The sequence below is a fragment of the Mixophyes fleayi genome, chromosome 2 (assembly GCF_038048845.1).
Source record: "Mixophyes fleayi isolate aMixFle1 chromosome 2, aMixFle1.hap1, whole genome shotgun sequence".
Taxonomy (NCBI): Eukaryota; Metazoa; Chordata; class Amphibia; order Anura; family Limnodynastidae; genus Mixophyes; species Mixophyes fleayi.
In genome coordinates this window covers 166486200-166558288 of record NC_134403.1, presented here as the reverse complement: position 1 = coordinate 166558288, position 72089 = coordinate 166486200, and the positions used below count along the sequence as shown (strand labels likewise).

The window sequence follows — 72089 nt, the reverse complement described above, 5'->3', positions numbered from 1 at the left end:
ATCCTAAAAAACCTCAAGTCTCTAGAAAGTCTTCAGATTCCAGTTCCCAGAACATTTGTCATGTTTGATGGCATTACATATGAAATACATTTCTTTTGAAGCAATTGCATGATCTGATGACCCCTGAAGCCTGGAGAGTCTTCCACATTAAGCCTGAATACCTTTCATTTTATTTCATTGGTAGCTGTGTGAGTTTTGTCATGAATAATAATCACTTGTCCTATTCAGTTAAAAAATACATGCTCATTTCACCACCTGGCAGAATAACTTACCAGTAGTATATATTCCCTCCAGGGAACCCTGCCAGTTGTGGTCTCATTCAACATATATAGTGGATATAGCTAGGGCAGGTGCTGGGCTGTTTGGCACCCCTTTGCCTGTGGTTGATGCATGTGCCATAAATACCAGTTCTGTGCTTCACTGTGCATATGCCACACCCGATACCCTGCTCTCTGCATTTGCTCTGAGGCCAAACTCGGATGTTGGAATGCCTGGCCTGTCTTCAATGGAAAAATTGTTTTTGTTGCTGACGGGATCAGGGCCATCTTTTCCATTGGGCGCGATGGGCAGGTGCCCGGGGGCCCCACGGGCAAGGGGGCCCCATAGGCAGGGCTCCTAATTAGAATAAATAATCCTGCAAAAGAAAAAGCCTGCAAAAAAAAGCCTTCAAGGGTCACTGAGCAAGCACATCTATCTATCTCTATCTCTATATATCTATATCTGTATCTCTATACATCTATATCCATATATATATATATATATATATATATATATATATATATATATGTATGTATGTAGGGGCCCCGGTGCACTGCTTTGCCCGGGGGCCCATAATGTTGTTAAGATGGCCCTGGACGGGATGCGTCAGAATCATAACATCCTCCCGTAGTTCTTACCGACTTACCCTGTTCTCCTGGCCCTTCAATGTAGTATACTTACACACACTTTGTTTGGTACTTTATATCTATTAGCAATTTGCTCCCCCAATTGCCCTCAGAATTGGCTAAATTCCTTATTGAATAGACATTTGTAGACCCATTTAAAATATGCAAAGGGATGCAGGCGCATGTCAACTCAATGTGGGCCCAAAGCTGCAGTGAATTAGCTGACAAAGCTTGTTCCATCTCTTCCAACAGATATTGGATTAGATTGAGATCTGGTGACTGTGTAAGCATTCCATTTCTGGACTGTCCTAATGTTGTGGCGTGAAGAATTTATTTGCTCTACTTATATCAAGAGAACGTGGAACTGCAATTCCTCAGACCAGGCATTGACTAATCATTACTACCTATTTTTTGAGTCTTATCTTGATTCTGAGTCCTCAGGTCTAAAGCTAAGAGATTTCATTTCTTTATCAGCAGCTTAAGTAACAGTTACTTCTCATGGATAGGCAGTGTTTGCATTTAACTCCATGGCTCTGACTCAGGTTCTAGTGCTGTTTGAAACATCTAGTATAGGCTGGAATGCCTTTGTTGGATGCTATTGTTGGATCTTCTAACTCAAGGTAGAGGTGTTGCAACTTTTTCTTTCTCCACTAGCTGGATCGCCTTTCAATTTCAAGGTCTCTTTACTCATTTACATGTATTTACAATTGTCGTTTAGGCTTAACATCTTGTGAAATTTGAGTGACACGTCAATGAAATTATCATTAATTCGCTTCTCAGCCTTTTGGCTAAGATCAAGTATAGTATCTTTTCTTATCAGGCCTAACACCCAGTGGTCGTAATGGTGATTTTGGTTCTTCCATAGCACAAGCTAATACTGGTGAGGGTTCAAACTGTATAAGACTGTGCTGCACTGGTGTACGTCCTGTCCTCCCACCCTGGAACCCTGTATGAGGCAGAACGTCATCCTGAAGCTGAAAGAAGTGGATGGAAGAGTTCCAGATATGACGGCTGAGACCTTTGGGAAGAAGATGGTTTTTGAAATAGGTTTCTCGAAGGCTGAAACCCTCAGCAGTCAGACCTACATCAAGGGAATCTTCTACATCACCTTTGCCTCCATAGCGATCTGCAAGAGATACTGGGAGGCAGTGAAGTCAGAAAGACCGGAATCTCCATTTTCTCGATTTGTGGGGAATTGCGCCATCCAGAGAGAGGAAAGAAGAGTGACATTCTAAATGAGCAATCCTTACACCCCTGGCAAGGACATCGCTACCTTCCTGAGCTGCTTCTGCTCCGTCGCCAAGGACCCCTCCAAGGTTCTGGACAGGCAAGTGCTCTATCATTATCAGGCTGAGGAAAAATTACACAGCAACAAATGGTCTCCAGCACCTGCCAGCATGCTTTGCCCTGGGCGGCCTTCTCCACTACACTGATCAGCCTATGAACTGCAGGAAGTGCGGGGAAGCTGACCACATGTCGAGAAGCTGCAAAGTTTCAGCCTGCAGGAACTGCAGAGTGGCAGGGCAGGAAACCAATGACTGCCCAAAGAAGACATCCTGCAACCTCTATGGCCCAGCCAGCCATATCTAGAAGGACTGCCCCCAGAGGACTAGAACCTAAACTGCAGCGGTCAAGAAAAGACTGCTGGAAAGTGCACCTGCTCCTACCCTGCAGTCCAAGCCAGCCCAGAGGAAGCAGCAGAGGCCCCTATCGCAGCTGCGAGTGGGTAAGAAGCCTTCCACACCTTCTCTTCCCACCCCCTTCCAAACTCCCTCCCCACTCCTTCCTCCCCTGTCCCGTTGTGACAGTATCTCCCTCCCTTCCTGCTGTCACAACTCACCCACCCTTCCCAGAGATGGTATAGGAGCTGCTGGCAGCTCAGGATTCCGAAACAGAGGAGGAGATGGATGTGGACGAATTCCTGCAGCTGCCTGACATCTGCCTTTTTGATCAGCTGGAAGAGAGAGGTCTGCACCCATCTCAATATGGGGACATGGGCAGACCGGACCAAGTCCCACCCGACAAAGATGGTAACTGATGTATTGCATGTGCTAATTTTCTTTTTTTCCCCCCAACTAATGGCTAATTTTTGTCTTTTTACCATTAATGTGAGGAGTGTGAAGGATAAGATGAGACGTCAGTCTGTTTTTACCTTTCTTGACGGTCAGAAATGTGACGTTTACATTTTGCAGGAATGTTCTTTACCTTTCTCTAGCTCTTATAGACTTGTGGGTAGGCAGTGGTCTCATGGGCCCTCCTATTTGTCTGGGGGGAGTGACTGTAAGTCTGCGGGGGTCGCCATACTTATCAGGGGAAGCCTCTTTACACTGGACTCTGTTCAGGAGTTTGTATGCGGCAGATTACTTATCGTAAACAGCTATTGGGCTGGTGAGCCTATCATGTTAATATGTGTGCATGCATCCCCTGGTAAGAATGAGCGTTTGAAGCTTTTCCAGACCCTACGGGCCAAGCTTGCGACCAGGGCGGTAGTGATGGCCGAGGATTTTAAATATCCTGTAGAGGAAGGAGGACGTAGTACTAACAGCACTGCTAAACTTGATGTTTCTTCTAGGTTGCTGCAGGAGATGGTAGCCGAAGCATCCTTGAGGGATGCAGTGGGATCCATGGGGGCTGGCTCTGTAAATTATACTTGGAGCCACCCCGATGCTCAGCGCGTTCCCCAATTGACTTTGTGTTTACCTCAAGAGCAGTAAGGCAAAACAGGCATGTCATGGTTCCCTGCTTATTCTTGGACCATAGGGCCATTCTTTTCGAGGGGTTCTGGGCCACACTTTTCCTCCCGGCCCAGGCTCCTGGAAATTGAATTGTGCTCTGCTGGAGAGGGAGGATGTGTTGGAGGAGCTAAGGAATGCCTACATCACTTGGAAAAATGACAAACTGTACATTGATTGCATGTCTAATTGGTGGGAATATGTCAAGGTCAAGATTCGCAGTTTCTTTCACAGGCATGTGAGAGGAAGAGAAACTTCAGGAGGCTGCAGCGTCAGCTGCAGTCCCTGTTGTACATCCAACTTTGCGGCTGGGACATGAAGGATAATCTGGTGGAGGCCAAGGGGGGCCTGAAAAGACACTTCCAGGAGGAGTCCAGCTGCATCGTCTTTCGCTCCAAGGTGGAGAACCTGTAAAAGTGTGAGAAATACAATTCTTTCTTTCTCAGAAAACTCCACTCCGGCCACATGCCCCTGACTGAACTGCAGGACAAGACCGGCATTCCCAGAAAGGGGAAAGAGACCGCCATGGGAGTCTTCACAGACTACTACAGCAACCTCAACTCCCCTAAGACAATCGACACAGATGCAGCTGAAACATTCCTGTCAGTTATCACTAACACTATTGATCCTGCAGGTAAATAAGCCATGGATGCCCCCCTGATGTTGGGGGAGCTGCATTCTGCCACTAGATCCTTTAGGCCAGGTAGGACCCCGAGCAGTGATGGTCTCCCAGCGGAACTCAATGTATCTCTGTGAGACTTCATTGGCCTGGACCTGCTAGAGCTGTACGAGGAGATGGTGGTGGAGGGCAGAATGCCTCCTACTCTGAGAGAAGGACCGATCATGATCCTGTACAAGTGCAAGGGGGAGAGATGTAACCTTATAAATTAGCAGCCCATCTCTCTCCTGAACGTAGACTACAAGATCCTTGCCAAGGTACCTGCCAACAGACTAAAGGTTGCCATTGGTCACATTGTTCATCCGGATCAGACTTGTGGCATTCCTGGTCGCAGGATTGCAGACAGCCTTGCGCTCCTGAGGGACATGGTCCATTACATCAAAGATCGCCATGCACATGTGGCCTTGGTCAGTCTTGATCAGGAGAAGGCCTTTGTTTCTCATGATTTCAGGTTTTTGTGCAGGTTTGGATTGGGTGATATGTTTTGTTCTTATGTTAACCTGATCTACCTTGACATTTACAACTCGGTGTTGGTGAACGGCTGCAAGACTGACCCCTTTTCAGTCATGTCTGGGGTCAGACAAGGCTGCCCTTTTTCACCTCTTCTTTTTGTTTGTTGTATAAAGCTCTTTGCGATATGCATCAGGCAGAATCCAGAGATAAGAGGCATCACCGCACCAGGTCCAGACCGTCTAGAGGCCAAGTGTTATCTCTACATGGATGACGTCTTCTGCGCTGACCAGCGTTCGGTGACAGCACTCCTCCAGACCTTTGAGAACTTTGGCGGAGCTTCAGGGGCAAAGGTCAACTGCAGGAAGTCAGAGGCGATGCTCATCGGGCAGTGGCACCTGTCATCCCCTGCTGCATTCCCCTTCACAATCAAATCGGAAAGCATCAAAATTCTTGGAGATTGGTTTGGTGGAGAGGAGGCGGCCCTGAAGTGTTGGGAAGAGAGACTGGCGACAGTCAGGCCAAAGATTGGCCTGTGGAGCCTTAGAGACCTTACCATCAAAGGAAAAGCACTGGTGCTGTGCATTGAGATCCTTCCCGTTCTACAGTACACGGCCCAAGCTTGGCCAACTCTTGCTGCCATCTGCAAGACCATCACAAGGACAGTCTTTCACTTCATCTGGGGCTCCAAAATGGACAGAGTGAAGCAGTTGGTTATGTACAAGGAGCCCCTCAAAGGTGGGAAAGGGATTATTATTATTATTATTATTATTATTATCGTTTATTTGTTAGGCGCCACAAGGTTTCCGCAGCGCCGTACATGGTACAAACAGTAGACTATACAGGGTAAAACAGTACAGGACAATAAACACAAAGTACCAGTACTTCAGAAACTCCAAGCAGGCAGATACAGTAGAGACGGAGCAGAAGAACAGGTATGGAGACAGGAGAGAAGAGGGCCCTGCTCATTCGAGCTTACATCCTAAGGGAGGGTAAACAAAGTCAGGCACAAAAGGGAGCCAGTGAAGCAACGGGGAGAGAGAAAGGGGGCAGGGGAGAACCAGAAGAGGTGAGAGGTTAAGTGGATGGTTGGTAGGCCTTAAGGAACAGGTGAGTTTTAAGTGCCCGCTTGAAGGAGCACAGATTGGGTGAGAGACGAATGGAGCGAGGGAGGTCGTTCCAGTGAAGGGGGGCAGCACGGGAGAAGTCTTAGATTCTAGAGTGGGAAGAGGTGATCAGAGTGGAGGAGAGGCGGCGATCATTAGCCGAGCGCAGGGAGCGGGCGGGAGTGTGAATGGAGAGGAGGTTAGAGACGTAAGGGGCAGTAGACTGAGAGAGAGCCTTGTAAGTGGTGGTGAGGAGTTTGAAAAGGATTCTGTAGGGGAAGGGGAGCCAGTGTAAGGAAAGACAGAGAGGGGAGGCAGAGGAGGAGCGGCGTGAGAGGAAGATGAGTCTCGCAGCCGCATTGAGTATAGAGCGGAGGGGGACAAGGTGGGAGCAGGGGAGGCCAGAAAGAAGGAGGTTGCAGTAGTCGAGACGGGAGATGATGAGGGCCTGGATGATAGTTTTGGTGGCATCTTGAGAGAGGAAGGGATGGATGCGGGCAATGTTACGGAGTTGGAAGCGACAGGCTTGGGCAAGGGATTGAATGTGGGGGGCAAAAGAGAGAGAGGAGTCGAGAGTGACACCTAGGCAGCGGAGTTGGGTGACAGAGGAGATAGTGGAGTTGTTAACAACGATAGAGAGGTCATGGTGAGAAGGGAGCCTGGGTGGGGGAAAGACAATGAGTTCGGTTTTGGAGATGTTAATTTTAAGAAAGCGAGAGGACATCCAGGATGAGATGGCTGAGAGGCAGTCAGTTAAACGAGAGAGGAGGGAGGAGGAAAGATCAGGAGAAGAGATGTAGAGTTGAATATCATCAGCATATAGGTGATACTGAAGACCGAAAGAGGAGATGAGAGCCCCAAGGGAGGAAGTATAGAGCGAAAAGAATAAAGGGCCCTCTTCTTCTTCTCCCCATATGTGTGTTTTTTTATCATTAAAACCTTTGGTTTGTGCCTCCCCTCCCTTACCCCCTCCAACCCACTCCCCTATAACAGTTTGAGGTGTTATTAAATGCCATGCTTTATTTATGCACCCTTCCCTATATTTGTGTCTGACCTCAATAAAGTTTTGGGCTTGTGACTTCCCCACCCTACCCCTCTCACCTACCGTCCCGTCAAATCCATTGTTTTTTTTTTAATGTTATATTGCTTAAAGTTTGTATGGTTAGTGCAGTACTTGATGTATAGCGTAGGATGTTATGTCTTGTACTTTATGCCTTGTATTGTACTAAAATGCATGAATGATTATGTTTTACGGTGTACTGCGTACACTTGAATGCAATGTACAGTGTGTTTTTTGTACCTTTATACAAATAAAGTTACTTTTTCAATCAAAAATCAGTGAAATTATTAGTCACCATGCTTCAGCCAATTTTTACCTTGTTGGTTGGCTTGTGAATAATTTTACCTCTTGCTATAGCCTACCAAAATTATTATTCTTGAGCTTAACATCTGTACACTTTTTTGGGGGAACTTGTACATAGGCCTTGGATTCAAATATACTAATATGCTGCAATATTCTTTCTGTTTCACTGTTCATATGGAATTTTTGCCATAGTCTTACTGGGTAAAATATTTTTGAGGTAACAGGCTATCATGATTCCTTCCCTCCATTGGCATATCTGAGCATAAAACAAATCTTGACCACTTTCACATGCAGTAATCTTCTTTTTTTGGCTCTACTGTTCTCTTCAGTGCTGTATGTTACTGTGGTCTGCAACACAATTATTTTTTTTCCAAAGTGGCTTGTGTTTTTCCGCTTGTATATTCAGTCCCATTATCTACACATAGTACACATACATAATATATTAACTACACATACATGGTAAGTATGCCATTATGCCCAGGATGTTATTTAGCTGAGCAAGATATTCTTCAAGTTTCTATAATACTTTATCCTCGCTGTGAAGTAGATAGACTATTGTGTATCTTGACTGATTGTTGATGAACGTGAGAAAATACCTCTTATTTCCTGGGCTTTAAATGATCTTCCTTCCACACACGTCCATGTGTATTTAGTCCAAAGGCTGTTGGCTCTGCCACTGCTGTTTCTTTATTATTATATGCTTCTAATTTTTCCTTTCAAGCAGCTAATGCATTTCTTCCTCTGGCTACACTGATCAACCTTGATTCCATTAGCAACCTGTTTTGTAGTTTGCTTCCATATTGCTTCAGAAACATATGTCCAAGACTTTGGTGCCACATATGATTGCAGTTAATATGTTTGTTCTGATTTGTCATGTTAACCTCTTATTTGCACTTTAACTGATACAATTCATCTGTGTATTTCTACTTCTACAAGAGTGTGACTCCCTTTTGTAATGTTGTAGCTGTCATTCTTCAATGTCACAACTTTGCTTTGTGTGTTTCTTAACTGACAGCAGGCTGTTTTAAAGTCTACATATAATTCATTGTTTAGTGGTATCTTTCTGGTGAGTATAGTAAAGACTGGGCTTTGAAGGTAGCCTTTCCCTATTCCTTCTGAGTTCATGTACTGTCCATATGTTTACTTTATCTGTTTTATATTGGTCAAGGTGAGAGAAAGAAGCTTTTATTGTTAGTCACATGACTCATGGCTCTAGAGTCAGTACACCATGCACTCTTTGTTAATGCACCTACACAGCTGTTTCAGGCAACCTCATTACTTAAGTAAAAAAGTGTAGCCTGTTAGTTATTCTCACAAGTCACTGGTCTAGTTAACTGTGGCATGAAACTTATGCCCATAACAAGGCACAGACTCCTGCTACATGGCACAGATCCTCATTTCACTGCACAGACCCTCATTGCACAGACTGTATTGCCAATGGTAGATATATATATATATATATATATATATTAGGGATGTGCACCGGCGACTTTTGAGGTCTCGTGTTTTCTGTTTTGGATCCGGATTTTCTCGATGTTTTGGGTTCGGATTTGTTTCGCAAAACACCTGCCGAAAGGTTTTGGTTCGGATTTAAGGTTTTGGATTCGGATTTTTTTTGAAAAAAGCATAAAAAGTTAAAAAAATGAAGTTTTTGGGCTTATTTTCACTCCTACGCTATTATTGACCTTAATAACATTCAATAACAAGCATTTCCACTAATTTACCGTGTATTCTGAACACCTCACAATATAGTTATTAGTCCAAAACGTTGCAACGAGGTATCTTTCTGGACTGCGTAGAGGAGTGGGTCACCACAATATATATAATAAGAAAACCATCAACTGGTATGAATCGCACCGAATAATGTACCTGGACTGCGTAGAGGAGTGGGTCACCACAATATAAATTAAAAACCCTGAACTTGTATGATTCGCACCAATAATGTACCTGGACTGCGTAGAGGAGTGGGTCACCACAATATAAATTAAAAACCCTGAACTTGTATGATTCGCACCAATAATGTACCTGGACTGCGTAGAGGAGTGGGTCACCACAATATAAATTAAAAACCCTGAACTTGTATGATTCGCACCAATAATGTACCTGGACTGCGTAGAGGAGTGGGTCACCACAATATATATAATAAGAAAACCATCAACTGGTATGAATCGCACCGAATAATGTACCTGGACTGCGTAGAGGAGTGGGTCACCACAATATAAATTAAAAACCCTGAACTGGTATGAATCGCACCGAATAATGTACCTGGACTGCGTAGAGGAGTGGGTCACCACAATATAAATTAAAAACCCTGAACTTGTATGATTCGCACCAATAATGTACCTGGACTGCGTAGTGGAGTGGGTCACCACAATATAAATTAAAAACCCTGAACTTGTATGATTTGCACCAATAATGTACCTGGACTGCGTAGAGGAGTGGGTCACCACAATATATATAATAAGAAAACCATCAACTGGTATGAATCGCACCGAATAATGTACCTGGACTGCGTAGAGGAGTGGGTCACCACAATATAAATTAAAAACCCTGAACTTGTATGATTCGCACCAATAATGTACCTGGACTGCGTAGAGGAGTGGGTCACCACAATATATATAATAAGAAAACCATCAACTGGTATGAATCGCACCGAATAATGTACCTGGACTGCGTAGAGGAGTGGGTCACCACAATATAAATTAAAAACCCTGAACTTGTATGATTCGCACCAAAAATGTACCTGGACTGCGTAGAGGAGTGGGTCACCACAATATATATAATAAGAAAACCATCAACTGGTATGAATCGCACCGAATAATGTACCTGGACTGCATAGAGGAGTGGGTCACCACAATATAAATTAAAAAATCCGGAACTTGTATGATTCGCACCAATAATGTACCTGGACTGCGTAGAGGAGTGGATCACCACAATATTATTAAAAAACCCTACACGGGTCTGAATTCCACCCAAAAAGTTTATGGACTGCGTAGTGTAGTGTTCCCCACAATATTATTTAAAAATTTTGCAGCAACAGTCAACGTTGTTTAATATCTGATACACCTCTATCTGGACTGCATAGTGGAGTGGCCCCGGTACCCAATTTGGTACCGGGGCCACAATACCTCCTCCAACCATGGTACAAACCATTCGTCATTGAGATCCCATCAAGTATGTTAAAGACAGACAGGGTCGAAGTGTTATTGGTTGACTTTGTAAACCAAAAAACTGTCCCTGTTGCACATAGTCGTGCAATGAAGACTGACTTTTTCATTTAAAGGCACCATCTTTCAAGTGTAGTGTTTGTAAGTCATATTATACTTTTGGTAAAATTTGTTTATTTTGTTCCTCTTTATGGTAACTACTAATAGAATTAAAGTATTAAATAGAAGCGGCAGTTCCTCTTTATGGCAATTAGTAATAGAATTAAAGTAATAAATAGAATTAAAGTATTAAATAGAGTGGTATAGAGTGGTAGTGTGGTATAGAGTGGTCCCCACAATATAATAATAAAACCCTCAACTGGTCTGAATTCCACCAAACAAGTATCTGGACTGCGTAGTGGGGTGGCCCCGGTACCCAATTTGATACCGGGGCCACAATAAAATAAATACACTCTCAACTGGTCTGAATTCCACCAAACAAGTATCTGGACTGCGTAGTGGGGTGGCCCCGGTACCCAATTTGATACCGGGGCCACTATACCTCCTCCAAGTTCCAAGTGTAGTGTTTATAACATCTTAACACTACACTAATTCTAGCACGTCAAAACCTCTTGTTTTAAATAATGACAGGGCATTTAACTTTTGATTTAATTTATTGAATTTGTTGGCATTTTCTTTTACTTTTTGAACATGGCAAACGACTGTTGAATGGTCACATAATGCCCAAAAAATAGTTGCAAGATGGAATTGTCCTTGGGCCCACCCACCCACCCTTATGTTGTTGAAATAGAACATGCACACTTTAACAAACCAATCATTTCAGCGACAGGGCCTACCAAACAACTGTGGCTGAAATGATTGGTTTGTTTGGGCCCCCACACCAATAAAACAATTCATCTCTCCCTGTACAAACTAAACAGGCTCTACTGAGGAAAGATGTCGTCCTCATCCTCAACCTCTGAATCCTCTCCCCCTACAGTGTGTACTTCCTCCTCCTCACACATTATCAATTCGTCCCCGCTGGACTCCACAACCACAGGTCCCTCTGTACTGTCTGGAGGGCAGTGCTGTACTTCATTGAGGAATTGATTATTCATTTTTATAAACATCATTTTTTCAACATTGTGAGGAAGCAACCTCCTTCGCCGCTCACTGACCAGGTTCCCCGCTGCACTAAAAACTCTTTCCGAGTACACACTGGAGGGGGGACAACTCAGTTAAAACATAGAGCCAGTTTGTACAGGGGCTTCCAAACTGCCTTTTGGAGTTCTACCACGTCACTACCTCTAGTTAATTTAGATTGCAAGGCTTGTAAATATAAATACTTTGAAGATAAAAAAAAAGCAGGCTGCACAGACTGTGGAGCTAGAAAGTGAAATTAAATGGACCACGTTACTTTGGTGGCTATCTATGCCCCCCCCCCACCCTACACTTGTAGTTGAATATAAATAAAGCAGCCTGCATAGACTGTAGAACTAGAAATTCAAATATACAAAGAAATGGACAAAGGCAGTTTGGTATCTGTCTGCATCAGATCCCCTCTCCACTAGGAGTAAAACAGAAAACTTTTCAGCCGTTATATAATCTAGAATATAAATAGAAATTGAGAAAGGCAATTTGGTATCTGTCTGCATCATAATCATCAACATCCTCCTCAGCGCCAGCTACATCAATATCCTCCTCCAGGTGTACAACATTCACACCTTCATTAGCCAAATCTGTAACTGGACTGTGGGTGATCCTTCCAGCATATGCAGAGGGCGTGCTACAGTGATGGGAAGGTCAGGGTTCACAATCAACAACACCCTTGGACTCGCCTTGGGGATTTGTGATGTCATCTGTTTAGAAGGCAGAGTTCTTTGCTGTTTTGTTGTTGTTGCTGACAGCATAACTCTCTTAATTTTTTTGTAGGGGGGGGAGGAGGAGGGCTTAGATCCTTGGGTGAAGCTGGACCACTAGTCATGAACACGGGCCAGGGCCTAAGCCGTTCCTTGCCACTACGTGTCGTAAATGGCATATTGCCAACTTTACGTTCCTCCTCAGATGATTTTAAGTTTCTCTTTTTGCTATTTTTGGAGAACTTGGGCTTTTTGGATTTTACATGCCCTGTACTAGGAGATTGGGCATCGGGCTTGCCAGACGACGTTGATGGCATTTCATCGTCTATGTCATGACTAGTGGCAGCAGCTTCAGCATTAGGAGGAAGTGGGTCTAGATCTTTCCCTACTTTATCCTCCAAATTTTGGTTTTCCATTATATGTAGCACAAGAGAGCTTACCCCTTAGCCACACACACTCGGCAAAGCCTTTAAAAATTATATGCGGCACAGGAGAGTAGCACTGGACTTATACTGCTGAATCAGTGAACTTTGTAATAGCAGTACCACTGGACTTATACTGCTGAAACAGTGAACTTTGTAATAGCAGTACCACTGGACTTATACACTGCTGAATCAGTAAACTTTGTAATAGCAGTACCACTGGACTTATACTGCTGAATCAGTGAACTTTGTAATAGCAGTACCACTGGACTTATACACTGCTGAATCAGTGAACTTTGTAATAGCAGTACCACTGGACTTATACACTGCTGAATCAGTGAACTTTGTAATAGCAGTACCACTGGACTTTTACTGCTGAATGTGTGAACTTGGTTATATTGCAGTACCAATGGGCTTATATACTGCTGGATTGGTTTTGCAAATTTGGTTATAATTATTTTTTTTTAAAAAATTTTATTTTAATTTTTTTTATAACTTTTTTTTTATTGTTTAAAAAAATTGGGAATAATGGAGAAATAACTATGCCCTTAGAAGCACAGAGCACAGGACACAGCACCACTGGACTGAACAGGACACAGCACAGGACCCAGCAGCACTACTGAACTCAGCAGGACAGAGCACAGGACACAGCACCACTGGACTGATACTGCAGAATGTGTGAACTTTGTAATATTGCAGAACCACTGGACTTTTACTGCTGAATGTGTGAACTTGGTAATATTGCAGTACCAATGGGCTTATACTGCAGGATTGGTTGTGCAAATTTTGTTGTAATTAAAAAAAAAATTAATTAGTTTTTTGTATTTTTTTTTAAATAACTTTTTTTAATTTTTTTAAACACTTGGGAATATTGGGGAAATAACTATGCCCTTAGAAGCACAGAGCACAGGACACGGCACCACTGGACTGAACAGGACACAGCACAGGACCCAGCAGCACCACTGACCTCAGAAGGACAGAGCACAGCACACAGCACCACTGGACTGAGCACAGCACAGCACAGAACTTAACTGAACAGCACAGAACTCAACTGAACAGCACGAGATATAGCAGGACAGAGGACCACCTAACACACCCTCCCTCTACCCTGATCAATGCCCGAGTGAAGATGGCGGCGACTAGCGGGGAATTTATAGGATCCGAGTATCGCGAGATCCGACAACGGGATTATGAGTCAGAGCCTCAGTTTCAGATTTGAATTTGGCGCCAATACCCGGATCTGTCTCGGATCCGACTCGGATCGGCAACGTTCGGGTGGGCTCGGATTTCATAAATCCGAGTGCGCTCATCTCTAATATATATATATATATATATATATATATATATATATATATATATACACACACAAGTTAACCCGTGCATGATACTCATGCATTCTAGTCAAATCAAGCTACTTAAGGTGTTAAAAAGGTTCTTGTCATGCATTTGGGGCTAGGCCAGGCCTCCTCAGGGGAAGAGCGTTACTTCCCGACGTAAGCGCCCTTTTTTAACGTGGTTTTGTCCACATGTCACCACCTCATCATTCTTCTCCATCACCTCATCCTTCATCTTCATCGCCACATCCTTAATCTCTATCGTCTTACTGTTCTAAAACCTCTGAAAACACAACGATTCTGCTAAACACCTTATCGCTGTGCTCAATCAGTCTTCCTTGAAGGGCAGTATTCATAACCTGCACTTTCACATCACTGCTTCTCCGTACTCGTGAAAATGCGACATACAATTGTCCATGACCAAACACAGGCTCTGGTAAATAAATACCCACACGGTCAAGAGTTTGAGCCCTCAACTCGTAAATTTAGCCTTTACTACCCCTCCCACGGGGGGAAGGGAGGATGATGGAAGTTAACTGACTTCACTATTATAATTTTTTTGTCAAATAATGTCAGTATACCAAATTTCAGGTCAGTTGGATGAGCCCTTTCTGAGAAAATAGTTTTTCCTACACACACACACACACTAACACACGCCGCTAGGCTTATATATATTAGATATAGCATAGATAGATTTCCAAGTGTGCAGTGATGATATGCATATAATACAGTTAACATACACTTAGCGCGCACCTTCTCACATCTCACAGGAGATAGGAACTCCTATACTCCCTTCACTGGATAGCTGACCCTTATCTCTCTCCTCGATTGGAGTTCCTATAGTCTGGAAATCAGACTCATGGAAATATAAAACAAATGGAGAAATAATAGTGCAGATTGTCTAAAAATGAGCATATAAAAGTCCACAAAGTTCCCGGAAAGAGAGTATATTCTTCAACCTCGTGATGAAACAAAGGAATACCACCGTAATTCTTGTGACTTTTTACACCATCTCCCCCAAAGGTATATGCTTACAAGATGTTGGCTTTAATAAAGCATCTCTAATAATCCTTCCTGTGTACCGCTTTCAAGTTCCTCCACAGAGTAATAACATGATGTGCCAGAAAAGAAGAAATAAAAACCAATCTGGTGCATTATCATAAAACACCATTTAATAAAAATGTATTATCTCCAAACAGAGACCTGTATATATAAAACATGACATCAAGGATATCCCAAAATGGTAATGTGTATACTCATACCAGATAGATTCAGGATATTCGCATGAAAATTTCCTCCACGATATCAGTTCAACTAGGAAGGATAAGTGTAAGCGGGATTTCGTTACATTGTTGAACTGATATCGTGGAGGAAATTTTCATGCGAATATCCTGAATCTATCTGGTATGAGTACACACATTACCATTTTGGGATATCCTTGATCTTGTAAGCATATATCTTTGGGGGAGATGGTGTAAAAAGTCACAAGAATTACGGTGGTATTCCTTCATTTCTTCACGAGGTTGAAGATTATACTCTTTTTCCGGGAACTTTGTGGACTTTTATATGCTCATTTTAGACAAAATGCACTATTATTTCTCCATTTGTTTTTTATTTCCATGAGTCTGATTCTCAGACTATAGGAACTCCAATTGAGGAGAGAGATAAGGGTCATCTATCCAGTGAAGGGAATACAGAAATCCCCTTTTTCCTGGGGTATGTGGGGTATGGGACAGGTGTCTGTGAAACTAAAAAAATACTCTATCATTCAAAAGGAGCGACCTGTAATGCTTAATCTATCAAAATAGGCTGCTTATCAGGTTCTTTATTGTTATCTGAGAAGGGAGCAGATAATCTGTGTTAACCCAAAATCAGCAGAGTTGCAATTCTCCATACAAGGGATAATTGGATCATTTAATGTTTTGTCAAATCTTTTGAATGTTGCTGAGAGAAGATAGAGAGGATGAAGAGTTGTGGTCAAGGATACAGATCTGTCATAATAGCGCAATCTTTTTAATAACGTGTATTTCACTCTTTAAGTAAGATAGCCAAGTTGGAATGGGAACCCCATCTACAGTATATCTTGTGGTTGTGAAGGGTTTTGGTTACATTTATCAGGTCACAACACTTTCTTAAAGACAACCTTATAATTGTTTCCTGTTTCCTATATATTGTTTATTATACTAAATAAATTAAATTACATACAGTTTAAGGAACAAGTACCATTTTATTGGTTTTAAACCTACTTACCATGCTCAAACCCAAAACAGACCATTTATTAAACAAAAGTTAACTCTCTTAGATATTTACAATTCAACTGGTATTTATCTGAAAATATAATACAAAAATATTTCAAATAGAAACATTTTATATGTAAGATAAATTAATAATTGCTGAGACACTGCAACAGATTCAGACTTAATGTTGCTGTCTGTATACTGATATAACTGCACAGTTTAATGTAAGGTTATTATACTGCAAAGAACTTCCCAGTGTGTGTCTATGGACAGTGTATAAAAGCACAATCTTCAATAATAATATGGATAATGAGTAGATACAGAATTGGAGACATGGGAAGATAAGTTAATATTCAACAATTAATATTAACTTGCAAATAACATTTATCTAGGGCTGGGAAAAAAATGCCAGAAAGTAAAAGTTAATTGATGATAGTTGGCAACTGCACAGCACTCACCTCCTGTGGGAAATTGAAAACTCAGAAGAGTTTTTGTTTTTTTATGTTTTGTTCTGTTATAATTATCACTTGCTAAATTCTGTTGTACGGGACAGATCTTGTCAATTGCCTTCTGGTTAAATCCCCTGTCTAATTTACAGTTGGGCTCCAAACTTGTCAAGAGTGTGTATCTATACACCGATCAGCAACAACATTAAAACCACCTGCCTAATACTGTTTAGCTCCCCACTTGCGCCGCCAAAACAGCTATGACAAGTCGAGGCATGGACTCCACAACACCTCTGAAGGTGTTCTATGGTATCTGGCACCAAGATATTAGCAGCAGATCCTGGTGCCATCTCTTCCCCAAGTAAAAAATGCACACGCACCCAGCCATCCAAATGATGTAAAAGAAAATGGGATTCATCAGACCAGGCCATCTTCATCCATTGCTCCATGGTGCAGTTCTTGTAGGCGTTTTCAATGGAGCACAGGGATCAACATTGGCACTCTGATTGGTCTGCTGCTATGCAGCCCTATATGAAGCAAGCTGTGATGCACTGTGTGTTCCAATACCTTTCTATCATAGCCAGCTTTAAATTATCAGCAACTTATGTTACAGTTGCTCTTTTCTGGGATTGAACCAGACTGGCTAGCCTTCGCTCCCCACGTGCATCACTGACAAGCACCCATGACCCCGTTGCCGGTTCATTCGTCTAGCCATCACAATTTGGCCCATCTCAAAGTCACTCAGATTCTTTTCCTTTCCGTATAGCTAGTATTCCTCACAGGTACTCAGGTGATACCAGGACTTCACTCTAGCATAGTAAAGATTTGTCTGTGGTGGCCATAGCACAGATGAGAAGGACAAACTGGAGGCAGGAAGCAAATATCGTCAGTCCAAAGATTGTGGGTGGGCAGCAAGCAGGGTGAACAAGGACAGGCCAAAGGTCAGGGCAGGTAGCTAGCAAGGAATTATCCAAAAGACAGGCAGATATCAGGGAAAACCAGAGTTCAGACAGGGCCCAGAATCAAACCAAGGATCGCAATGAGTAGTCAAATAGAAATCAAACAGAGTATCCACAGACTGAGCTGGTCAGCAAATGTGATCAGGACTCTATAACTGACAGGGAGGCTAAACCCTCCCTGCCTTAAATAGTCAGACTGTCCAATCAGGGGCCAGAAATTCAGTGTGCCTAATAAGCCCCAGGATGCTGCTTAATTTATTAACCCTCTTAGCACACACGCCCAGCTGTCAGAGATGCCGGACACATCGCTGATTGTAAAAGCGTCCTGGCTGTTACCCTGGCGATGGCCGGGACAGAGTTCCCGGAAATGACATCCCGGTTGTTGCCATAACAGCTGGGATACAAGAGGAAGCGCCTCGACACGACCCGCAGCTCGTGACACTAATCCAGTCTCCCTCTCTCCCCAATCTCTTTTTTTCCCCCTTTCTCTCCATACAATGGCCCCTCATTTAACTGTCTCGTGAGCTCTCTCCACCAGGGACTGGCTGGCAAATTTTAACCCATTGGGTGAGACTATTAGGAACATTTTAAAGAAAACAAAATGCAGGTTGCCCAGTAACCCAGCCCAATGTAGCCCATTACGGGAGCGACCCAGGCAGCAGAATCCTCTCTGCCCCCCAGCCAATCCCTGATCTCCATTGAGTTGTCTCCTGAGCTTCTCTCTGAGCAATCTTCTCAGAGCTCCTCTTGCAAGACATACAACTCCATACTGGGCACTATACTGAGCTGATGATAGATGGGATCACCTTTCAATCTTGTGGGTGAATATCTCAAATTCAAGGGCCTGTACATGTGGCAAACTGGCACCACCTAACCTGTATTAATTATAGATTATTATGTTTGGAATTAATAATACTGCATGTTTACATTGAATATTAAAAATTAATTACATTATAAGGATACTTATTTTTATTATAACTACTGATGAATAAAAATGAATACTGTATTATATTAGTATTTTATTTATTCCCCCCCCCCACTAAATCATCATCACCATTTATTCATATAGCACCACTAATTCCGCAGTGCTGTGCAGAGAACTCACTTACATCAGTTCCTGCCCCATTGGGCTTACAGTCTGAATTCCCTAACATACACACAGACTAGGGTCAATTTGTTAGCAGTCAATTAACCTACCAGTATGCTTTTGGAGTGTGGGAGTAAACCGGAGCACCCAGTGGAAACCTACTCAAACACAGGGAGAACATACAAAGTCTTCACAGATAAGGCCATGGTCGGGAATTGAACTCATAACCCCAGTGATATAAAGCAGAAGTGCTAACCACTTAGCCACCGTGCTGCCAACATAAAAAGGAGGCCAATTTACAACAAGCAATACTTAGTTCTTGTTTTCTAGTGATAGACATTAAAGGATAGTGTGCAGAGCCTTTCTATTATGACCTATTTGTCTGCTGAGTGTATTCATTGGAGTACCCAATGTCTGTTACTACATTCTAGGGATTGTGGGCATGACTGGAAATGCTTGTAGTCGAAAGTGTGACAATGCCACTTGTTATTAATTTTATTTTTTTCATTTCGCACTGCTTTCTTTAGTCTCACTTATATTTTAAAGTAACTGTGATTATTACATGTGTAAGTGTTGTGTGTTTGAATGTCTTTTATTACATTAGTTCACGTACAAAGTGCAATGAGGAGAACCCTTGCTTGACTTGCCAGACACAGATAATGCACACACAGGGGATTGGGAGAAAAGCCAACATTAGTTGTAGAAAAAAATATGGTGAATGGGAAGAAAATGGGATTAGCAATCAGATTTTGTAAATGCAGAGAATTAACAAAATATATAATGTACACAAGTTTGAGCAGTTTAATTTAGCTTCTATCAGTGAATGCAGATTAATATTTCACTAACAGTACACTTCACAATTTAACTAACTAATGAGAAACGACTTAAGGATAGTCACCACTTAATATAATAACTCACACACTACTTACATTATATTTATCCCTATTTAGAAACAGGAACAATTAATAAAGGTGCAGATGATTCGTCGGTGGTGCATTTTTTTCAAACTTGAATCTCTTTCTTCTAAATAGAATACAATAACACTCTCTTTGATCCCAGATGAATATAGTAGAAGATAATATTATGACAATTCATGGTAATGTCTCAGTCTTTAACAGCGGAGCCTGTTGGTCACTGGAACAACTAAGTAATAATTTGATTAATGCTAATTATTCCAGTTCATTGAATAATCCTAATCCTGGTGCTGACATGAACTTTAGCTAATAAAGCTATAAATTCAAGGACCTGACAGTCTTTGGAATAAATTTCTCATTCTCTTAAGAAAATAGTGTCAACAGCAAGTCGCAGCAGCACAGTCTCCATGATACAGTAGTCTTAATGGTAAAACACAGGGTAATCAGCACACATATCAGTGGTACTCATTACCACGCAGGACTGTCTCCATCTGCATTCAGAGACCTTTAGTTCCAATGTTACTTGTAGAATCCTTTTGCAGTTCTGGGACCCTGTTGCTCTAGAACTTCCAGATCTTCTTGACGCTTTGAAGTGACATAAGCTGTATCAGGCCTGTGGCTCTTTTCCTGGAATATGTTATTCCAGCCTCCTCTCACAATCCCCTCACCAGAGAAAATGAGTCATGGTGGTTTCACAGAGGAATTTATGTGTATTACTTTTATCTCCTCCTCCTCTGAAAACATGTGAGGAATGTGGCTGCAGAAGGGGCTCCAATCAGCAGAAGATAGGCAGTGCTGGTTACTTCACAATAGTATACAGACCATAGTGCCCAATAAATGAGCCACAGAAGTATAGGTAAGTCCTGTAACTTCTTGTGTCTTCCAGTTGCACTTCAGTAAAGAACATATCTAGGCACTCTTTCCAAATGTAAAACGAAAGTTCAACACTTACAAAAGTGGCAGATATAATAAAGACTGCTAATGTCCCTGCTCTCTCATTAATTTAAGCTATAAATGAAACTGAACCAAACTGTACCTTAGCAAAACAATGTAACCATTTTATTTAACAAACAGTGTGGTCCTGAAGTAGTAGTGGATTGGCCCTTTTAAGTGACTTTAACACTTATGCATAATACAACTTTTTGGCATTTCTAGTTTGTGGGGGTTCCTCCTGAGGATGGAGAGTGGATATGCACTAGGCCAGAAGCGGAAATAGCTCGCTAGTTCCCTATGCAGCGGGCCCCATTATCTCCATGGGCCCGGTGCACCACACCTGCTGCACCAATAGCAGTTCCGCCACTGCACTAGGCAGCACAAGTGCACAATCAATGTGTTTTTTGCGCTGTGAATCAGTGGCGGACTGATCGCCCCCCCTAGCAGGGGCTTGCTGCCGGCGGCTGCACACTGTGCAGGTCCGTTCAGCAATGATAATGTGCTGACCGGCTGCTCTGATTGTGTTTTAAACACAATCAGAGCAGCAGGACAGCACATTATCACTGCCGAACGGACCTGCACATACTGTGCAGCCGCGGCAGCCTTAGAAGTTAGAAAGGGGGCGGGGCCTAAATCGCCCCCCCTATATCGCCTGGGGTAGAAAAAATTTCTAGATCCACCCCTGCTGTGAATTGAGAATGCTTTGTAAATTATCTTCATTGTACTTATTAATCTGACTGACCTGGATTGCATTATCACAGTTTCATAGTGGAAAGAGATTTCAGCTGCTTTGTTTTAGATGTATATGCATAAATGTGTTTCTTCCACTTTTGTTTGCCTTTTCTAGAACAAAATACTGGCCAATGGCCATCCTATCTGTGTTATTTTTCTGTCATATTAAACATTAGTAGTGAGTCTTGTGTTTACTGAACAGGTGGCAAACCTACTTAAATTAAGGATCTAGTACCGAAAAATATGCAGATGGTTAAGCTAGGGTTGCTATGCATCCTCAGTTTTAACGCTGAACAAATTTAAGTGTTGCTTATTTATGTTTGGCAATATTGATTGCATAGCTCTTGGGGATTTTGTTATAATGGAGTTTGAAGTGTGGAACCATCAACTGATCCTATCATCCACTTTTCTGTCAGACATTAATTACATACTCATTCAGACTGGACTTATTTTGCAATTGTATCTATGAAGCACAGATTACCAGCAATACATAACAATCATTTTTACGTTCCAAAAACATTTAACCTTTTTCTATGAATTTTTCCTCTCTAGTGGTTAACATTTGTGGTAAATGGCCTTGCTGCCTCATTTGTATTTTGTATCAGTTAAGTTGCTCTTACTTTTTTGTCTTCAAACAGGAAATTCATCCTTTGAATACTTACAAGTGGGATGCTTTGATCAACCAACGTGATAAGATTGCAATCAGTGCTGTAGTCAAAAAATCAAGTCCATTTAGTTCATGAATCCTGAAAGAGGGGAATTAATTGGAGCCCATGACACTTGTTAATACTATAATTTTAATTACTTTTCTACATGTGGCTCTAACTAAAAACATTTTGTTTTAGTTTGATGAAATATTATTCAATGTGTTTTGCTTTATGAAACTAAAACGACTTTTTAAATGTTTTCTTTATATATGTTTCAACTATATATTTTTCCCTCAGTTTTATTTTGGATTCCCCATTCCAGGGATCTACTACTGCACATACTCCCTCATGGGGCAGCACGGTGGCTTAGTGGTTAGCACTTCTGCTTCACAGCACTGGAGTCATGAGTTTGATTGCTGACCATGGCCTTATCTGTGTGGAGTTTGTGTGTTCTTCCCGTGCTTACGTGGGTTTCCTCCGGGTGCTCTAAAAACAAAGTAGTTGCTTAATTGGCAATCAGCACATTAGGGTACCGTCAAGAGAAGTTCTCTTGCCAATAATACTAAATGTTACCCTTTGCCATTTGCTTCACCCTTCACTCCCTACAATGAGCCTTGGGCACCCATGACCCTGTAGCCTGTTCACTGGTTGTTCTTTCTTGGACCACTTTTGGTAGGTACTAACCACTGCATACCGATAACACCCTACAAGACCTGTCTTTTTGGAGATGCTCTGACCCAGTTTTCAACCCATCACAATTTGACCCTTGTCAAAGTCGCTCAGATCTTTACGCTTACCCATTTTTCCTGCTCCCAACACATTAACTGCAAGAACTGACTGTTGACTTGCTGCCTAATATATCCCACCCCATGGCAGGTGCCATGTAACAAGATAATCAATGTTATTCACTCCACTGTCAGTGGAGTGAATAACATTGTTGTGGCTGATCGGTTGATATAAACATTTATAGAATAAGTACCACAAATAATTCAGCAAATTATAATATCAACCATTTAGAAAAATGTAAAAACATAATAGAATTTTTGGCCATGGCAACAGCCATGGGCAATATCCTGATACCATAACCATGCAAAGATCCGACCTTGTGCTCTAACTATAGGCAATTCTCACTCCTGTACATTGACCTTAACATTTATGTAAATATTTTAAATTCTCTTTTTCCCTCCCTAATACATACAGATAAGGTTGGGTTTTCCGGATATTTTGGGTATTAAATTAGGGAGGTAAGAAAACAAAATTTCCCTATATGTGAATGACATTCTCTTGACAGTATCTGACCTGTCCTCAACCAAACCACTGCTTGTTAAGGAAATCAAAATCTATGGCTGTCTCTTGGGCTATAAAATTAACCCCCAAAACACAGGAATACATGACTTTTACCCTTTCCATTAGCTCAGGGCAGATCTGTATCAGATTCCACTTCAAATGACACCAAATGACAATTAAATACTTGGGTGTCTATATCACAAAGCAGTATTGCTAGTTATTTCAGGCCGAGCTAAATAACCCCAACCCCTGTCCCTCGTTGGTTCTGATCTCGAAGGCTGGAAATACAATTTTATCTCTTGGATAGAGTGTATAAATACTGTCCAGATTAATTTCTTATTTAGATCTTTTTATGTCCTCAAAGATATTCCAATTTGTGTGTCCCCCTACATGTTCAATTACACATTATTTTGTGAAAGAAATTCCCTAGCGTTAGGCCCCGAACCCTTCAGAGATCAGCACAGGGAGAAGGCTTGGGTTCAAGTTCAAACATTACTATCTAGCAGCACGGCTCATCCAAAACGCACTATGGTACTCTTTCCTCTGGCTCCCCTGACCTTGTTGACTGAAGTCAGCTCTACATAACCGGTTATTGCTCACACTTTAATACTTTGGGATAAAGTAAAGAAAACATTTACATTAGCCCCAGCTCCCGGTCCCATTATCTCATTGTTCATAACCCTAGGGTCCCACCAGGTTATAATCTGGCCTTCTTCGAATCATGGAAAGTGAGCACTATCAGATCCCTGAATGATACCACTAACGACTCCAACTTTCCCTCATTTTATGATATTAAACTAAATTTAATATACTTGATATATGCCATCTAATTACAATTAATATAAAACTGCAAATATGTGTTTGTGAATTAATTTCTAGTAATAGTTTGATGTGGTTTAGAGGACCTTTGTGTCCAGCCATGGGTTAAAACCTTGATACCTGAATTAATGAATTAATGTTCAAACAATCTCTTTGATTGTTTCTAAACTTTTGTTCTACCCAGGGGGTGTTTCTGGATGGAGAACTCTCAACATGTGGTCACAGATGAGTGTCCCGTACCAATTTATGGCATAGGTCATAAATTCTGAGGCCTTTGTAATCCCTCTTTAAGGACAGTGATATGCAACAAACAGACACGACCTGTGGGGTCAGAGAAGCTGGGATAAGTGTAAACAAATTTAAAATATGGAACCAGGAAAATGTCATATCATGTTTTCCCAAATGTCATACTTACAGTAGTTATGTTTGGAATGCATATGAAGGGAAACTTATGACCTGCTATTTGCAGGTAAAATCATCTATGTAAGACAGTCTGGTGAGAAGTAGGCCAGCGTAAAGGAAACCTGACTTGAAAGCTGTGTGAACAGAGTTCATAAACAACTAATTTGCATTTACACAGACATTCTAGTTCAGTGTCGGCTAACCTGTGACACTCCAGGTGTTGTGAAACTACAAGTCCCAGCATGCTTTGCCAATATATAGCAGCTTATTGCTGGAAGGGTAGGCTGGGACTTGTAGTTTCACAACACCTGGAGCGTCACAGGTTAGCCAACACTGTTTTAGTTCTAACATTACAGGGGAAGGAGGGCTGTGGGTAACTGCAACATGTTAAAATGTCCTATTACCCTAGCAAACGTGTCACTTTTTGAGAGTAAATTTCATATTGATAGGTGTCCTTTTATTTCTGTTTCTCCTAGCAAAACAGAAAATGATTATTCATAAGTTTATCATTTCTGTTGTTTTATCCCTTTTAAATTTACTTGAAACTATAGTATTATATCTTTGTATGTCACTTTGTTAATTGTCTTTATCTTAAGCATTGTGGATTTTCTTTTTCCATATTAGATTATACTTAATAAGTTCACCCCTCTGCGTTCTTACAAATTCACATGTCCAAATAAAAGAAAAATGTTTTCCGGCACTCAGAAACAAATAATATATAAAAATCACTCTGTGTCAGCATAAACATAAAGGAAAATTTTGTGCACAATATAGCTATATTGGGGTTAAGCTCACCTGCCAGCGTCAAGCCATCTCCTGTAGGTGAGTCCCTAAGCTAGTGATACAAATTTATATTCAGGGTGCCCCATTTGGAACCTTCCCCTGAACCTCCAACTTATAAAACCTGCAGCACCTGGAAGGAGTGGTCAACTCCCAGAAAAACAAACTAGAAAATAGTCAAAGAGAAAAAGCTGCGCTTCTTTAAATTAATTAAATGTGTACAGGTGAATAAAAGATTATGGACAACTAGTACTGAGATGAAATATCAGTGAACACCACCTATAGCTCTATCTGTGTTAAGGTAAAGGAGAATGTAATTAAACTCCTGAACCGCTGGCACCTGGTCCCCACCAAATTGTTCAAGATTTTTCCCCTGACAATTACAGCAGATGCTGGAGAGGCCCCTTTGCTGGTTCATTTCTTCATATATGGTGGCAATGCCCCAATCTAGCGATGTTCTGGCTAGAGCTCAGGATTTTTTCATCCATTCTACTACATCTCGATGTCACCCACTCCCCCATATTTATCATACTTCCACTTTGGATTCCTACAGCCACCGAGCATCAGAACAAGCTGTTTAGACATATCATGTAAGTGACTACTTATTAAATAGCAAAATACTGTATGCAACATCACAATCAGACTATACAGACTGTCAGTAACATAATCTGGCATATATATAGAATGGAATCTATGTATAGTACCTTTATAACACCTCTAAACTTTTCAACAAAGTGTGGGAGCCTCATACTTACATGTACACCACCCCTTCTCAATCTAATTCTCTAGTCTACTAGGTTTGGTCCTCTTGCTTCTTTCCCTGCCCCTCCCTACTACTACTCCCAATCTTACTTATCATTTACTCATTATTACCCATTTCTACTATCTGATCAATGCATATATGTTTTAGCTGTTTAGACTGATATTATATCTACTAATTTTGAGCTGCTGACCTCAACCACTTGGTATATTTCATAAGTGCTCATTTTACTGCTGTTCTTTTGTTCTTAACATTTTATCTATTGCTAACTTTTTATGTAATGTGCTAATTTTTTAATAAATACAGTCTTAAAAAAGTATGCTTTTTTTATATCTCATTGTTTAATTGCCCATAAATTGTATATTTTCTTTCCAAATTAAGTGGTGCAGTGACCGTTCACAATAAATATACATAATGAGATGCTAATAATGAACGTCCAAAAGTGTTTATTGATTACATATGGAACAGTCACAGAACTTCTCAATGGCCAACACATAGACAATACATATATTTTTTTATTTTTTTCTGGGCCCAGAGTCCACCGGCACCAAATTGCTTTGTTTTCTCCAGGAAGCTATTAGAAGCTTCTCTGAATCTCAGGCAGTGATTTGTTGGACTCTTCTACATGTTTTATATTTATATTTCATATATTTTCATAGTTTCATGTTTTGAAAAAAGATTTTTTAATCATCCTGACTGTCAGAAAACAGTTTCGAATGACAACTACACACACCTTCTCGCAATTGCGGTAATCAGCACTCTGCTAAGAACAGTAATCTTACTAGTCACCTCACCTGGACTACTGAACGGCTTTCTTTTTACTCTGCAATCAGCCCTTCAGTGAAAATGTCAAGTCAATCAGAACATTTATCTCACCTGTTTGTTGCCATTCTAAAGTCCCTCATATCCTGCAAATCTTTGCAGAAGCAAAAGTTTTGTTTTTAATTTTTCCGCTTGTGTTTTGAAGAATAATTATTTTGTTTGACTGTACATTACAATTTTACTTTCTCGAATCTTTTATCCCCCCACTATTCTACATTCTCCAATCCCTTGACTTTGGCTTCATCCATCACTATTCTACCTTCTACAATCCTCTGGCTTCAGCTTATACCTCACTGTCAGTCCTCTCAGGAATAAGCGAGATGTGGTGTGTCTCTGACTGCTACCCCAATCAAGTGGCCCTTCCCTGGGAACTGCCAGCACTGTGACACCCTGATCATAAGCAATCTTAATTTTCAACATATGAACTAGGAATTGACATTCTCACTAAACTTGGTACTAGAAATATTTTTAAGCTTGTAGTCTGTTCCATACTGCTCATTAGATGTTCAGGTATAATACCTGAGAATCCAGATTTAAGATGGTCCTGGTATACCAAGAGTTAGCAACCTTCATAACACTATGCTTTTAGCAGCATGCCTCTATCATGTGCATAATTGGGTGATCTATTTGTCTTAGTCACATCTTACTGTGATTACTGGCTCTAATTACGAAAAAACATTAATATAGGAAACCTGTTCTTGCATTCCAACTGTCTTAGGCATTGTGTCCATGTTTGACCACCTTTGTTAGTGTTCCCAGATGATATCAATTTTTTTCAGGTACATGATGGCGAAGGCAGTCACATTTGCCAGCATCTGAATGTTTTAAGTTTTCTACTGTGGCTGTTCATGTTTTGTGTTTCCATCTTCTACTGTCTTCCTTCTTTTGAACTATTCTACACCTCTGGAAAATATGGAAAAGTGCCTGGAAGCGATCCGGGAACCACACCTCGAGTTTGATCTCCCCAGCACATCCGCCTTTAATGGGGGCCTGACTTCTGGATTCTACAGGTGAATATGCTAAATGAGATAGAGAGGTCACACACAAAACAACAGTGTACAGTACAGTGTATTACGGGCCAGCGACCACCTCACAAATGGTCACAGGCCTACTACACCTTGCAATTCAGAGTCTACACACACAAAAGAGCTACCTTTTACTGTCCTGGAGAACAGACCCATCCTGATCAGTGGAACTCTTCTCCCGATCTTGCTACTTCTTACCTATCCTGGGTCACCAGTATCCACCAGCACCTAGTTGCACTGCAGGCCTCTGCCTGCTGCCTGGAACCCTGCACTTTAAGCCTGTCACTTTAGGAAATTTGTGCCCTTCTGGACCTATTCAAGGACCACGTGCCTCCACACTTCCACAGGGTCTCTGGTGCCTCCGCACTCACACAGGGTCTCCTGTCTCCCACTGGCAAAAAGGGCCTTATGCCCCACTTTACAAAAGGACCTAGGGCCCTAACAAGCTCAGGGGCCTAGTGCCCTAATACACTCAGGGACCTAATACCCAGTGAATAAATTCAAGGGCTTTGTGCCCAACTACTATTAAGGACATTGCACCCTGCTGCACAAAGGGCCTAGTGCCTTCTTAAACCAAGAGCCCAGTGCCCTGAGACACTCAAGTGGGGGGAGGGGGAGGGAGGGGGTCTTAATTCCTTAAGACAAACCCTAACTATGCTGGGACTTGTGATCACTATTTGCCACAGGCCTAGAGCTGACTTGCCCCACAGGCTTTGTGCCTGACCTATCTATACGGTTAATGCTTACCTACTCTGCACAGGATACTCAACTTGTTACTGCCGTTTTCTGGTCCAACCGGGGGCACTTCTTCTCCTGTTCGGTGAATTGGCTTCAGCTGTCTTCTTGGCAGAGGTGCTTCCTCCTTTGTCTTCTTGTGGGAGGGTTGCCCCTAACCCTTACAAGGGCTCCCTACCACTGCCGCCATCTTCTTCTAGATGTCCCACAATATCCTCTCTCCAAGGCTCCGCTGCTGGATTGACTAAAAAATGGGGGGGTGCAGAGGCGTTTATAGGTGCCGACATCGTGCATCATCGTCGCTGGCTCGACGTGGTACTAACAATCCAAATGGCCGAAGGGGAGCCGCTGATTGGTCGACATGGAAAAGTGAGCCCTGATTAACTCACCTCCCCACTGTTACTGGTGCTGGGACCTGTAAAGAAAGAAGATAGAAACTTCTGGATCCAGGATCCCAGGATCGGTGAGTCTTTTTATTACCCTTCTTTCAACCTTCTAGCATTTGCCCTCTTTAAGGGCACCTTGGCAGGGCACACTCTCACAGCTGCACAGAAATGCCAATTGCCTGTGACTGCAATATTGTCAGAGGCTGATAATACTGCTGCCTAAAATTAGCAACCACAAGCACTTTCCCCACCAGCAGCTACAAATGATTGACTGCTACCTTATATCACATCTCTTAATTTGTAAGCTTATTTGGTACAGACCATTTTTACATTCTGTTTAATGTCACAGTATGTGATTTGCTTTGAGTCATGATACCCTCAATGAACAGTGCTATATAATATGTTGAAGCATTCTAAATAATATCATAATTACATAGTCAGTTACTGCCAAGAGTAGTTAGTTCTGGGACCTAGAATTAGCAACTGGCCCTTCGTGATGAGAGCTGTTGCTTCCTATAGATTTCGAGATATGTTCCTCTCAGGTGTTTTCCGAAAACCAAACAGTTCTGGCAAGCCACAAAATTAAAGAGACTCTTTTCTCTGTGGACTTTATGTCTCAATAATTTGTCTCCTTTCATCAGACCTTAAAACTATATACTACATTGTAAGTCTGTATTAATCTGACAGTTGTTTTGGTATGCTTTTTCACTACATTCTTTTAAAATTGTTTAGCCTAAGTATTTAATTGTAGTCATAGCAGAAATAATTACATTTTATTGTTTGCCTAGGCAGGGAAATCAGTAATAATACAGGATATAAATTATGATAAATGCATATTGTATGAATTAAGGAGTCTTTGGGCTAGAATTACTAAAGGGCGGTTTAGTCAATCCGCCGTTTTTTGGCTATTTTACCTGTGGTTTTGAAACCGCTGTATTTACTAAAGCCCAAACCGCTGTTAAAATTGACATTTTCCAAAACACCACTTTACAAATCGCCATCCCAATTTTAACAATGATGAACATACAGACCACCAGATTTACTAAGCTGGGGTTTTCAAAACAGCCATCCAAATGGCCAAAATGAAAGAGGTGGTTGTGAGTGGCGAGATTGCTCAAAGTGCATACTGTTTGAGCTATTTTGCCATCCAGAACATAAGAGGAAGCATCAATCATATATAAATTATCGAGGCAATCATTATTTATTTATTAAGGTGCAAAATTAGTTTACTTATGTGGATTTTAAAAATTTTAAGGGGGCAAAATTATTGAATTATTATATTATTCTGGTACTATGTAATGCCAAATTGTGCAACAAATATAATATTAGTAATCATATTACGTGATTGTTAATGGTAAATAATATTGTTTCGATTGCACAATTTGGCATTACATAGGGCCAGATTAATATAATAATTCAATAATTTTGCCCCCTTAAAAAAAAAAATAAAAAAAAAAATTCTCATAGGTAAAGGGATCGAATTGATATCTTGAGCACAGTGCCCCCCCCCCTTGTCATAAGTAAATTATAAATTATTTTTGCACCTTAATCAATAAATAATGATTGCCTTAATAATTTATATATGATTGATGCTTTCTCTTACGTTCTGAATGGCAAAATAGCCCAAACAGCATGCAGTTTACCAATCAGAGGCAGGTATTTAAAAACCTGTCTTGTGGATGGGGGTTTTGATGGAGATTTTAACCAAACCGCCGGCGGTTTTGCTGTTTCCAAACCTCCACACATCGCCAGCCATTTCAAATTGCAGCCTCAAATCGCCCTATAGTAAATGCGGGGGTTTGGACAACTAAACCGCCGGCGATGTGTGGCGGTTTCAAACAGCCACCAAACTTGATTCTAAGTAAATCTAGCTCTTTGTGTGCTGAGAGAGTGACTCTGGTGACCAAGTCTGAGCGTGTAAATGTCTTTTCCCTATAGATCCCTCTGACCCACTAGAGGTGTGTGTTAACCATAAGCTTTTTGGTATATTTACTAAACTGCGGGTTTGAAAAAGTGGAGATGTTGCTTATAGCAACCAATCAGATTCTAGTTATCATTTATTTAGTACATTCTACAAAATGACAGCTAGAATCTGATTGGTTGCTATAGGCAATTTTCAAACCCGCAATTTAGTAAATATACCCCTTTATTTTACTCACTGTGTGAAAGGCCCATAAGGGACAATGGTGCTGTTTGAATGCTGGTGAGTACTTTCTGGCTTTGATTGTGAGACATGTCTAAGCCTCAGTGCTACATTATTGTAGTAAAGCAGTACCATATGTAATATTGAGTCATTACATATGATATAGCATTTCTCAAAAATAAAGCATTTATGCACACTATAGGCTTGCCCTGATTCCTCTTCTGGCCATAACCCCCAGTGAACTTATATGGCTATCCAGAGGCAAATATAGAGTCAATAATAGAAATGTACTGCTCTTCCCCCCATATTTATCTTGATTCATTGACCTCATAATGTTTGTATTGGAACCATCTTCTACTTTCACTTGTATATTTTAATTGTTCTAGTATTTGTGTGACTAGTGAACTGAATGTACCCACTCTCCTAACCCAGTTCAATACAAATTAAGGACTGAAGAGTGTATATGTTATATGACATGTGATGTAATCAGGGCCGGTGCTAGGGTTCTCGGCGCCCTAGGCAAAATGTCGCCGCCCGCCCCCCGAACACACTAAATAAATAAATAAATAACTACATTTTATTTACCTTTTCCTTCTCTAGCTGCTCCTCGCCTTCTTCACACAGGAGGCGGAGCGATGCATGCTGGGAGGGGAGGGGGGTGTCGGGAAGAACTTTATTCAGACTGTCTGTCAGTGACAGACAGTGTGATACTTCACAGAGGCGCCGCCGGACAGACTATCACATGACGTCAGTGATCATGTGTGAGGAGATGCGCCGCGGACACTGAAAAACAGCGGCGGCGCACTTCTCTCCCGAGCTAGTTAGAAAATCTAGACAGCGGCGCCCTGCAGGTTCCAGCGCCCTAGGCAACTGCCTAAGGTTGCCTAATGGGAGCGCCGGGCCTGGATGTAATACATCTATAGATCCCACTCAGAGGAAAATCTTTACATTCCCCTTCTCCCTCTGAAGATAGAGCCATGAATTTAAGAAGAATGTGAGGCCCATGTTTACTGGGTTGTTCTCTTACCTTAAAGGTCTTCTTAAATAATTTTTTACTTGTGTCCATGTCAACAGAGGTTATAAAGATGAAAACAAGCAATCGTATAGACCTGTCATCTGGTGCACCAGCAGGATATAGGTGTGTACACTATGTAAAGGTAATGTGTATGGACAGTATATATAGGAGAAAAGAGAACAATCTGTACCTTTTTTTTTTGAACAATTAGAAAATCTTTGCAGTGCATTAAAACTAAACCCTTTGGTGTGAATGGTAATCAATAGAGAGCATAAGAAGATCACTAAAATATGTTACAAGCCTCTGTCGTGGAGGCCTCCTTCCTTTTGCCTCCAAACTTCTCGAATGGGTTGTCTACAACATCTCACCTCCTTTCTCTCTATTCACTCACTCCTTGATCTACTTCAATCCGGTTTTTGCCCCCTCCACTCTACTGACACTGCTCTCACTAAGGTCACTAATGACCTTCTCTTAACTAAATCCAAAGGTCACATCTCCTTTCTTATTCTTTTCGTCCTCACTGCTGCATTCGATACCATTGACCACTCTCTCCTTTTGCAAACTCTCAAATCTATAGGCCTCTATAACACTGTCCTCTCCTGGTTTTCTTCTTACATCACCAACCGCTCCTGCTCAGTCTCTACACATGACTGCACATCACCCCCCCGCCCCCCTCTTCCCTTACCTGTCGGAGTTCTGCAAGGTTTCGCTCTTAGCCCCCTGTTCTTCTCCCTATACACCTCTGACCTTGGAGCCCTCATCCGCTCCTTTGGCCTCTTGTACCACCTCTGAGCTGATGATGGGTTGGGTACATATTAACGATGACCGTAACCCCGACAACAGATAAAATGACAGGGACACACAGGAGGTGTATTCCCCAGCACACTGGTAATACTGACAGGTTGGAAGACAGCAAGACAGTTAACGGCAGGAGTGTATATATATATATATATATATATATATATATATATATATATATATATATATTTGCATGCTATAATCCTAGTGGGGTAGTAATCAGTTACTGAGAGCGTTTCTAAAGACTGAAGCTAGAGTGAGAATGTGACTAGGCACACTGGTCTTACAGAGGCCCAAGTAGAGATTATCTAGCAACCTTTAAATGGCTTCAGTTGAATGTAGTAAACTATGCTTTCTCAACACATATAAGTTTGAGTGAAATAAATGCTTGTAAACAATGCAAACAGGAATTACCAACAGACTTGTTTGAGGAAGGATGTGGTGTATTTGTTAGATAATCAGGGATTGTAGATCTCATTGACCAGGTACAATATGATTTAGTTGCTCATGTCTGTTGTTTTTTGCCCCTTGTTATATCCAAATGAAAGATATTGCAGTGGTTTGGCAGTGAAAAATGTTAATGAGATTATAACTGTAAAAGACAAAAAGACAGTTGTCAGTGCTTTTCTGCATATCTGTGTGTATCTAGCAATAAGAAAACATGAGGCATTAGTTGATCAAAACATTTGCCTGCATCCCAGCTTCAAGAGCAATTCAGTGTATGGCGGTCCTACACTGACCTATATGCATCTAGCATCTTATATTACATCTAGCTAGGGCTAACTTGTGAGCCATGCTCAAAATAGCCTTAAATAGGCCTGATTGATAGCTGTTATGACAACATAAGGCAATATTCAAAACAAAACCAGAGAAGAATACGTCCGTGCTCGATATATCCCATGTGATATATGGTACCAACTGCATGGCAATATAAATGCCCATATATTTATACACACAGACAGTTGTTGTCAGTGCTTATCCTCAACACTGCTTATATGTGTGTATCTAGCAAAATGAAAACATGCTGTATTAATTCATGTTTTGATCTAAACATTTAAGCCTGTATTTTTTCTCTGAGATTACAAGTTTGTTTAGCTACCATAATACAACTGTTAAACTGCTTAAAATTGCAGATCTTGTCTGCAGAGAGAGAAAGAGGGGAGAAATTATAATACCACACACACACTTGTTTTAATTGTTTTGTGAGGACCAATGTCTAGAACAAGCAACATAGGGATGCCCCTTTCCTAATGCCCTGTCAACAGGACAATCAAATTGGTGTGGTTAGGAGCTGATTGTCACAACAGTTATCGCTTGACATTTTCAGTTTGCATCGAAACAGACTGCCTTGTGGGGAAGGTTTCATGTGTTCCGGTCATCTGAGGACATCAAAAAATAGGCATAGACCGACACCTAGCCATGGCTAGTGAAACAGGTTACAGCAATGGTCAACCACTGTGTATCATTTCAACTAATTTGTATTTATCTTTGCAGCTGTTGCATGGCTCATTATGTAGAATTTCAAAGCTAACCAGTTTCAATCTCTCTTAGTGCTCATGATTCAGCCATGATACATGTGATGCAATCCTGCATGTCCGAATAAACTTAATCATCTGCTTCTCCGCAGCTTGGATCTCATCACTGTCCCAGTTTGTTCTCCCGCACTTCTTTACGACCTGAAAGGAAGTAGAGTTGTCCATTAGGAATCTACAAAAAACTGAAAACAACATGCTTTTGCATAAAAATCCACGTGCTACACTGAACTTTGGAAGCCTATGCTGAGCATTGGTCCTGTGTTGCCTGGGCCATATATCATCCCCCTTCTGACAGGGAAGTGTTGACTAACTGCATGCTCACTTGTCTCACTGTTTCACTTGATTGTTCATCCTCTGACTCATCACTTTGTAGCTGGACAGGTGCTAATAAAGAACAGATATGTAAATGACCAAGGTAAAAGTCAAAACCATACATCAGATACCAAATTTCCAACTTACCGACTGAATCAATGTCAATCTCCAAATTCTTGCCTTTGAATTCAGCTAGTCTTCCCCACTCATCATCATCATCATCATTTACTTATATAGTGCCACTAATTCCGCAGCGCTGTACAGAGAACTCATTCACATCAGTCCCTGCCCCATTGGAGCTTACAGTCTAAATTCCCTAATATAGACACACACTCACACACAGACAGGGAGAGAGAGAGAGACTAGGGTCAATTTTAATAGCAGCCAATTAACTTACCAGTATGTTTTTGGGCTGTGGGAGGAAACCGGAGCACCAGGAGGAAACCCACGCAAACACAGGGAGAACATACAAACTCCACACAGATAAGGCCATGGTCGGGAATCGAACTCATGACCCCAGTGCTGTGAGGCAGAAGTGCTAACCACTAGGCCACTGTGCTGCCCTTACTTGAAAGCCATTATAATATTACTGACCCTTGCAAGGTGATAGGAACCTTCTGGAAGGTGGTAATACTGCTGATGCACACTAATGTCATGTCCAAAGAAGTCTGCCAATTGATCAAATTCTGTGTCATTTAGGTTGAGAAACTTTGAAAGAGTGACAACAAGCTTTTGAAGCTTCGTGGAAGAAGCTTATGCAATCAGAGTATGTCTTGAAGAGAAGGTAGTCAACTGCATTTTGGAACCTTCCCCCTCCCTTCTTCAACTAAATAAGATCACCTGTACCAGGATGACTTTTGCAAGCAATGCTCAGTTTTTAAGTAAAGGCTTGGTGGATACATTTCTTTGGTAAGCTTTCTGTTTCTCATCAAGATACAAATGTATCTTTTTCAAATCTTTAGTGAAAGGTAATAGCTGAGGCATGTTCCACTTTGACACCAACAGAGTTTTTAAGGAAGTTGATTAGATCAGCTCATTCCATCTTGCCTCACAGATCTTTCTGAAGTTGAGTGTATTTTCCACTGCAGCAGTGCATCACTCCAGCACTGCTCGGCATTCACAATGCTCAATATCCATGTCCAACCTTCAGTGTTAACGAGGGTGTTTTAAATGAATATCTGGATAATTTACTATCATAGATTTGTAATGTGTCACAGTGCTCCACAGCGCCATACAGTAGGGAAAATAGGACATACATACATCAGGAACATACAAAGTATACAAAATAAATACAGACATGAAAACAAAGGGTATGGAGGACCCTGCTCTTTAGAGCCCTTACATTCTAAGTGGGAGAGGGATTTCAGAGAGCATCTAAAGATTTGAAGGCTATTGGAAAACCTGATTCGGAGTGGTTGGGAATTCCATAAAAGGAGAGCAGCACGGGAGAAGTCTTGTAGGTGGGAATGGGAGATGGTTGCCAGAGATGAGATAAGGTGCAGATCAGTGATAGATCTAAGAGGACAGAAGGGAGAGTATTTTGATATGATTCTTGAGACGTATGAAGGGGTGTTGATGTTGTGGGCTTTATAGAATAGGGTGAAAATTTTTAATTAAATACTGTAGGACAGAGGGAGTCAGTGTAGGGATTTGCAAAGTGGTGCAGTAGATTTGGAGCTAAGAGGTGTACAGTCAAAAAGTAAATGACAAAGAGTAGCAATTTGTGGGAACCCAAAAGATAGTGGGAGTGGAGGGGAGGATGTGTCAAAGGTAGAGACACTAAAGAAGCAGTTTCATAGGTTGGAAGTGAACCAGGAAATAACTGTATGACGAAGGATGGAGTGAAGAGTGTGTAGGAGAAGAAGGTGATCAACCATGTCAAAAGCAGCAGAGAGCTCCAGGAGAATGAGTATGGAGAAATGACCCTTAGGGGTATATTTACTAAACTGCGGGTTTAAAAAAGTGGAGATGTTGCCTATAGCAATCAATCAGATTCTAGCTGTCATTTTGTAGAATGTACTAAGTAAATGATAGCTAGAATCTGATTGGTTGCTATAGGCAACATCTCCACTTTTTCATACCCGCAGTTTAGTAAATCTAGCCCTTAGACTTTGCAGTAAGGACATCATTGAACATTATTGTAGGAGCCATTTCAGTGAAATGTTGGGGCAGAAGCCTGATTGACGAGAGATGAGAATGGAACGAGAGAAGAGAAAGTGAGACAAGCATGTAACAGCAGCTTTCCCATTTCTCAAAGCTTCTGACACATGTACTTGTGTGTGAAGACATCTGATTGAATGAATATATACTGCCCCATCTGCATGATGCAACTGTCATTTTTGACTGTGAGTTAAATTTCATCTGAGGTCATGTCGCTCAAGAGCTTCCAAAAGCCACCATTGATGTCAGGTGGAACAGGTAGAGCAAAGTACATTGCTTGTGCCAAGTTTTGATTTGCTGCACCTGTGGTTTAGCTTACATGTCTTCATGTGTCATCACAGGTATTTTCTTGCAAACAAGCCTTGACAGGGTAGTTTGCGTAAAATCATAACACTGCATCCTGTCCTTATCACCTCAGATTTCTGTGCAAATTTGCCTCTCTTCCGAAGATGAACAAACTGCACCCACCTTTCTTTCGAGAGCTTGGGAAATTTCATGGCTGAGGCAACTTCAATCTTCTTACAGCGAACATGCTCAATATGCGTGGGTATTTTTGTAAGGGGCTCCTAACCGTACAGGCAGTACTGCTTTTCTTATACGCCCTGGAGCAATCACTTCTTTTGGAAAGTGTATGGGCGGACACCGTATCATATTTTTGTCATTCTGTGTGTAAAGCACTGCTGCCATGATGTCACTGTGTTTCTATGCTTTGTTTCACTACCCCGCCCTCCTCTGAAGGGTTTGCGGGACATACTCATCTCCACTGCTCTCCAGGCTATAATTGGAGCCATCACTGGGCTATGTCATGACACAATATCCCTCACTTCCGGCGCATGGTTGAATATGTGCATGAGCCTGCTGCTCCACTGACATCCAGTGGTGAAGCGCATACACTTTCCCCTCTAGGTCAGAAAAACATGAAGTGACTCATTGGGACATGCCAGATTTCGATATCGAATATATTTGCAAGATCAACTGCATTGACTAGCATGATTAAAATTTCATGGGGAACTCATTTTTTGTCCCCACTACTACAGAGGTCCCCACAGTATAATCCAGTCAATAGGAATACAAGTATACACACACATGAACAGACTGGACAAATGTCCTTATCTCCACACTCCACAACAAGTCAACTTGTCTCTTCCTAACTCTTTCCTGTCTACATGGCCACAGTCACAGTATTAAATTCTGAAACTTTAAGACATTACAACTGCTTTTTAGTTCCTGTAGACCAGACACATCCTTTGATTACTTGCACATTTTCAGAAAACCTGTTCAATGTCTAATAGACCAAAGGGCAAAGAGACTTCTAAGTCTGCAGTTGAAGACGATATTCCTCATATACACTGCTTACAATCAGACTGTCACAGCATAGGGAATCCCGCAGGAGTTACTTCAAATGGAAAGCTTCTAAAGAGAAACTGTAATTATTTAGTTCTAAAGTCCAATACCTAGGTCATGTTATTTTACACCTTCATAACATAGATTCCTTTCTCAGGATAGAATTCAGGTGATACACAGAAATCCCAGGCCAACTACAGAGTCTCAAGTATGTTATTTTTTCGCATTATCTGCTATTGCTGCTATACTGGGGAAGGACTCTATATAATTAAACCTTTAAAAATATTGACACACCTGCCTTTGCCTGAATTTCTACCTTGGGACAAGGATGCTGAAGCGGCCATTTTTACAGTCAAATAGAAACTTTCCATCACTCTAGCAGTAGTACTACCTGATTAGTCTAAATACTACTTTCTGTCATAAAAGGGATACTTTTGGATTAGGAGTATGGGAACATAAGGAAAACGGGAAGGGATGAACAATGCCATGTAGCTTATTATAGCACATTACTTCATATGGGCAGCAAAATGGCACAGTGGTTAGCATTGCTCTCTCATAATGCTGGGGTCATGGGTTAAATTCTTACTAGAACTCTATATGTGTGGACTTTGTATGCTCTACCTGTTTGCACATTCATAGCTCAGGTATGTTTTACTTTTATACATATTAATAGCATAAAGAGCCCTGGGAGCCAACTGTTAGGTTCAGTAGCATTCAATAGGTGTATTCCAGTAGAAGGAAGAAATCCACATTCATTAGTAAGCAAGATGTTTTCTCTATAAAGGAGAGTGGAGCTCAGTTTGTATAAATGTCCAGAGGACTGCCAGGAGATAAGATCCTGAAGAATAGTCATCCACAATCAAAAGGAGTCTGAAGTCAGAAGGGTAGTTGTACAAAGCCGAAAGTCAAAACACAAGTAATAATCCAAAAGAGTAAGGAGCATAGGTTCAGTGAACCTAATTCACAGAAGGAAACTCAATAAACTGGCAATATGGGGTTCTCAGGAAGCTGCTTATATAAGCCTGAAACAAACCTCAAGTGCTGCAATCAAATTAAAAGCATTGTGTCAGTAGGCAATTCCCTGATGCAGATTTATCATCATCATCATTTATTTATATAGCGCCACTAATTCCGCAGCGCTGTATTGGAGCTTACAGTCTAAATTCCCTAATATAGACACACACTCACACATAGACAGACAGAGAGGGAGAGACTAGGGTCAATTTTTGATAGCAGCCAATTAACCTACCAGTATGTTTTTGGAGTGTGGGAGGAAACCGGAGCACCCGGAGGAAACCCACACAAATAGAGGGAGAACATGCAAACTCCACACAGGTAAGGCCATGGTCGGCAATCGAACTCATGACCCTAGTGCTGTGAGGCAGAAGTGCGAACCACTAGGCCACTGTGCTGCCGGCACAGATTTACACAGATGAAAAGAGAAAAATGTTCAGTGATTGTTAACTGAGCCTGTGGCTCATTGTGTAAAGCAACCTGGGCAACATAGGTAGCCTTCTAACCTTCAAACGGGCTGCACATTATCCTTAATTTAAGTTAGAACAAATAATTTTATCAAAGAAAGAGACACCTATCTGTAATAACATTTCAGCAGGCATTTTACACAAGTGTTACAAGCTAAAACAAACACATTTGACAATAAAGCTGGAAGGAGCTGTGGGCTGCAGGTGAAGGCCTGGCGTGCCACATGCAGCCCTAGAGCTGTCTGTTGCCTATTATTAGTGTAGAGGCTATACTGCTACAGCTCAGAGCTTGCGGTTTCAGTCCTGCAGCACCAGTTTCCACCTGGGCATTGACAGTGTCAGGTGGCATAAGATTGCGAGATTGACATGATCTCTCCGGAGCTCCGGCCCTTGACTCCTACGAGCTGATGTTTAACAACAGTGAAGCACTGATGCTCTAGGTGTCCTGCTCGGTCGTAGTGGTGGCAAATGGATATCTCTGCTTGCTGTTTGCTATTTTGATCAGTAGACCTTCCTCTAGTCAGTGTGTGTGTGTGTGGTGGGGGAGAGGGGGGGGGGTGGAATTCCAGGATGGTCTTTTGTAGGGAGGCCTCTTAGACTTAGGTTCTGCTGTCCATCAATTTAATCTCAGAATTTTATTTATGCGTTTCCTTATCTCAGTTAATGTTTTTCTCTAACTCCTCTATGAGAGTTTGACTGGAGCTTTAGAGACGCTGGTGAACTTGCTTTCCATCAATTTAATCTCAGAATTTTATTTATGCGTTTCCTTATCTCAGTTAATGTTTTTCTCTAACTCCTCTATGAGAGTTTGACTGGAGCTTTAGAGACGCTGGTGAACTTGACTAAGTGTTTTAACATATACCCTAGTATCTTGCATCACCAGTAACTTCAGCTGCATCTTAATACTTTTGTCTCGTATACATTAAATAAGGTAATCTACCAGAAGCTTATATGCTTCTTGATTGCGCATAGGTTAATTTTGACTAACTGCCATTAGTGCTAAATGAAAACTTACTGAGGAATTCCATCAGTCTCTGCTTGAGCAAATGAAAATTGCATTTTGGCTACACGTTTCTCGAATGTGGCTCTACGTTGCTCAAATATGTGTTCGGCAATGACCTTATGTTCTGGTTACCGATGAGTCACTTCTTTAAAAGTGGTACCTCCTAGCTGTTATTTAGACTCGCTAGTGCTAAAGTGGATTGTACAAATGAAAACTGCATTCATCTTTGACACAAATTCCGTCTCCTACAGCATCTTCTATAAATCTGGGCAGCCGTGGGACTCCAAATTTATAAGGCACATTGATAGATGCTGTGCTGGCTCCACCTCATCTGGCATCAGTACGCCCTGTTTGAATCTCACTTTGTGTAGTCGTTTTGAGTTGGCTAAAGAACTCACTTTGGACACTCTGTACTTGTTTATCCTGTTATAAGGATAAAGGAAAAAGCATCCAAAGAGGGGATTATTAGGAAAGGGGACTTAGATTAAGACTCTGAAATCCTCAGTAAGCAATACACAACTTAAAAATAAAATATAATTTTCCACACGATATATTGCAGGTGAAATAAGTATTGAACACATCAACATTTTTCTCAGTAAATATATATCTAATGTGGTGTCTTGGCTTTCCATGCCTTTTTGCACCTTTCTTTCTTCATGTGTTCAATACTTTTTCGCTGTGTCATTTTACATTATTACACAAAACTTAATTTATGGACATCTATGGTTTGATTTCTTTGTATGTGTGGATTGCAAGGGTTGTTACTGACATTTGGGGGTAAATGTATCAAGCTGAGAGTTTTCCGGCGGGTTTGAAAAGTGCAGATGTTGCCTATAGCAACCAATCAGATTTTAGCTATCATTTTGTAGAATGTACTAAATAAATGATAGCTAAAATCTGATTGGTTTTTCAAACCCGCCGAAAAACTCTCAGCTTGATACATGTACCCCTTGGTGTAAATTTCATTACAAAAGCCATATTAAATATATATTTGCTGAGGAAAAAGTTGATGTGTTCAATACTTATTTCACCCAATGTATATGTTGTCTCCTGTGTGTCTAAGTAAATAACTTTAAATAGGGTAAGCCCTCTAGTCTGTTTATTATGAGTTCTCTGTGAATGACCTTTTCTGTTACCAGGCTATATTAATATTTTTGTTATAGTCACTATCGTTTAAATTAGGGAAGAGCAGTTCGGATTCTGAGAAATCCGTCAGAGCTGAGATTTGGGGTTCCGAGTAGATACAAAACACTACTCAGTTATTTGCGCCAAAATTGGATCTCACAACAAGCCAAAACGGCATTTCCAGGAAGACATGAAATCAAAATGCTTGTTTTCCTAAGGTAACCCTAAGACATAATATGCCTTTTATCCTAGAGCATATGTTATATTATAAATGTGCAACAAGCTTCTAAGGTACAAATATGTACATGTAAAAACCTACAACTGCAATTACAGTAGACCTGAGAAAACACCAAAATTGGCAAAGAGTAAGGCTTCATAATTTAAATTTAACCGCAGTTGGAAAGTATTATTAATGAAGTACAGTCATAGCCAAAAGTTTTGAGAAATACACAAATATTATTTTCTCAAAAACCGCTGCCTCAGTTTTTATGATGGCAATTTGCATATACTCCAGAATGTCATGAAGAGTAATCAGATGATTTTGCAATTAATTTCAAAGTCCAAACTTTATCCCAAAAACAACATTTCCACTGCATTTCAGCCCTGCCACAAAAGGACCAGCTGACATGAGGTCAGTGATTCTCTTGATAACACAGGTGAGAGTGTTGACGAGGGCAAGGCTGGAGATCACTCTGTCATGCTGATTGAGTTAGAATAACAGACTGGAAGCTTTCAATGGAGGGTGGTGCTTGAAATCATTGTTATTCCTCTGTTAACCAGGTTATCTGCAAAGAAACACATGCAGTCATCATTGCTTTGCACAAAAAGGGCTTCACAGGCAAGGATATTGCTGCAAGTAAGATTGCGCCTAAATCATTTATCGGATCATCAAGAACTTCAAGGAGAGAGGTTCAATAGTTGTGAAGAAGCACCCAAGAACGTCCAGCAAGCGCCAGGACCGTCTTCTAAAGTTGATTCAGCTGCAGGATCGGGGCACCACCAGTGAAGTGCTTCCTCAGGAATGGCAGCAGGCAGGTCTGAGTGCATCTGCACGCACAGTGACGAAGAATTTTGGAGGATGGCCTGGTGTCAAGAAGGTCAGCAAAGAATACACTTTTCTCCAGGAAAAACATAAGGGACAGACTGATATTCTGCAAAAGGTACAGAGATTGGACTGCTGAGGACTCGGGTGAAGTCATCTTCTCTGACAAATCACCTTTCAGATTGTTTTGGGCATCTGGAAAAATGCTTGTCTGGAGAAGTAAAGGCAAGCGCTACCATCAGTCCTCTGCCATGCCAACAGTAAAGCATTCATTCATGTATGGGGTTGCTTTTTAGCAAAGGGAGTGGGCTCACTCACAATTTTGCATAAGAACACAGCCATGAATAAAGAATGGTACCAAAACATCCTCCAAGAGCAACTTCTCCCAACCATCCAAGAACAGTTTGGTGACGAACAATGCCTTTTCCAGCATGATGGAGCACCTTGCTATAAGGCAAAAGTGGTAACTAATTGGCTCAGGGATCGAAACATTGTAATTTTGGGTCCATGGCAAGGAAACTCCACAGACTTTAATCCCATTGAGAACTTATGGTCAATCCTCAAGAGTCTGATGTACAAACAAAAACCTTCAAATTTTGACAAACTCAAAGCATTGATTAGGCAAGAATGGGCGGCCATCAGTCAGTATGTGGCCCAGAAGTTGATTGACAGCATGCCATGGCGAATTGCAGAGGTGTTCAAATAGAAGGGTTAACACTGCAAATATTCACTCTTTGCATAAACTTAAAGTAATTGTCAATAAAAGCCTTTGACACACATAAAATGCTTGTAATTTTGCTTCAGTATACCATAGCAATATCTGACAAAAAAGTCTAAAAACACTAAACAAGCAAACTTTGTGAAAACCAATACCTACTTGAGTCTCAAAACTTTTGGCCATGGCTGTGCAATCTTGTTCCAGTATCTAACAATTTTTGAACATTTCCACATATTGGGCCTGATTCATCTTGGAACGCAATGTGAGTATAATTTGCATTTTAAAAAATCAGACATTAATTGCACACACGTATGCCCGCATTCAAGTACATGCAGATCTCAAGAAGAGTTTCCATCTGAATGTGGGTATAAGTACGTTTGCTATATGTTACTTGCTGGATGCAGACAGACAGAACACACTGCAGGATAGGAGCATGCAATATAAAGTCCCATCAGAACATATGTAAAAAAAAAAATTAATTGTATGTTCTCCCTGTATTTGCATGGGTTTCCTCCGGGTGCTCCGGGTTCCTCCCACATTCCAAAAACATACTGGTAGGTTAATTAGCTACTTTCAAATTGACCCTAGTCTTTCTCTGTCTGTGTGGGTGCATGTTAGGGAATTTAGACTGTAAGCTCCAATGGGGCAGGGACTGATGTGTGTGAGTTCTCTGTACAGCTCTGCGGAATTAGTAGCGCTATATAAATAGCCGGTAATGATGATGATGATGATTAATGGAAACCCTTAGAGCACCCTTAGGTGAATCACACACACAAACAACTTCCTGCTCAAAATGGTAGTTTTATTGTTTCATCACAAAAAATCAACATACTTCGTCAGGACGACACCGGCAACCTATCGCTGGCTTGTCCCAGTTACCCTCTCTGGACACCGGCCACTAGCTGGCATCAGTCACAATGCACAAGTGCACAATACAAAGTGCACAATATAGTCTTTAATGGTTGAGACTCCTACAAAAGCCTTAGTTTATTGAACAGGCGACACCTACCTTGCCTTTTAAAGGAAGTTTCCTCAGGTGCTCTGTAATTCATCTTCATCACAGATCAACCTTGTCAGCTTTGCTATTAGCTGTGGAAAGGACACTTTCAAAGCATGTAAGTTAACTAAGTTAAATCACATTGTTATACTTTTACTCAAGTCTCAGACCTGTATGTCTGTGAAGCTAGGTGCACTGCTATACTTGTGTGTAACCTGGTTTGCAGCCTTTACCTACAGCATAAGTGTAGTCATCACCTTCGGTTGGTACTTAAACCTGCCCTGTAGCTGGTGCAAGTGATACGGCTAAAAGACATGGAGCTAAGAAATGCCCAGAGCTTTAATTGGATGAACGTGCTTACATTACTTACGTGTGTCTTCTCCATCCTACGCCTATTCCACCCTTCAAGACAAAGGCAGTCGGAAGAGTCATTTGCATTTGGATATGACTTGCATACATAATCGCTGAGTATGTGCAAAGCAATTTCAAGCAAGTTGGGACTCAACTGGAGTTACCTGGCACACAACAGGACTTACATCCGAAATTGAATCAGGCCCATTGTGTCTGTAATGATAGTATTGACAATGTTTTTTGCTCTACCACTAAAGGTTTTAGCATCTTGAAAAATTCCCCACTTAGGTCACTGGACCAGGTATGTGAGGTGTTTCAGGTTTTTGATAACCTTATAATTTTCCTCTTCAGTGATTATTTGTTTGAGTGGTGACATTTGCTGTTTTGTACTTTGTGGTAGTTAGACTTTCTCCCAAAATTTTGCTTTTTTGGTACTATCTTGAGTTTCTTGTTTGTAGTGGTTTTCAGAAAACAATTTTAACATGTCTGTTATATTGTACCCCCTATACAATGCATTAGTGTGCCACATGCTGGATCTGTCTCTTTGCAGTAAGTGCTAGAGCAGGCCCACTGTCTTATTACCATGTGTATAAAATAAGACTCAATTATCCAAAAGTACTTTTGTCTCTTTGCATGTGTTCTTGTATGAACTTTTATATAGTGCTTTTTCATGTTCTGATGTTGTTCTTTTAAGTGTGCTATGTTTTTAAATAAAATCAACACTAAATGAAGAGAAACGCAGGACTGTTTAGTTTCATGTAAGGATATTAAGTAAAGCAGAATGTACAATATAAACTGTGGAGATTTGGCATTTAAGGGGTAATTAGTGCATTTTTTTGTCTACACTGTCATCATCCTCACCCTCATCAGTGTGTATATTATCCTCACATAGTACTAATTCATCCCTGCTGGAATCCACCATTACAGCAGTCTCTGTACTTTGATGTAATTGCTGGTAATGGCCTGGAATTTGTAGTACATTTTACAACAGAGCTGTCACAATTTTTTGGCCAATTCTTTTACACCAGACCAATTGTCAAAATGTTATGCTGACTCATCTGTATTACGACTGGGTATCTTGGGAAAGCTCAGTTTTTTCCTAGCAGCAGTTGCCAAAGAAACTGAGGGAGGATGAGTCGTTGTGTCATTTACCACTTGAGCTGTCAGCTTGTTGGAAAGAAAGAGAAGACATAGCTCTTAAACCTAGGATCATGCACAGTTGTCAAAATGTAAGTATCCGATTTCAAGATGTTGATAACTCTCGGATCCTGGCAAAGCGAATAAATAGCTTGATCTACAAGTCCTATATAGTTAGCGGAATTGCTTGGTATCATCTCCTTCTTCAATTTCTCTCGATGCTTCTACAAAATTTGTAATAAGGGGAATCATTTGACTCAAGCTAACAGTGTCTGAACTCACTTCACAGGTGACTACATAGAGTGGTTTCAGCATCTTGCACAACAGAGAAAGTATTCTTTACTGCGCTGGACTAAAGTACAAATTCGATTCTTGTAGCAGCTGCTGCAATCTCCTGCATGCTATTGCAGAATGCTGAAAATGACCCAAATAATTTCGGGTCACAGACAGCATCTCCTGCATGTCACTGTCATTTTTTAAAAATCTCTGCACCACCAAGTTGATTGTGTGAGCAAAACAGGGAATGTGATGGAATTCCCCCGCTGTAATGTTCTCACAATATTGGTGGCGTTATAGCAAATGACATATCCTCAGGAGAGTCCAAGCAGGATAAGCCATTTTGCAATGACATTTCTTAGTTTTTCAAACAGGTTGTCAGCGGTATGCCTCTTAGTGTAGCTGGTGATTCAATGTAGGATACCACTTTGTATTTGCAGCAGGATAAGGGGAATATTTGTGTAGCTGACGATGGCGCTAATATAATAAGGATGTTGATGAGGATGATGATGAGGATGATGTTGTTTGTGTAAGTCCTGTACCAGTGGAAGCAGTTTGTCAGGCGCCGTCTCCGCACCTCCGCTGGGTGCCGGAGACGGACGCCTACTGGCCGCAAGTCACTAGGCAACGGGAAGTGATCACATGATCGCGGCGCTCGCGCATGTGCGATGCGCCGCTTCGGTTGCCAGGCAACCCAGACGCTTCCCGGCAATTAGCTGAGACCATTAGGGTGCCAGAGTATTGGTTCCCACCAGCTCCAGCAATATTTCTATTTATCCAGATTTGCCCTTCTGTGTATTGACTCCTCGGCTTGCTTGACTTCTCTTCCGGATCTCCCTGTGTACTTCGTTGCCCGCACTGGTATTGACCTTGGACCGTTCCTGATTACTCTCTGCCTTCTCCCCGTGGTACTGTGTTTCTCTGGTTTTGACTCAGCCTGTCTGACTACTCTCCATTTGCTGCTCTGGTAACTATCTAGGAGAACCGCGACCTGCGCATCGCACGCAGCAAAGCCCAAACCTCCTTGCGGGGGTCCCTGGTGAACACCGGTGGTGCGTTAGACTCTGCGCCTCCCAGTTTAGTAGTGCCAATACCAGTCAGTGATATTCCTAGTGAAGACGTGACACAGTTCTTGCCAGTGATAAGAAGAAGGCCATTGTCATGCCTGGGCATAAGACCAAAAAATCCACCTCTTATGTGTGAAATTATTTTTACCCAATCCTGACAACAGTTGTCTAGTGATTTGTAGCGTTTGTAAAGCCACACTGACAACACCTTCCTCATCAATATCCTGACTATTGATCGGAGTTAGTCCTGCATCCAAGTTTCTAATGCTAGATGACTTCTCCCCTATCCATGATTACTCTGAAGAATTCTTGAGCGTTAGTCCCGCTGCTGCTGCTGCTGCTCCTGGGGATGGTCTTCAACCCAGAAGTAGACCAAGAAGAAGACTACTAGTATTTTACAACAATTGACTGTTAAACAATCCTTTGCAAGAGGAAGCAAGTATGAAAGCTGTCACCCAGTTGCAAAGCGGATCACAGACACCTTGGCGACTTTGCTAGTATTAGATCTGCCTCCAATATCCACAATTAATGCAGCTAGTTTTAGACAGTTAATTGAGGTCCTGTGTCCCCGTTACCAAAATTCCTCACGACACCATTTTACTAGAAAAGCAATTCCTCACCTCTACCAGAACGTTCCATAAAATGTAATTATTGGGCTACAAAATGCCATTCTACCCACTGTACACTTAACCACAGATATGTGGACAAGAGGAACTGGGCAAACTAAAGATTATATGTCTGTGGCAACTCACTGAGTTGGTGAATTGCCTTCAGCAGCAGGAACAGCAACAGCATGTACCCAACAACACCATATTTTTCTGAGGCAGGCTACTCTGTGTATCAGCAGATTTACAAAGAGGCATACCGATGACAAGAGATGTTATTGCTACATGGTTTATCCTGTTTGGACTCTCCTGAGGATATGTTATACTTGATAACGCAAGCAATATTGTGAGAGCATTTGTGAAATCCATCACATTCTCTGGTTTGTTCACACAATCTACTTGGTGGTATAGAGCTTTTTGAAAAATGAGAGGGATATGCAGGAAATGCTGTCTGTGTCCCTAAAAATTTTGGGGCATTTTCAGCATTCTGCAACAGCATGTAGGAATTTGCAGCAGCTGCAAGTACAATTTATTTTGTCCTGCTACCAATTGAAGCAAGAGGTGGTACGATTGGAAGTAGTGAAACAAATCGAAGTAGTCACCTGTGAAGTGAGTTCAAACACTGCTAGCTTGAGCCAAGTGATTCCCTTAATTAGATTTTTGGAAAAGCACCTTGAAAAATTGAAGGAGGAGATGAAACAAAGAAATTACGCTAAGTATGTCGGACTTGTAGATGAAGTACTTTAATCGCTGTCGCAAGGATCAAAGACTTATCAACTTCTGGAAATCGGATCACTACATTTTGACAACTATGCTTGATGCGGGCAGCATAGTGGCTAAGTGGTTAGCACTTCTGCCTCACATCACTGGGGTTATGAGTTCAATTCCTGACCATGGCCTTATCTGTGAAGAGTTTGTATGCTCTCTCTGTGTTTATGTGGGTTTCCTCTGGGCACTCCGGTTTCCTCCCACACTCCAAAAACATACTGGTAGGTTAATTGACTGCTATCAAATTGACCCTAGTCTCTTTCTCTCTCTGACTGTGTATGTTAGGGAATTTAGACGGTAAGCTCCAATGGGGCAGGGACTGATGTGAATGAGTTCTCAGTACAGCACTGCGGAATTAGTGGCGCTATATAAATATATGAAGATGATATGTCTTTTCTTTATTTCCAAATGTCTCAGATCACAAGAGATGCAATGAGCTCCTGGTGAGCAAGTTGACAGCTGAAGTGGTACCTGACACAACGGCATCCTCTCCTCAGTTTCTCAGGCTACTGCTGGTAGGAAAAAACTAAGCTATTTAAGATACCCTATGATGATGCAGATGATTCAGCAGAACATTTTGACATCTAGTCTGGTCTAAAAGAATTGCCCAAAAATCGTGGCACCTCTACCGTAATGCTGATGTTCATCAAAATGAACTACAAATTCCATGAGGAAGGCCTTTACTGGCATTTAGATCAAAGCACAGAGACTTCTGTAATGGTGGATTCCAGCAGGCATGAATTAGTATTGTGTGAGGATTATGTACACACTGGTGAGGGTGATGATGATGACAGTGTAGATTGCAGGTGCAGGGATCTAGCTGAGAGAAGGAAGCTAGCTGATGCTGGAATGATTAATATTTGGGTAAAATGACATGTTGGCAATTTTATGTTTTTCTACAGTAAAGTTTCACCTTTATTAAAGAAGTGTTTTTTTATTTAAAGAGGTAAAAGCTTTTAACATTTTTGTTTTTGACATGTATGTTACAGTGACTTCTGTAATGGTGGTTTTCTGCGATAGGAGTTCTCTGGGTGACGGCGACCTCCTCATCTTCATCTTCAAAATCTTTGTCTGCTGGGGCTGGTGACACACCCAGTTGTTTTCTCGGGTCTCTTTACTGTTCTTTAAACTGGACATATTTATCATCCTGCCTCAGGACAATTCCATCTTGCACCACATTTCTTTTCTGACACTGCTGTGTGCAATGTTTCCTAGATGTGCTATGATCTGCCATGTGTTTGTGTTATTGCTCTGTCGCTTAGCATCCAGCCAGCTTGCTGCAGTCTTTGTCCAAAAGTGGATGAAAATAATATTGTGACCTGTGAGGTGATCAAAATTGACTAGAAATAACTGGTAATTAGTGTTATTGAGGTTAATAATAACGTAGGAACAACAAAACAGCAAAATTACGTAATTTTAGCATTTTAGTTATTTTTCTAAAAAATAGAGATTCAAAACCAAAATCCAAAACAAAAACACGCGAGGGTGGGTTTGCCAAAACCAAAACATGAACCTAATCGAGATCCAGATCCAGATCCAGATCCAAAACCAAAACATGGGGGTCAGTGAACATCTCTCATACATAGATACCTACATGCATACTGTATGGGTCCTGTGGTATTCCTGAGCACTAAGAAGTAGAACATGAGTTCTGGAAATGTTACTCTTTAGAATTAGCAAAGTAGAAATACAGTAGTTTGAACCTTTAATGCCACACGACTACATGCTTTTGAGAATGTCTATTGAGAACCACATAACTTGTCAAAAAATATATGATCAAATAGAAAAAATAACAATGTTCAAGTGAGCCGTCATAAAGTATCTGCTTGTATGTAGTTTATATCTAGTTTCAGCAAACATTATTTCTTGCGATAAGAAGATTGTAAGAGCTGAGATGGCTAAGCTAATTTACTGTCTCAGCTATAAATGTTTAATAGACTGAGACAGCACCCTACTTGCGGAAGCTGCTGACACCTGCCAGATAGTTTAAGCAGTCCATCTTTTATCATATGTGTCAGGATAAATAATTTATCGTGACAAAAGTAAAGAGCATTAATGTGCAGCTTCTTATTCTAACAGTATTTAGATTTAGTGGTCGTCTAGAGATCATGGTTTAGTGCTAAGGGACTTAGCTGCATCATGGGTTACATGGATCACTTATAACCAGATTTTGCTAAATAATTTGGATTCAAGCAAATTGTATTTATGATATCACATGGAGGAGACAGAAAGAGAACATGTTTTAATAAGAATGACATAGATAAGCAATTGAATTTATAAAAAATGTTTTAATAACTCTTTTAAATAATTGTCAAAATAATACACGAGTGAAACTAATATATATGTAGTCCCTGTAATCCCAGGGAGATGCAGTTTTCCATATTCATGTTTGGAAACAGGTACAAGTCAAATAAATAACCATGGGGCGCTTCTTAAACTGTAAACAGGATCTCTAGTTTCAATCTTACATGGTAATATTGGCTTGGAAGAAGAGGGCTATGAATTGCGAGTAAATTGTGATGCATAGGGAAATTAATTCAGGGAAAAGTGTGGAGAAAGGGTTGGCAAGTAGGAGCTTACAGAGTATGACAACTTTTGAACAAGTCCTACCTTCCTTAGCTTTCCCATCACATCTGGCAATTGCAGGAAATCCTTCATGTATGGGGGGGGGGGGGATAATCTAAGCAGAACATGTCCAAAAGTGGACTTCTCCTTTAATCCAAATCTAGTCACATTCACAGAAAGGGCCAAATATGACAGCGATAGTGCCTATGGTAGTGCTTATGATAATACTCGTTAATGTCCAGCAGTATAAAAAAAAACAATTAAGATGACCAGTAGTAGTAATGCCCATTCAAAGCAGTACTCAGGAAAGGGTTATTTGATATCACGGAATAGTGCAGGTTGATGTGGTAATGCACATTAAGGGTTAATATGCAGTCATTATTATACAACGTGATATTTAGGAATACTTAGGTGAATGAAAGTAATGAAGGAATTGAAGGTGTGCGGTCTTCTCTCAATCAGGAGCAATAAGGTAGTATGTAGTGCAATAAGGTGCATTTGCTCATAAATCACATAGAAAAGAAAATGCAATGATATGTGCGCGAGATTTTATGTCACATAAGTAACTATCATATTCATCAAGAAACATATTGCCTATGTGCGCTCATCCTTGAAAATGGACGTGCATATGCACAAATTCTGTGCGTTATAAAAAATCTCACATTACGTTTGTTTTATGTCCTTTTATGGATTAGGCCACTAGTGTCTGCAGACCTAATTTATAAATACGAAATTCAAGATCATCCTGTCGCAACACATTTTGTAACATACAGACAATAACCAAACAAACTGAAGTGCATTGTTATCATACAAAGGCATAGGGGAGGTTATATACATGAACTGCTTTTCCAATGGGAAGCTTATGGGATAAGTACTACCCATTTGTTACAGTCTAAGGGGATAATTGTGGCCTATTCTTTACCTTGGAGTTTAGATTATGTTTTTTTCTTGACATTCACACACTACAGGGTTTTTGTCCAATAATCGACTCAATCAGTCGACATACGACCGCTCGTTCGAAAGTCGGGTCAGTGTGTGTAGTGACATGATGGTCGAAAGTCTGCCCAAATGGATGATTGTCGCCTCATATTAGTTGTTCATACCGTTCAATATTTTCGTTCCAATCTCCTTCCCATTGTGTAGTGTGTATAAATTTCCGACCGATCCACGACAATCCTCAACCTTGGGGCCTTGTGTATGTAAATTTGTGATGCCTGTAAAAGTCCCACGTGGTGCGGTATCCGCACATCACTGACTTGTGTTTTGTATACATGTGTATTGCACCTGTCTGGTTTCAGACTATTACACTTGTGTAAAGCATGTGTGTTATTACCCTTTGCATCTATATTGGGAACCTATTCATATTTACCCTTTATAAACTTATACTTTTATAAACTATTAAACTTAATTAATATATGTAACATACCCAGAATACACCACACAGTATTCATGCAACAGTTTTATTGCAGAAAAAAATTACAAAAACAAGTGACAAGTGAAAAAAATAGTATTACACTTTAAAGGTGCTAGTGGTTTGTGGCAGAACAGTTGCAAACAGCATACATTCCCTTTAATTTCTTTATCTACCAAACAAGGAAATAAAAAATGTTTACCATTAAACTTCAACACCAGAAATACTCTTATTTGCTCACTTTGCACACTGCTCGAGATCAGTTTATGTTGTGGTTCCTCTGGCACAATCGCAATAATAGCGGGCTTAGCCTCCATATATTCTGGAAAACAGGCGCCATTTTGGTTTTTATATAACGGTACAGGTATGTGCCCAAAGCATTTAGTTGTCTTTACATGTTCACTGAAATACCTTTGTGTATAACTTCTTTCATATCTTGGTATTCAACATCAATTTTTTCTTGTTTGATACCAAGTGTTACATTAGTGGTATCAGTGGTATCTAAACAGGCCTTCTCACTGTTAATTCTTCATTCTGACCCAAAAAAATCTATGTTACAAATCACTCAGGCGTTTGCATTACTTCGTGTGAAGCTAGAATTAAATACATAAAGTCCTTTAAACAGGTACACTACACGTGCTACTCACTTTTTTTTAAAGTCGTAGTCATTTTGGTCCAGTGCTTTTACCATCATCTCCACCTCTCTTGGGCTCATTGGGTTTGCTCTTCTTGAGAATCTCCATCCCCCACCTTAATTTTTTCAACATTTTTAGGCCCTTCCAGCACCATAGCTGCAACCCCCACAGGGGCGCACGCAGGATTGTGAGGGGGGCCCCCCACGGTAAAAAAAACAAAAAACAGCGAGAGAGCTGCTGCGCAGCACTTTTGGCAGCACTGTACTATACAGCAGCCGCGTCTGCGCCGCTGCTGTATACAATACAGCACCACCGCAGGGTTTCTCCAGAAACCCCTCCCCTCCGCTAACAAAGTGCTCCTACATACGGCACTGTACTATTCCGCAGCCGCGGCGCTGTCAAAGAAGCATCCGCGGCGGTGCTGTATACCCCAGAACCCCCCCCCTGCGTGCGCCACTGCCCCACTGACACCTTCTCTTCACCCGCCATCTTCTCACGTTCCTCGGCTTCTCTGTCATTTTATACACTCAGACATGGGCGTTCGTTTCTGTTGTGGACCAATCAGCGATGATGCCCGTAGAGAATGGAGCATTGTGGGTGATGCCTATTCGTGTATGATAACCTTGTATATGAAGATTTTGGGCTATAACTTTAACCCGTACAGGACCATTACATACAAAGGGATTTTATTATTAGGGTATAATTATTGCATTGCACTTTACAAGTTAAATGTTTTTTCTAAATTTTATGTATGGTAATAAACTTCTATTTTATAGAAATGAAGGAAGAGACGGTGTGGTCTTCTCTTTTTATGCGGTTTTGGGTGTTAACTATAGTTAAAGCTCTGCCCCTTTATGCTAATGTCTTTGGTATATGCCCTGCAAATGTTGCTTCAGTGTGTATGAAATTAAAATCATTGCTCACAATAGCATGGCTGTAAAAAGTCGCTACCGGGATGGCCGCTCTTCCCCTTATCGTCTGAAACAAGGCTAGTGTGTATGCAGTCCATGGAACGAGCGATCGGAACATCAATCGCATGTAAAATCGATCGGCATAAAAAGTTGGTGGAAAATTCTGTAGTGTGTACCTAGCTTTACACATTTATATGTTCTCCACAGTCATCCAGTTTGTTTTTTTCTATATCAGTCCCAATTAACATGTAACAGAGTTATTCAGTTTGTTTTATTTTTATCTTTAATACTACATTTTCCATTTTGCAGATATTTACTTGCAATTTTTGGGTTAATTAGTGCCCAAACTAATACACAATATAATAATAAGAGGCTTCATATGAAATAATCAGCAATCTTTAAACAAATAATGCTTTAGATTACTCTGTTGATTCATTATTTCCTCTGCATAACTTGTCGCATTTGTAGTAATTCTCCTTTTAAACACAGTAATCTGATCTTTTCCCTTCAATTCGGTCTCTTTTGCTCAGGGTTATGAAGCTACTGTATATAAATGTTGTGCTTTTTGTTCGCTGTTGGCATTATTATGCGACCTTTAAACACAGAACTCTATTTCTTGAGTCTTTGGAACATCTAGACATACTGTATTACAGACATTCGGTAGACATACTATTTTCACACAATTTACATTTTGTGACTAGGGATGATCAAATGTTTATGACTGATTCACATAATTCGGTAATCAAATTTAAAAACACTATTACCTGCAGGGTGTTACTGTCCACCCTTAGAACCAACCTCATTTCTCTCTGGTGTGACTAATGGGATTGGGAACGAGGAAGGGTGTTTGCCAGCATTGTTTTTTTTAGATTTCAAGGTTTAAATTTTAACCTCTTTTGTTTTTATTCTTCAAAGACTATCTGCATTAGTTAGATACTTTTTTTTTATTTTTTTTATATAAAAGTCCCATTTGATTATACCTTTTACATTGATTAAATTAAAAAATAACCCAGGGCCACCATCAAGGGTGCATGGGGGAACCACATAAGGGAACCAAGAGCTTGACTGTGAAGGGGGGGCAAGTGGTATAAGCCTTGGTAATGCTGAGCTCTGCTTGGTCCTGTAATTTTGAGCCGAGCCCCCAGTAGCTTACTGTTATACTCATAGAGGAAGATCTTGCAGGAGTTGTCATTTTCAGCTAGTTGACAGCCTCTGGGTCTAATTTTATGTTAATTTTATGCAGAAAATATATAGTTTCTTGTACAACAATATTGATAAAGCAGCATTCTGGAAGCTATTTTAGTTGTTTCTAGCAGTTGCACCCTTATGAATAATGGGTGTAGCATAAATGAAATGCTCCTTACATGGGCATGTAGCAGACAGATTTTTTGCTTTTGTTTTTTATTTTCATTTGTCATTGAGGTTATCGGTTCCTGATATGTATTGCAGTAGACACTGGATATTTCCCCCATGCTATACGTGTATGTTTACCCACATTCAATCTTACTGAGAGTTCTGAACCTGCCTGTTGGCCATGGAAATAATGCCCACTGGTGAATCAAGTCAATCATAAGCAAATCAGCAATCATGTCCATAGCCTTACAAAAAGGGGATTACAGCCATTAGAGACACCTTCTTCCTGGACTGTACTAGGTGGAATCATATGTGGATGCTCTCTGTGATTTGTAATATAAGCTGGAGCCCAGACTATTCTATACTACTCAGAATACTGTATTTGATATATAGCTTTCTGAACAATACACCAACATTGCTCCAATAGGATCCCTTCCTTGACAACTACACCATTTTCAAGATGTTGCTGTTCTCCAAACTCACTATTATAGCCTTATAGCATGTCTGAAAGTGCAAGGTCTGATGATCTGGTTCAAATGTCAGGTAGGTCCTGAAGAGAGCAGCACATGTCAAAACACAAGTTGTTTGTAATTTTACCTGGTACATTAGATACAAGGTACTTTCAGACACACTACTCTATAGCAGCTTACCTGCTGGAGGCACCTTCCAATCAGCCACCTGATTAAAGTAAGGATGAGCGGACTCGGATTCCGCTAATCCGAGCCCACCCGAACAGTGCGGATCCGACGGGATCCGAGCACTGTTCGGGTACTTCCGGCCGCCAAAGGAATCCGAAACGAGGCTATGACATCCAAGTCTCGCGTCGGATCTCGCGAGACCCGGATGTCATAAATTCTCACCTTGCGGCCGCCATCTTCATTTCGCCTGACATCAGGGAAGAGGGAGGGTGTGTAGGGTAGTGGTGCTCTGTCCTTGCTGAGTCCAGTGGTGCATCAGTCCAGTGCTCTGTCCTTGCTGAGTCCAGTGGTGCATCAGTCCAGTGCTCTGTCCTTGCTGAGTCCAGTGGTGCTTTATGCTTGTGTCCAGTGCTCTGTCCTTGCTGAGTCCAGTGGGGCATCAGTCCAGTGCTCTGTCCTTGCTGTGTCCAGTGGTGCTTTATGCTTGTGTCCAGTGCTCTGTGCTGCTGAGTACAGTGGTGCTTTTGTCCTGTGCTTTGTTCTGCTAAGTGCATAGTTATTTTAAAAGTATTAAAAAATCTTTAAAAAAAAATTAAAAAAAAATAATTTAAAAAAAATAATTTAAAAAGTATAAAAAAAATTCTAGTGCTATATATTCTTGCAGTACAGAAACATTAGTACTGCAATCTATAAAAAAATGTTCACTGTTCTTGCAGTCCATAAACATAGTACTGCAATCTATAAAAAAAGTTCACCGTTCTTGCAGTCCAGAAACATTAATACTGCAATCTATAAAAAATTGTTCACTGTTCTTGCAGTCCACAAACATTAATACTGCAATCTATAAAAAATTGTTCACTGTTCTTGCAGTCCAGAAACATTAATACTGCAATCTATAAAAAATTGTTCACTGTTCCAGCAGTATTAAAAAAAATAGTACTGTAATACAACATATGCTGCATATAATGGAGTACCAAAATTTGGAGGATAAAGTAGGGAAAGATCAAGACCCACTTCCTTCTATAGCTGAACCTGCTGCCACTAGTCATAACATAGATGATGAAATGCCATCAACGTCATCTGCCAAGGCTGATGCCCAATCTCCTAGTAGAGGGCATGTAAAATCCAAAAACCCAAAGGTCACAAAAATTACCAAAAAAAGGAAATTAAAAACATCTGAGGAGAAACGAAAACTTGTCAATATGCCATTTACGACATGGAGTGGCAAGGAACGGCTTAGGCCCTGGCCCGTGTTCAGGACTAGTGGTTCAGCTTCACCCAAGGATCTAAGCCCTCCTCCTCCCCCCCTCCAAAAAATTTAAAAGAGTTATGCTGTCAGCAACAACACAGCAAACAACTCTGCCTTCTAAACAGATGACATCACAAATCCCCAAGGCGAGTCCAAGGGTGTTGGTGGTTGTGAAGCCTGACCTTCCCCTCACTGTACGGGAAGAGGTGGCTCCTTCCACCATTTGCAGCACACACTCTGCATATGCTGGAAGGATCACCCACAGTGTAGATCCAGATTTGGATAATCAAGGTGTCAATGTTGTACACCGGAAGGAGGATATTGATGTAGCTGGCGCTGAGGAGGAACTTGACGAGGAGGATGCTGATGTGGTTATCTTAAATGAGGCACCAGGGGGGGAACAGTTGTTGTCCATGGGATGAAAAAGCCCATCGTCATGCCTGGACAGAAGACCAAGAAATGCACCTCTTCGGTCTGGAGTTATTTTTATCCCAATCTGGACAACAAATGTATGGCCATATGTAGCTTATGTAAAGCTCAAATAAGCAGGGGTAAGGATCTTGGCCACCTAGGGACATCCTCCCTTATACGTCACCTGAATAACCTTCATAGTTCAGTGATTAGTTCAGGAACTGGGGCTAGGACCGTCATCAGTCCAGGGACACCTAAATCCCTTGGTCCTGTTGGATACACACCACCAACATCCTCCTCGTCAACTTCCTCCACGATCTCCATCAGATTTAGTCCTGCAGGCCATGTCACCAGCCAGACTGAGTCCTCTTCAATCCGGGATTCATCCGAGGAATCCTGCAGCGGTACGCCCACTACTGCCACTGCTGCTGTTGCTGCTGGTAGTCGGTCATCTTCCCAGAGGGGAAGTCGTAAGAACGCTACATCTTTCACCAAACAGTTGACCGTCCAACAGTCGTTTGCCATGAGCACAAAGTACGACAGTAGTCACCCTATTGCAAAGCGGATAACTGCGGCTGTAACAGCTATGTTGGTGTTAGACGTGCGTCCGGTGTCCGCCATCAGTGGAGTGGGATTTAGACGGTTGATGGAGGTATTGTGTCCCCGGTACCAAATCCCGTCGAGATTTCACTTCACTAGGCAGGCGATATCCGGGATGTACAGAGAAGTACGAACAAGTGTCCTCAGTGCTCTGAAAAATGCGGTTGTACCCACTGTCCACTTAACCACGGACATGTGGACAAGTGGTTCAGGGCAAACGAAGGACTATATGACTGTGACAGCCCACTGGGTAGATGCATCGCCTTCCGCAGCAACAGCAGCAGCTGCATCAGTAGCAGCATCTCCACAACGGCTGCTCGTGCCAAGGCAGGCAACATTGTGTATCACAGGTTTTAATAAGAGGCACAACGCTGACAACCTCTTAGAGAAACTGAGGGGAATAATCTCGCAGTGGCTTACCCCACTTAGACTCTCCTGGGGATTTGTGGTGTCAGACAACACCAGTAACATTGTGCGGGCATTACATATGGGCAATTTCCAGCACGTCCCATGTTTTGCCCACACCATTAATTTGGTGGTGCAGCATTACCTGAAGAGTGACAGGGGTGTGCAGGAGATGCTTGCGGTGGCCCGCAAAATTGCTGGACACTTTCGGCATTCTGCCAGTGCCTACCGCAGACTCGAGCAACATCAAAAAAGTCTGAACCTGCCCTGCCATTACCTCAAACAAGAGGTTGTGACTCGCTGGAACTCCACCCTCTATATGCTGCAGAGGATGGAGGAGCAGCAAAAGGCCATTCAAGCCTACACAGCCACCTACGACATAGGCAAAGGAGTGGGGATGCGCCTGAGTCAAGCGCAGTGGAGACTGATTTCCGTGTTGTGCAAGATTCTGCAGCCGTTTGAACTTGCCACACGAGAAGTCAGTTCCGACACTGCCAGCTTGAGTCAGGTGATTTCCCTGATCAGGCTGTTGCAGAAGCAGCTGGAGAAAGTGAGGGAGAAGCTGTTAAAGCATTGCGATTCAACAAAGCATGTAGCTCTTGTGGATGTTGTGGTCACTCTTTTAAAGTCAGAGGAATACATTCTGGCCACCGTGCTGGATCCTCGGTTTAAAGCTTATGTTGTGTCTCTGTTTCCGGCGGACACAAGTCTACAGCGGTGCAAAGACCTGCTGGTCAGGAGATTGTCCTCTGAAGAGGACCGTGACATGCCAACAGCTCCTCCTTCATTTTCTTCAACACCAGTGGCTGCGAGGAAAAAGCTCAGTTTTCCTAAAAGACCCGCTGGCGGGGATGCTGAGAACATCTGGTCCGGACTGAAGGACCTGCCAACCATTGCAGACATGTCTACTGTCACTGCATTGGATGCTGTCACAATTGAAAAAAATGGTGGAGGATTACTTTGCTGACAGCATACAAGTAGACATGTCAGACAGTCCATATTCTTACTGGCAGGAAAAAAAGGCAGTTTGGAAGCCCCTGTAGAAACTGGCTCTATTTTACCTGAGTTGTCCCCCCTTCAGTGTGTACTCCGAAAGAGTTTTTAGTGCAGCAGGGAACCTGGTCAGTGAGCGGCGAAGGAGGTTGCTTCCGCAAAATGTTGAAAAAATGATGTTCATAAAAATGAATTATCAATTCCTCAATCAAGTACAGCACTGGCCTCCAGATACTACAGAGGGACCTGTGGTTGTGGAGTCCAGCGGGGACGAATTGATAATGTTTGAGGATGAGGAAGTACACACTGAAGGGGGCGAGGAATCAGAGGATGAGGACGACATCTTGCCTCAGTAGAGCCAGTTTAGTTTGTACAGGGAGAGATGAATAGCTTTTTTTGTGTGGGGGCCAAAACAAACCAATCATTTCAGCCACAGTTTTGTAGGCCCTGTCGCTGAAATGATTGGTTTGTTAAAGTGTGCATGTCCTATTTCAACAACATAAGGGTAGGTGGGAGTGCCCAAGGACAATTCCATCTTGCACCTTTTTTTTTCTTTGCCAGCTCGTTTTGTGGGGGTCCAAACAAACCAATCATTTCAGCCACAGTATGGTAGGCCCTTTCGCTGAAATGATTGGTTTGTTAAAGTGCGCATGTCCTATTTAAACAACATCAGGGTGGGTGGGAGGGCCCAAGGACAATTCCATCTTGCAACTCTTTTTTTGGCATTATGTGACCGTCCAACAGTCGTTTGCCATGAGCACGAAGTACGACAGTAGTCATCCTATGGCAAAGCGGATAACTGCGGCCTTAACAGCTATGTTGGTGTTAGACGTGCATCCGGTGTCCGCCATCTGTGCAGTGGAATTTAGACAGTTGAAGGAGGTATTGTGGCCCCGGTACTAAATTGGGTACCGGGGCCACTCCACTACGCAGTCCAGAAATCTTAGTATCAGATATTAAACTATGTTCACTGTTCCTGCTACATCAAAAAAACATGATCATGCCTTGCCATCAACAAAAACAAGAGGTAGTGACGCGCTTGAACTCCACCCTCTATATGCTGCAGAGGATGGAGGAGCAGCCATCTGTGCAGTGGAATTTAGACAAGTTGAAGGAGGTATCGTGGCCCCGGTACCAAATTGTTATTGAATGTTATTGAGGTTAATAATAGTGTAGGAGTGAAAAAAAAATGGATTTTAGCACTTTTTATGTTTTTTTTAAAAATAAATCAGAACCCAAAACCCTAAATCAGAACCAAATCCTTTCGTCGGGTGTTTTGGCAAAACAAATCAGAACCCAAAACCTCAAGCTAATCAGAACCCAAAACACTAAAAGTGGCCGGTGCACACCCCTAGATTAAAGCATGTTCAAGTGTAATCTGTATCATGGTGGGGATTCCAAGGATGTGACCTGTGCTGATTTAATAGTTCAAATGAGGAGAATGCATTAAATGGAAACCGCTGTTGTAGCTGTTTTAAAGGAGGAGTCTGAAAACAAGTTATTTTTAAATAGAGTCAAATGTATTAACTCTGGTGTAAACAAACCATCTGATTAATCAGATCACAATCTGGTAACAATAATTCTCTTATGAATGTTTCTAAATAAGCACTAGTATGAGACGGTACAGCCTTGGAGAAAGGGTACATTTCATGAAGCTTGAAAGTCATAAACATTTTAATTTCTTGCAATTTCATTTCAGCTATAACATGTAGTTACAATAATTACAATAATGGCTGCTATACTCCATTTTGCAATCCAGACTGCAGACACGAACAATTCAATATCACCACATTTTCTTGCATTGTTTTAAAACGATAATTTCAGATATTTTGGACAAGATCTGCACCCTCGCAAGTAGTGAATTGTACATTCTTGTCTATTTCACAATGCTGTGTATTAAAATTTCAATAAATTATTATTACATGTTTGTAACTTTAATTACATATCCATGCACAACTTGTATATATTTAAAAGTTGTGAATTAAGCGCTGCCAGGGTTGTATAATCACTTTGGGTCTTAGTCATTAAGGAAAATTAAGCAAAAGTAAGTAAGGCAAAACCATGTAACATTGGACATTGGAGAGGGAGGTAAATTTAAAATGTGTTGGCAGATTTATATTGGTGGTAGGGCATGTCCTAGATCAACTTTAAATTTCAGTGTACAAATAAGCTATCAAGTATTCGTTTGCTACATGAAAAAACAGACAGTTGTTCAGAAAACTTGAGTAAGAAAACGTACTAAATTTTTTGATTAACTTTTCTTAAAGAATCAGTCCCTATATCTATCGTAATGGCATTGGTGCATGATAGACAGTTCATGTTTGAAATCAGCTCAATTACTAGTATCTCCACTATCCATTAGTTACACAATTATCATGCTAACTCAGCTAGTATCACTCCCCTTGCTTGGCTAATGATGGGGCTGGACCAGTGGTCAAAGTAGGCTGGTAAACAGTGGTATGCCATATCGCCACTTCTCCTACTGTCTTCATTGTAAAACTATAAAATTCCATTCACTTGCATTTTCCATACCTCCACTTCTGAATTTCCACTTCGACCACTGGTCTGGACTGTATCCGAGAAATAAAGGAATAAAGCAGGATACTTTTGAAACATTCCTTGTTCTATTCTTGAGGTCCAATTCCTAGTTGGAGATATAACTACTTTCTACTGGACCTGGGAACAATGAAACTAATGTCGATAAAGCACTTTCTGTTTTTATATCTTTATTTTACGTATTCCTGTATTTTAAAACTATGTAATTTTATAAACCTATTTATGTATAAATATTATCTCTATAATTAAATATAAGATTTAATAAATTGTGTCCTAGATGCTCCAGTTTACAAGACTAATAAGTAGTGTTAATCATTTGACTGCTAATTAACAATGAAGCAGAAGTCTATATGTACCATGCACAAGCAAAGTTAAGAGAAAGGAACAACATGAGACAGGGAGGAGGTAGGAAGGACCCTCTCATCTGAACCTCGCTATTAGCTGTAGTTAAAACAGCTTTGTCATTCCATAAGCAACAGAAAATCCAGTTCTAAGATTTTTTGTAAGTACTGTTGAGATGGGTGTTCTCTAACTCCATCTTATTTTTTTTTTATCTGTGCAATGATTAATTGGGGCCATATCAGCGAGGAACTGAAAATCATTATTACTAGGCAAATGTACTTTAATATAAGGCTTTATACAGATCAAAATGTATTGCATCTCTGCTGCTTACACAATTGCATCACACAGTGGCCAGTGACATGAATTACAGTGAATTTCAAGGACAGAGCATCCTTCACCAGATATAAAACGCAAGCAACTCATGTCACCTGCCACGATGACTAAATAAAATGTTATTTTCACCATATCTCTAGAGTGCATTTCACATTTATATTGTATTTATATGGTACAGAGTGAAGGATGGAGAATGCCAGTGCTTTTAACTAGACCTGTGTTCTGTACGGTATTTATTCAACACAAATATCCTATTTAAATGGTTTTGGTCTGGAAAGCATAAAATCAATAGAAAAAGAATATTTCTCAGAAACCTTGCAATGTATTTAGAAATAAATACAATGCTATTTATAAGGGTTCAAATGTTATAGTTACACGTATATAAATTATTAAACGAACACTAATTCTTTCAGTAATTATCCAACTACTCAAACATCTATCTGGAAGATAAAGAGGACATCTAAAGCTGGTTATACACTACACTGTTTTCGTCCAATAATCGGCTCAAACAGCCGACATACGACCGCTCGTTCAAAAGTCGGGTCAGTGGGTGTAGTGACACGATGGTCGGAGGTCTGCCCAAATGGACGATTATCGCCTCATTTGGATGGTCGTACTGTTTAATATTTTCAGTCCAATCTCGTTTCCGCTGTGTAGTGTGTATAAACTTCAGACCGATCCACAACAGTATGAAATTACAGTCATTGCTCACAACAACATGGCTGTAAAAAGTCGCTAAAGGGACATCCGCTCTTCCCTTTATCGTCCTAAACAAGGCTAGTGTGTATGCAGTCCATGGACCGAGCGATCGGACCATCGGTCGCATGTAAAATCGCTTGGCATAAAAAGTTGGTCGAAATTTCTGTAGTGTGTACCTAGCTTTAGTGAGCATGCTTTGTAAAAATGATATATAAACCGACCTTTACATACAAGGTCTCATTAATAAGATGCACTGCACTCTAAATATAAAAAAATAAACAAAAAATTATTAATCATAATTTCATGCGACTGAATGTTTTAGTATAGGGTATACTTACCTAGGGATACTTCTTTATTTAGAATTGCAAACATAATACAAATAGATAGAAAATATGTAGTTTTGTAAGTAGCTTGGCATTACCAACCGACATCACTGTCTAATGTGGATTGAACCACAAAATTAAAGAGTCCTCTTGCAAAAGTGCTATTAATACTGCTTCTGCAATTATCTGTTAATCTTTGCTGATCACTGAAATTATTAACTAAACAGTAGTGTCCAAACCTTCAACAGCGATATTAAGTGTGATGTTGTTTGGCTGCTTTCAGAGCTGATCAGCGGTGAGAGGTGGTTTGTGAAAGGAAAACTCCTGTAATGGCTAAATTGTGACATGCACTACCAAGCTACTGAAGCTGGACATCAAGGTAAAATTTAGCAAATCCTGGAATAGCCTTTTCTTGAGAACCCACTAGGCTTTGTGCATAGGCTTTGGAGGTGTGGTCACAGCCCCAGGATGTGCATGCAGTTTTAGTAAGAGCCACTGCTGCTGCACAGCCTAGGAGGAGGTGTGTGATCATAGGCCAATAGGAAGCTATTGGTTTGAATGGTCACAGATAGAGCCAGAGTTGCATCCGCCCCCACCATGATCACCACTGCGAAAGTCCAGGCTTGGGCACTTTCTTTTTTATCCAACCCCCAGTCTTTTAATATGAAGGTGTAAGTATGCCTAGCCAGTGTAGCACAAATAGAATATCCCCAGTCTAGTTCTTGATTATAGCATGGGTGAGAGTTTGAGTGCCTCAAAACAATTTTGCAGAAAAAGTTAAAATTTACAATAAAATTGTATTTGACGTTTAATATTTTATGGAATCTAGCTTCCACTTGCCAGAGAATATTTATGTGTGCCAAAACAATGTAATAATGTTATGTCTATGATAGTGCAGATTTTTTTTCATATATATATATATATATATATATATATATATATATATATATATATATATATATATATATATATATATATATATTTATTCTTGTAAACCTTCCATGGAGGAAGTGTTAGATTTAAGGGTTATGCATTGCTGATTCATTTTTATAAAATTATAGCTTTTCTACATTTGGGGTATAGCTGACTGTGCTTTTCAGTTGCAATTCCACTGGCAGCACTCACCACATGTTCAGACAAATTACTAGCACCAGTGCAGGAAAGTGTTTTAATGGAAAATTCTGGCTACTAGTCAAGCTCTTTTTGCCAATATTCTAGAGGATCATAGTCAGGTGGAAGTGCTAAATGGCAACTAAGATATGCTTCCAGCATTCTCTGTCAATAAGTTGCAGAATTGGGTGGTTCTATATATTTAAAAAAAGAAAATATATACATTGCTTTTAGATTTTCTCTTTCCCTGCTATTTGGTGACAGTTTGCTAAATTGCATTATTATGTTTATTAACATTGACATGAGGGTTTTGTAAACCCTCTGAATTCTTACTGTGAAATATATAATTTTCTTGCTGGATGAATAACTGAAGACACTGTAGGGGAAATTTACTAAATTGTGGTTTGAGCAACCCACATGCTTTCATGCAAGTTGATGTGCAGTTTGTAAACTGTGTGATTTACTAAAGGCAAAACCACACATCAAAACACATTAAACAAAACTTAAAAATCTTGGGGCATGGTGTGACAGCCATAATGAGTGGCAGCGTTTCTCCTGAGTTCTGCTGATTCCATCTAGAAACTCTAGGAACACAGGGGTCTTCCTCGTCCCAAACCCTGGTTCCTGTGTCCCATAAGCCCTCTTGCCACTCTCTGGAGCCAAATAATTCCCAGGATCTGTTGCCCACTCTAAACTAAGGTCCCTCCCACCCCTGATTGGGCCTACTGCTTCAGCCCCTGTTTGGCGGGTTGCCATCCCAAGCACCGATCTCCCCTCTGCCTATGCCTATTTCCCTCCTGGGTCGAGAATATCCCCAGTGCTGCCAGTGGTTTCTCTATCTGCCTCCGGGTGGAACATACATCACTTAGCTGACCGCAGTGTCATCGCGGTTAACGCGGTAGAAAGTTCTGGTCACTGGGCACCATAACCATCACAGTGTAGGGGTGACGCTAGATTCAAGAAGCCACCTACCTGGTATCAGGCACCGTCCCTGCATTGCTCTCATGGAGTGAGGACAGCTGCCTCTCAGTTTTGGGGGGCATCCTGTTGCTAGGCAGCAGAACAGCATCCCTGGCCACCCTTGCGCTGAGTTTTCACAGCAGTATGGTACAGACCATCTATCTGCTTGGAGACCTGTGTAACCTGACAGATTTGAGGCTGCCTACATCTTTCCTGACCAGCATTTGTTGCTTAGAGGATATATTTTGGGTATTATCTACTCCACATGCACAAGTTTTCCTACCTGGCAGACTTTTTAAAGTAAGTCACATTCCATTCCCTTCAAACAAAATATACAAAACATAAATGGTGTACATACATTAGGCGCCAATCTTTAAACACATCAGGAAGCAGATCATTATAGCGCTGATAATATCTTATCCTTTTTTGTATTCCATTCCCTTAATGACACCCTGCTAGCTTACTGTCCCCCCTATATACATCTCAGGGTCTCCCATTGGCCAAGAAAATAATTACATTTCACCACACGGTGATAAGCCAAGACATTTAGCCTGTGCTCTCTGTGCCAATTGATTCTGTTCTTATGCTCTGCTGCCATGCCGGGAATTCGTTTTTTGAGTATGCCTAAGTTATACACCACATGGGAGATTGGAAACTGGAGTGATTTGTAGCTAGGCTCTCTATGTGGCAACGTCTGTAAATATTCTGTGTTACCTCAATTGTAAAGAGGCTTTAAATGGGGAAAGACAGGAGAGACCCCTCAAAGAAAGTCCAATAATAAACTAACGAGTCTATGACATAAGCTCTTCATCTTCTTCTATCAACTGTTCTCCAATGCTCCCTCACTCTCTGCCCATTCAAAGTTGTCTCAATTGAGCCCTCAAAATAGTCTGATTTTGGACAGGGTGCTCTATTTGGAGGATAACAAGGAAAGCACCAATTCACTTATAGACAAGCTTAAAAGCCAGTCTGACTAGCAGTTACTTTCTATAGCCCAGTGAAGAAGTGTCCAAGTTTATCTACCTGATCTAGGGAGTGGTATCTCGGATATTTATAACTTATACATGTATGATGAAATATTAGGCTGACCACATTTGCTTATACTTTTCCTTACAATTTCTTTACACTGCCCAGCTAACAAATAATCAAAGCAGAAAAAAAAAGAAGATGGTCTGCGATACAGGTCTGGACCCTCTGGCATGCTATGCTCCCCGGTAATTGGTACCTCACCCCTCGGTGCCCCTAATGTTATCTCTTTTGATATGCCTTGTTTTTTTGGTGTAGCTTTGTGACTAATTTTTTGATTTTGTACTCAGAATTTTTTTCTACATAAACAATTAAAAAAAAAAAAAAAAAGCTGCAGTCTCAAATTTTAATTGTAATTGTAGTTTGGAGATTTTCCCGGGATACAATCCGTCCAGTGTATCATATCACATTCTATTTGAGTATCTCTCCAGTCAGAACTGATAAACAAAATAAATAAATAAAGGGCAAAAAAATATCTCCTTTCTTACATTCCAGGCCCCAGCTTAGTCAAGATGGGGCCTGGTCCCAAAAATTAACACTGGTCAACAATTATTTTGTTAAATGGATATTTTTGTCTGATTCTTAAGTATTTTTTGGAGCTGATTCCGAAAATGAGGTCATAAATTATCCTAAGGGCTCCACTTTTTTTTATAACTAACATATAAAATATATATATACATATATATATATATATATATATATATATATATATATATATATATATACACAGCATGTTGTGTTTTTTTTCTTAATTTTTTTAAATGATTTTTTTGCTTCAAGCCTTTCAAAATGAGTAAAAAGTAATGCTAAATACATCAGCTATTCCATATTAATCATTTATTTATGGCTAATTCTGTATGAGTCACTCCTCCAGTTTTACAATAGAGCTTTAATCTGCTTTTAGTTTGTTTATTTACTAACCTACACTCATGGGTCATTCAAACTAAGAAAATCATACATTGTGTGGCTTACCAGAGCTTCAGTTGAGTGCTGGTTTTCACGTGAAAAACACCTTCCACTTGTGAGTTTGTCTCTTGTTTTAATCCTATTTTTGGGGCTATAAGGGTGTTAATAGTGTTTTGTTGTTGTTGTTTTTCTTTTAGTGCATACTTTTCCTTGTGATATAGACATTGTAGGGTTAGAGGAACTGCACCTTGGGGTTAGACGGCTGCACTCCACTAACTTCAGTGCTTCAGTTTAAATAGCCTCAGCTAGTTTTATTCACTAGCATGAAAATAAAACAAAACATAAACAAAATTCTTGCTGTCTAGCTTCTACACGGGCAGTCACTCTCTAAAGTGGGAGACCTAGTGTACCACACAGATATACAAAACAGCAGAAGTTACAGAACACAAATTGCAATATCTGTAAGAAGCCATCTAACCTTCGCCGCAGGTATTGAGAAAGGGAATGAACTGCATAGCAACCTTTTAACAGCACCTCATCAGATGCAACTCCAGTTTACTAGCAACTTGCTAGTTTGATGGAAAACCTGAAATGGGCTTTATGAATCGAGCCTGCCCTTCTCTCTCCATTCATACCTCAGGGACCCTCATAAGAGCTATTCCTACAGCCGAACAGACTCTTTGGGAAGCTTTTTCCCCACACACAGACAATCTCCCTGGGGTTTTTGATACACAAACGACAGAAATTCAGGATTTATATACCTGCCATTTACTATTTTCCCAGTGCATCTATCACAACGTGTAAATTGTACACACATAAACATATCTCGTAGTTTCAAGTCTCAAAGAAGAAACAACAGAGTAAGTTTCCAAGAGCAAGCAGGCCCGGCGCTCCCATTAGGCAAGGTTAGGCACTTACCTAGGGCGCCGGGCTCTGGAGGGCGCCACAGAATTCTAAAATACTTTAAAACTGTGCGGCGACCGCTGACCATACCTGTCACGGCCGCCGCACAGCATTCAGATGGACGGGGAGGGGGGGAAGAGGCTATTTTGTCACCACCGCCGCCTCTCTGCTCCGTCTCCTTCCCTCCACTTACTAGTGGAGGGGAGGAAACCGAGCAGAGAGGCGGCGGTGGTGAGACAAGGTAAGGAGAGGAGGGAGGAGGGCGGCGATTTTTGCAGGGGGGGGGGGGGGGCGCCGCTTTTTTAAAAATGCCTAGGGCGCCGTGGACCCTAGCACCGGCCCTGAGAGCAAGTGATACAAAAGTCAAAGAGGAGATATTTGTTGAACCACAAATGGGTAGCTCATGAAGGATCCAGATTTTGAAAGAACCATTGAGTCTGAAACAACTGCATGGGGATCATTTCAAAAGTCATAAGAAGCTTCCTGGGAAACAAGAAGACAGAGAACTACAAAGAACTGGTTAGTGAACTTATTGAAAACTACAGAGCCCTGTGATGCAATATGCCTCTGAAAATTCATTGTTTGGATTCACATTTGGGGGTATATTTACTAAACTGTGGGTTTGAAAAAGTGGAGATGTTGCCTATAGCAACCAATCAGATTCTAGCTATCATTTATTTAGTACATTCTACAAAATAACAACTAGAATCTGATTGGTTGCTATAGGTAACATGTCCACTTTTTTAAACCCACAGTTTAGTAAATACACCCCTTGGACTTTTTCCCCCCAAAATCTTGGAGATGTAAGTGATGAACATGGTGAATGCTTCCACCAGGATATAACCCAGCGGGGTATTTGGACAGTGGCACAATTATCATAATTTTTGGTCTGTACGACCACCAGTATGGATTTGAAATGAAACAATGGAGCAGAAATTGAAGTGCAGACTTTTAGCTTTAATTCAAGAGGTTGAGCAAAATTATCATATGAAATGTTTTAGAATTGCAAATACTCTTATACACAGTTCCCTATTTTTAGGGGCTCACATATAATTGGACAAATTAAAACAGCCATAAACTATTAATTTTTAATACTTTATTGCAAATCATATGCAGGCAATGACTGCCTGAAGTCTGGAACAAAGGGAAATCACCAAATTCTGGGTTTCCTCTTTTGTTATGCTTTGCCAGGTATTTACTGCAGCTACCAGTTGTTGTTTGTTTGTGGATATTTTTGCCTTCTGTTTTGTGTTCAGCAAATGAAATGCATGCTCAATCAGGATGAGATCAAGTGAGTGACTTGGCTATTGCAGAATATTCCACTTATTTATCTTCAACTCCTGGGTTGCTTTCACAGTATGTTTTGAGCCATTGTCTATCTGTACTGTGAAGCGCCATCCAATCAACTTTTCTGAATATCCCTAGACACTTCAGAATTAATCCAGCTGCTCCTGTCTTGTATCGCATCATCAATAAACACTAGTGAGCCAGGGCCATTGGAAGCCATGCATGGCCATGCTATGACACTTCCTCAAGCATGTTTTACAGAAGATGTGGTATACTTTAGATCATGAGTCATTCCAAGAATTCAGCATCCTTCTCTATACTTTTTTCTTCCTATCAGCCTGGTACAGGTTGATCTTAGTTTCTGTCCAAAGAATGGTGTTCCAGAACTGGGCTGTTTTTTCAGATGGTTTTATGGCAAAGTCTAAACTGGCCTTTCTATTCTTCAGGCTTATGAATGGTTTGCACCTTGTGGTGAACCCTTTGTATTTGCTCTTGTGAAGTTTTCTCCTTATGGTAGACTTAGATAATGATATGCCTACCTCCCGGAGAGTGTTGTTCATTTGACTGGATATTGCGAAATGGTTTTTAACTTTACCATGGAAAGGATCCTGAGATCATCCACCTCTGCTGTCTTCCATGGATGTCCAGACCTTTTTGTGTTGTTGAGCTCACCAGTGCATTTTTCTTTTCTCAGAATGTATCAATCTGTTGATTTGGCCACTCCTAAGGTTCCCGCTATCTCTCTGATGGATGTTTTTGTTTTTGTAGCCTAAGGATAGCCTGTTTCACTTGCATTGAGTTCTTCTTTGACTGCATGTTGTGGGTTCACAGAAACAGCTTTCAAATTCAAATGCCACATTTGGAATAAGCACTGTACTTTTTGCCTGCTTAATTGATAAAGAAATAACACCTCTCTATGAAACAGCATTTGAGTCAATTGTCCAATTACTTTTAGTATCCTGATAAAGAGGGGGTTACATAATAAAAAAAACTGTAAATTCTAAACCCTTCCACCAATTTAGACGTGAATACCCTCAAATTCCCTCAGAGTAAAGCTGATAGTCTGCACTTTAGGCTCATATTAATTATATAACTGAATATATTTGAATATGTTTTGGTAAAGAGCAAAAATTGTGTCAGTGTCCAAATGTATGTGGACCTAACTGTATCAACGATGGAATCTAGCTTCCAAGGATAATGGAACCCAAAAATGCTTGCAGATTACTGCTAGACGCTAAAAAGTGATTTTTCTCAAGCCAAATAAAGCAGAAAATCAACTAAACTACATTTTAAGTGAGTTAACTGTACATGTATTATATTGTATACATTTCAGAAAATACCAATTTTTAAAAACTAAATTCATGTTACTGAAAAACTCTGCCCTTCACATATAATGTGAAAAATTTCAAATCAGCACAGAAAATAGCATAAGAAGCACCCTATCAGATAAATTAAGCATAAAAGTAAAATGTTGTTGCCCATTGTAATCAGACCCCGGTTCCGCCTCCATCTATAGAGTACCAACTCAATGCACTGAACCCCTCCTGGTACCCCTGGCTATTGGGTACCAGGGATACACTGACAAAATATGTGGCAATAACTTGTGACATTACAAGTGCAAACATGCACTGACAGGTCATAAGTTGCACT

The 72089-nt window shown here is 41.0% G+C and overlaps 1 pseudogene; it reads left to right on the top strand.

Annotated features, from left to right (window-relative positions):
• The first annotated feature begins 1652 nt into the window (after positions 1-1652).
• Positions 1653-1783, top strand: LOC142142031 (U2 spliceosomal RNA; annotated as a pseudogene).
• The last annotated feature ends 70306 nt before the right edge of the window (positions 1784-72089 follow it).